Source organism: Saccostrea echinata, unplaced genomic scaffold (assembly GCF_033153115.1).
Source record: "Saccostrea echinata isolate AGI-Se365-2 ecotype Australia unplaced genomic scaffold, CSIRO_AGI_Sech_v1 ptg000065l, whole genome shotgun sequence".
Lineage (NCBI taxonomy): Eukaryota > Metazoa > Mollusca > Bivalvia > Ostreida > Ostreidae > Saccostrea > Saccostrea echinata.
In genome coordinates this window covers 827,259-895,000 of record NW_026889814.1, presented here as the reverse complement: position 1 = coordinate 895,000, position 67,742 = coordinate 827,259, and the positions used below count along the sequence as shown (strand labels likewise).

The window sequence follows — 67,742 nt, the reverse complement described above, 5'->3', positions numbered from 1 at the left end:
ATATATATATATATATATATCTACGGAAGCGTATTAATGCCACGTTATATTTTCTAAGTTGGTAATTCCAACTTTAAAGTTGGTTATTCCAACTTATATATATATATATATATATATATATATATATATATATATATATATATATATATGCCTAATATTCACTCTTCAATAAATTAAAAAAATACATTGCAAACATCAAATTTACTTTTTTTTGTATATAGCCAGTGCTCATGTTGTCGAGAGGGATTGTGAGCTGTTTGAAACAGAAATTCCACTCAATTGCAAGAAAGAACAAGAGGTTGATCTTGGTGAACCAAAAAAGGAAAATATTAGAAACATTTTATTAAGAAATGTGACTGTTACATCTGCTAAATACACCGGTACAACATGCCTGCAAGCTCAAAGCGGACAACCAAGGTCTGCTGAAAGGAATCTGAGCATTTTCAGTTTTGCTCTAACCATAATGATGCTATCACTTCAGAATATGTTTGAAGGAATTTATTTAGTTGTTTTTCTGTAGCTTTTTCTGCATTTGAAAGGTAGACTTAATGGAAATAGAAATAAGTGAATTATACTTTTTGCTAATTCTTGCGAGTTGTTCCTATGAAATCCATATATACATGTATCTATCTTTAAATCATTAACTGTTAGGTCTCCATTGCTAACCCCTTATCTTTTGCATGTTAACAAGTATTTATGTACGATTTGTACGATTTAGTTGTTGGTTTAATGTGTTTGTTCTCCATTGTTTTTATTACTTGTATCTAGATTCCTAGATTTTGTTTTTTTTTTTTAAGCTTTTATTTAATGTTTCTTCTACCTGCCGTTCATTCTGACATGTTCAAAGCATAACCGCAATTATATGTGTCAAACAATTTTTGATAACAATGTCCTCTGATCATTTGCTAATAACGTTGACCCATTTGAATTATATTTTTTTTTTGTTTGAATGTGTTCTTTCTGGTGTATCTAGAAAGGACAGGGACTACTATAAAATAAATAAAAAAGAATTTTATTGATTTATATAAAGAAAAAAAAAACATTATTTAAAACCTCACTCAGGAACTTTAATTATGTTTTATTGGCTATGTACATTGTTGTTTAAAATCTCAGTCATTAATTTTGACAAATGGTTATGTTTTAAAGCAATATAAGCTGTCAGCGGCGGCATTTTTTTTAATCACGAATGTAGCACGAAAACATTTTATCGATCTGAAATTTAAAATTATAGACTAAATTTGAACTCATTGAAGGTCTAAAATAAGTCGAAAAAGAGAAAAATAGCCGTTCATGAATTTTTGTCTTGCAAGACAATATTTCCCCGACGTAGTCAGAAATATGCAAGTGACCTCTGGGTCAAACGCTCGGAGACTGATGTTCGTACTGATGTACGCATGTGCAGCTTGTCGGAGATGCAGAGCAAAGACGTCGGGAAAACGTGGTGCGAAGATTAAATTAACGGATTCGGCGAGAAAAAGGAATAAAAGGGAAGCGAATGCTAGGTTAAACAAAAACAAAATATATATTGGAGATCAATACGATCGTTGGACGGAGCTGCGGACAAAATTATCCGTGAAAACAAATATCGAAGTTGCAAAGATTCTGCTTGACAAGTAAGTGTGTACAAGTTTAATTATAGCCAATTTAATGCAAGATACTAGTATAAATGATTGGAGAAAACTCTTAGTACCTTACTTGACTTGTAAGCATCATATCTTATTCAGTCGATGTTAGTTTTTTGTTGTAATATACAACAAATAAGTATCTTCGTAAGCCAGTTGATAGCGTAAATATTGTGAGGCACGGAAAGGGTAAATAACCAAACTCTGTTAAACGTTTAGATAACTATACAAGATATTTATATAATTATGTTAAACGTTTAGATTTCATTGTTCTAGCTATGAAGCTAAGGATGAGCAAAAATATACAAGTGTTCCTGCTGGAAAAAACTTCAAACCCTGTGTTACATCAACGCCTGGTCCACCAGCTTTGAAGAAAATATGTATTGTTCAGTCTGATTTGTCTGACATTTCACCAGATGAAGTGGGAAAAGAGTAAATATCCAAGCTTGTTTTACATTTGCAAAATTTTGAGAAGTATTCGTGTCAATTTTTGAATACATATATAATTACCAAAAACATTCTAAATGGAGTTTTGAAATTATTATCATTATTATTATGTAGAAAATTTACTTTTAAAAAGAAAATTTAAATAATATTTTCAGTGTTGAAAGTGCTATGTCTGGCATTGAGGAAATTGCAGAACCTACAGATCCAAGGACTAAGAGCTTTAAGCCATTTTCAGACAGTTTTGTGGATCCTTTTAGGTTTGACAACATTGCTCTTTTGTCACACATATTAAAAATGTTTCTTTCTAAGGCCAATAAAAATTAATTTGTTTGATGTACTCCGACTGACCTGTCAAAATTGCCCTTACCCTATCTTTTCCCCAGTACTTTAAATTTTAAATGTTTTTTTTTTTTTTTTTGGGGGGGGGGGGGTCAAGGGAAATAGACATTGTTTCATTTTAAAGGTTTATAATTCTCTAAGATACTTTTTAGCTCACCTGAGCTTTTCTGATCGAAATTTGTCCATTGTCTGTTGTTGTTGGCGTTGGTATCGTAAACTTTTCACATGTTTATCTTCTTCTCAAGAACCAGTGGGCCAATTTCAACCAAACTTGCCACAAAGTATCCTTGGGTAAAGGGGATTCAAATTAAGGTCCACCCCCTTTTCCAAGGGGAGATAATTATGAATTCGTGAAAAATTAATGGCATCATTTAAAATTCTTCTTCTCAAGAACCACTGTGCTTGAAAACATGAAACTTAAATGGAAGCATCCTCAGATAGTGTAGATTCAAGTTTGTTCAAATCATGACCCCCGGGGGTAGGGTGGGGCAACAATGGGTAGTCAAAGTTTTACATAAGAATATATTGGGAAAATCTCTAAAAATCTTCTTCTCAAGAACAGCAAAACCATGATTGATCATAATTATATGGAAGCATCCTTAGGTAGTGTAGATTCAAGTTTGTTCAAATTATGACCCCCAGGAAAATACAGGGGCATATTTGTCATATTAATTCATAAGCATCCATATGAAGTACATCCCCCCCCCCCCCCCGAACCACTTTTATATTTAAACTTTTCAGGACTGAATTGATTTCTGCTGTTTCCTAGCCAGAGTGCTCAGGTGAGCGATGTGGCCCCAGTGCCTCTTGTTTGAAATAACATTTTTATAGCAATAAATATTAAATCTGTCTTATCCGGTGTATCATGAAAGCATCAATAAATCTTAAGTTTATGCTTTTTATGACAGTAATTGATGTTAGCTATAGATACTGCAAAAAAAAAACAAACAAACAAACAAACAAACAAAACACCTACCTACATTCCCACCTTGAAAAATGTAAGTCGGAGTACATAAAAAAATATATTATTATTATTAGTGATGGCCTAAATACGTCATGTATTATTTTAGCATGAATGATTTTGATATATGCATTTTTATTAGATTGACAATGAGTGCCTCTGAACTGACATGCGAAGAAAATGACTCTTCTGATGATGAAGAATATGAGCCAAGTTTCCACCTGTCTTTAAAGTAATTTTTATTAGAATTATTATTTACTTAGTAATATAAAATTTAATTAAAAGAGGTTAAATATGTTTAATCATTGTAAATATTTCAGATAGCATGAAACATACTAATGGGAAAAATTATTGGTAATTGGTTCATTAAACTGTAATAACATAAATTTTATAATTTTGTTATGTTTTTTTATTCTCTCTATAGACTTGACCATGGTGTGACGCTAGATGAGTCGGATTCAGAAGAGATTGAGGACGATGAAGAAAAATTTGTAGAACATGCTGAGTATAGTTGTCTACCAGTTATACGCAACAATGATGAAATTGAACAACTGGTCCATGATTGTCCAGCCATGGTTTACATTAATCAGCTGATTACCTTGGCAGAAACAGGAGTCCCTAAGATTTGTAGGGTGAAAGGATGTGAAGCTCAAGTTCACATTTCATCAGAAGTAGTGTCTTCAGCTGTGTACCTGAGATGGGTAATGAACTTCAGTATAATTTTAAAAGAATCATATATAATACATATTGTGACAAGGCATCATTCACCTTTCTTTTTGAAATACAAAGGCACTTTTTAAATTTCTGTTCCAGGTCTGCACAAACAATCATGAGGCACACAAATGGTGTTCGCAACCTCTTCTTAATAGACGGGTTCACAGTGGGGATGTTTTAATCTCAGCAGCTTTACTGGCGTCAGGAAATAATTTTCAAAAGATTTCCCTGTTTTTTAAGTTCCTGAAGCTCCCCATTCTGTCTGTCTCATCATTTATAAAGATACAAAGAACCTATGTCACTCCAACAATTGAAGAAATTTGGAAAAAGCATCAGAATGATATTCTAGAAGAATTCAGAGGAAAAGATGTTGTTGTTCTTGGTGAGTACAATATCAACCAAATGCTTGTATTGTTTGTTTTGTCAAGAAGAGGATATATTTAAATTTTCTTTTATTTTGATTATTTGTTTTTTTTTTGTTTGTTTGCTTAGGCGATGGTCGTATGGACAGTCCAGGTCATTCCGCACAGTACTGTACGTACACATTTATGGAAAATGAAACCCACAAGATACTGTGCTTAGTGACCATGGACAAGAGAATGACAGGAAGAAAAAGTGCAATCCTTGAAAAGGCGTGTTTTCAGAAGGGCCTGCAGTTTCTCCTTGAAAAAGAAATAAATGTGGTGGAAGTGGTGACAGATGCACATGTGCAGATTGAAGCTTTAATGAGTATGTGTCTTTGTATACTTCTTTGTTTTTTTTTGTCGTTGTTTTTTTCTTCTTTTTTAAAGCTTAAATCTGTAATTAGGATTTTTTTCTGATTTTTCTTTAGGGATAAATATATAAATTAGATTTACTGTAGCTATCATCATGTTTTTATAACAGAAAAAGATTACCCAGAAATAAAACATTCATTCGACATCTGGCATGGGTCAAAAAACCTTGGGAAAAAACTAATAAAGGTGAGACAATTTAAGATTTTTATTTTAAGAACATTTTCAAAATTTGGAAAAATGCTAAATGAGTAAACTGAATTTTGAACATTATTTTCAGACTGGACAAGAAAAATAAAAAAAAACCAATATTACAGTGGACAAGAGAGATAGTAAACCATTTTTGGTTTTGTTCCTCTGTAGCAAATACAGAAGAAGAGTTTATTGTAAGTTTGAACTGTAAATAGAAAAACCACTTGATTCAGTTTGTGTTAATAGAGAGTGAAAAAAAATAATTTTAGACTGTTCTTCTTTTCAGGGCATTTGGTTTGGAGTCATACATCATGTTGTGAATGAGCATGAATGGATTTTGCCATACAGAGCAGGAGCAAAAAGTTCATGCCAGCATGGTCCATTAACAGAGGAAAGGAACAAAGATTGGCTTGAGGCAGGATCCCCAGCACATGTTGCCGTGCGTGAAATTGTTAGGGACAAAAGACTAATAAAGAAGATTCCTTACTACCTTAATTGCCGGTATACACAAAATTGATTGTATACTACATTTTTCTACAGATATTTTCTATTTATGCATATCCAATTATAATGTTTCCATTAGAAAATGAAAACACAAATGTGATATATATATATAACAGATTTCTTAAATGTTAGATTAAAACTTTTCAGGAAGGTTTCACCATGTATATAGTTTATTTAGTGATTTTTTTTTTTTACAGAAGTACAGCCGCTTTGGAGAACTTTCAAAACCTTATTTTGAAGTACTCATCAAAGCGCCATTCTTACACACCTCCAGTGTACAGAGCGAGAAACCTTGTTGCTGCACTGGACCACAATGCAAATTGTGACAGAGAAGCTGCCAAAAGAAAAGATGGATCACTAAGGTTTCTTTTTGTCTCATTCATTTATTTTTTAAGTTAAAATCTACAATATACCATTGTAAATTATTTTGCTGACTAGGTTGGAATGCATTTTGAAATATATTGAATCTTGTACTTTAGGCATCAGCGGTACTACAGCAAAAAAAGTGGAAGATGGTCTGCCTACCCAGTAAGAGAAGAAAAACAATATCCATATGCAACTGACATCATGAAACTGTGTCTTCAGAATAGGATTTTTGACCCTGTTGGTATGAACAAGCCAGTTGTCCTTGATGTGGAGGATCCACGACGTGTGTCCGAGACCCTAGCTCCTGTTGCTCCACCGCCAACTGAATCTCTGGTGGCAGAGAAGAAATCTCGATTTCTCCATGAGAGCATTTAATTAGTCAGAATCAAGAAAAGAGACACGTCTCTGATCTTGTTTAATATTGCAATTTTGAACATTTACCTGTAACAACAAGAAGTCGGTGAGCGAATGCTCACTAGTAATACCCCCACTCTGATGTGAATATACACTCTCATGTTGACATCGAATTCATGCAAAAATGAATCCTACCATATGGCATGCCTAAACAAAGATTGTGCTAAAATTTCAAGCATCTGCACAGAGTAGTTGCTGAGAAAACTGCGACGGAAATTTGGTACATACAGACGCATGGATAAACAGGAAGTTGACATCGGATTCAAACAAAAATGAATCTACCATATGGCTTGCCTAAACAAAGATTGTGCTAAAATTTCAAGCATCTGTGATGAGTAGTTGCTGAGAAAACTGTGACGAAAAATTTGTTAGTGACAGACGCACGGATAAACAGAAAGTTGACATCAGATTCAAATAAAAATGAATCCCACCATATGGCATGCCTAAACAAAGATTGTGCTAAAATTTCAAGCATCTGTGATGAGGAGTTACTGAGAAAACTGCAAAAAAAATTGTTTTGGAGAGACACGGAACACACAGGCATACACACAAGGGTAAAACAGTATACCCCCCACTCCTTTGGAGTTATGCAAGCTACTTATAACAAGGATAATGTTGCAATCAAAAAACTTTTTAGATTTATGATATGCAATTTTCTGAATTGCTTGGATACTTTGAACATTTATGTTATTGCAGAGTTTTGTAAATTTGTAAATAATACCTTTAACTCTGACACCCAAGTAACTCATCAATAGGTGTTTGATACAGTCTTTTAAATATGACATTGCATGTTTTGCTTTTTTTGTTCTTTTCTTTTCACATTGATGAATGAAAAATGATACATAGTATTTCAAAGATTTATTCAATGTTTAATTAACCTTATTATTATATAAAAACAGCAATATGTGAAAATCAAATGTTGTCTTTATCAATCTAAGACTCCTTCTATGTATCCCACATATTGACCAGAAGGTTCAGGATATTGGTCTCGAATTTTCCATATGCAGCAGCTGGGAATGACCTTTCGGTTTCCAGCTCCAAGACGGCCATGCATCCACATAACATATTGTCTGTAAGCTGTATGTCGATGAGCTCTGTTGTAGTTGTCATCTCTAGGTTCTGCCAAAGCATCATTCCTAAATCTCATGGCAACTTCGAGAACCAATTCATCTAGCACTATGGTATAGAAATCCTATACATAATAGACATTACACTGACTGTTTATCTTCACCTTTTTTCATATCTAGTTGGTGTATAATAATATTTTGATCAGAATTTGAAAAAATGAAAACTTACAGCTAATTTTGTGTGACAGTTCTGGGGTATTTTTCCACAGCACAGTTTTTCCCTCTCGGTAGGCATCTCCCTACAGTTATTGCAAGAGCACCAGTCTGGAACCGCAGGGCTATTCCCTGGTGTTGGATCCCCATTATCATTTGCAGTCTTCAGGACATCCATCAATAATGAAGGCTGTTTCTTGCAGACTAACTTGAGAGTTTCCTGTAGTGCAGCCAAGTCCATATTGGAAATACATTCCTGAAATTGAAGTGCTTGTTTTAAAAGAATTTTATTGATATTTATAAGCTGGCTGAAATAAGAACTTTATATATTTCAATTGATATAGACATTGATATAGACATTTTATAATATATAAATATTAATATATATGTGTATATACTTCAAGCTGAGATTGTCTGTCCCGTCGAGCCTGAACTGCCATTTCCAGTCTATTCAAGCCAGCTGGCTGCACGCGCTGTCGTCCTCTGCACCTTCCACGTCCTCGACCTCTCAAGACCTAAAATCATAAACAACACTTCATTTGTTTTTTATGTTTTATTTGGGGGGGGGGGTAGGGGAGGAGTAGAACTGCACTACTACCTCAGTAGCTTTAAACTGTCACATTTTTTTGGGAGAGGGGGTAAAGAGTTTAAATAATTTGCTCCTACCCCAGTAGCTCTAGGCTGTCTGCCTCTACCACGCCCTCTTCGTCTGACATTGGATATCTCTTCATCTGATGAACTTGGTGAATTTGGTGAAACACTCCTTGATCTTGATCCATTTGATAACTATAAAATTAGTACGAATATAATCAAATATGATTTCAAAAATTATTTTTATTTTTTACATTCAAGTAAAACCCACAGTACCTGACCATATGTGAGCCATATTTTTTTTCCACTATATATTTCATTGAAAATCCATTTTTTAAAAATATTATTGCAGTGTCTTTTGTTGCTTATTTTTATAACTAAAACACATAAATGTAGAATTTGTTTGCAGATTCTTCACATAATTTCAAAATAATTTTATCTGTAGTGTAAGAATTGCATTGATATAACATGTCAAATGTGAAAGTAAAATTCCAAGACTCTAATTTACAAGAAATCATAATTTGAGGTAAGAAATTTTTGTCTTGAAAAATTCATGAATTATTCTCACTCTCAGTGATTAGTGTATCATTTTGTTTTGCATTTTGAGACAAGAAAATTTGAACTATTCTGTATTATTCAGAAAAAAAATAATGGAAATTGGACCTCATAACATTTTTTTTATTAAAAAAAAAGGTTTTTCCATGAAATATATAGACTGAAAATGCAGTTATGACTCACTTATTGCCATGATTATACTACATACACGTGTTGACAGAGAAATAATATTCTCAGCAAACTTACATAAACTTGATCTATGCACAATTTTTTATAGGCCTAATGGTTAAAATTTTTATTACTTTTTTTTCTATGCAGACACTAAAAAAGAAGTTCAAATTACTTGAGAGTGCAATAACTAGGCAAATAGGAGCGTAAAACGCGACTTGCACTTGCAGCATCTTACACATTCTACTGATCTGGAGATAGAAATCCCGTTGGGGGCCTCTTCATTTATGCAAACGTCACTCTATTTTCTGTTTAGCCTGTTATGCTTTCGGTGAGGCTTATTTAAGTTTTTATGCAATACTGTGAAAGAAACAACACTTTAAAAATGTTAAAGAGTAAATTTATCACGTACCTCTGATTCTTCCATCTTCGATTTGATAATGGATTCAGCATCTTGCACGCGCTGCTTAATACTCGGTTATCTCCGTATCCCGTCCCGAATATTAATTACCGGTGGCTGGAGAGACGGTCAGTTCAAACAAACGATCGATTTAATTAATGTATTTGTGTATACGCAACAGCTGTAGTTTACTGATACTTGCAGATTATCTATTTCTAACACATTATTGTTAATTAGCCTCATAAAATTGGGTTAAAAAATTGCCGCCGCTGACAGCTTATATTGCTTTAAAGGTGTATGTTACTTAGAATTATTGCTGTAATGGTGTAGATAAAGAATTGCTCTTTATACCTTCGGTCTACCCTACCTATACTGGATTTATTTAGTAAACGTCATAAAATCCTTACAACGCAGCACAGTTAAGGTGCCAAATGGAAATATCGGCGAATTTTTTTAGATAGAAAATACATTCTTTACAAGGATGGGCGTTTCTTTTTAGGACTTTACTATTATCAGACAAATGCAATGTGGTTGAAAACTACATCTTGAGGACGTTTAGATTTTTTACTTAGACTTGTCACGTGATGTGGCAGTCACGTGATTTTAGCAAATATACCTGAAGTATTGAGGTCATCTTTGAATTCTAATATTGCAAGGGCATAACCAAGTTAAAAATCTAAGTTTAACATATAATTATTTTCAACACTCTTTGTAGTTTGTGAAAAGTGCTGCGAGCCTATATAGATTCTACTATCTAATTGCTAAAATTGCATTTGTTAGGCCGTATGTTGAATATTTTGCTGGTCAAGTACATTAAATATAGATATAATTAATTCATTTGCAAGATTTCAACAGGTTCGCAGCACTTTTCAAATATCTTCATACTTCTTGAGTTTATGTGTAAAAGCTTGTCATAATTCATTGAGGGTATGCCCTTGCAATATATCGATTTATTACGACCGTTCTATTACCCTTCAATGAATCTGCATACAAGTATACGACAGTAGCGCTTGTCTAGGGAATGTACGGGGAGTATATGAATAAAAAAATAAAATAGACATCGCATCCAAGTTAATGGCCTCTTATATATCGACAATTTATATTTTATTTAATTACAAAGTACATTTTTTATTGTATAAAATATAACTTGATCCGCCTCTCACTGCATACAAACTGCGTCAAATTTTACGATATGACGTCAGATTGACAAGTGCATTGCGATCAGTGAAATGTTTATATATTGCTGTGTGGGATTTAACCAACGACAATAATGCATGCACTAGTTAGTATTGATGTAGTTTAAAGCTATTCAATAGTTTAAAATAGCAAATCATTTCATTTTGTGGTAATATGAACAACTTATATTTTTTGTGATGTCATAGTAAGCATTTCCCGTAAAAATTCGGCCCCGCCTCCTTACTGCAGCCCTTACTGTGCTGCGAAACAAAGATATTTGACGGATCCAGCAAATGCTCTACAAGCCACTATCCTTACTGCTCACAAAAATATAATGTGCGATAGATGAGAAATTTGAGACTTACTGTGCTATAGCATATTCGAGATGTGTTGCACATGTAAATCTAGTGCGGTTTCTTAAAAAAGAAAATCGGAAAACTTTTAGAAAGTTTAAAATTACATTTAAATTTAAAAAAAAAAGGCAACAGCATTAAAACGTATGGTATTTTTACACTTTATACAGCCATTTATCACGATCAATTATAAACTAGGCTTTTAAATATCATAGACCACTGTTTATTCAATAAAAATGGAACTCGAAAATTTTCATATTTTGTTATCAACAAAATTATTTTGTTACTCTGATTCTACGCTAAAGTTGATATCAAAAGAATGTGCTGAAGTTCCTCATTGACAACATCTAATAGTATATAGTCACTGGAGACTAGGTCTTCAAACAAACTGTTTGAATTCGGATGGTCACTCATAGTACTCCTTTTGTAGCCGACCTGTTCTTATAATCCTATGAAGGTGAATTTTTTTCAAAAACTTCTGCAAGAGAGGAAAAAGAAAACTTGCTGTGGCCTTCAAGTCGACATTCAGATATATATACGACGTTTTGTCAATTAACAGTAGTAACTTCCATTCGTATAAATGAAAGACACCACTGAGTATGCCACATCTGTTTCATATTTCGATGTTTTAGCGAGTAAAGACGATAAGGACCAATTAACAACTAAATTGTATGACAAACAGATGGCCAACCTTTCCAACGTCAACTTTTTCTTATTTATGTAACAATATCCCGTTACCACCTGCATATGGTGTTTACATCTGCTAACTTATTCGATACATAAGAGCAAGCGCTAAGTACGATTAATTCTTAAACGGAGACAGGCCGCTGCAGATATGTTGATCTTAAGGAAGCTCTAAACACTGCACACTAAAGAGTTCTATTTATAGGGTAGTTTTATTGAGTTAGAGTGATCTGCCCTTAGAAGAAAAATAGAATAAATGGGAATCTACAGTTAATGACACACTTTCGTATGAATTAAAGTATTCTTAATGTTGTGTTAGACCAAGATTAAGTAATTGAATACATAATTTCCATTGATTTTTCCGGTGCAAGTAAACAACAATGATTTCTGTTCACAAATAGTTCATTGTCTTTGAACATTTTTTCTGCAGAAATAAGGCAGATACCCTATGTTGAAAATGAACTAGATACACTGAATATGTTGCTCCTTTATATGATATATTTTTCTCTCAGTCCAAAAAGCATTTTTCGTTAGTGTTTAGAGCTTCCTTGAAGGGATTTCAACAACCTTGTTTAAAGTCGGCATTTCGTACATGTAATTTTATGGTCGCTATAATGACCTTGCTAGCAAATATAACCATAAGCTGTTCACATTAAATTGATGCATATATATCTTATTTCGACTGACATATTTCACAAAAATATTGGTAGGTCTTTGTGTTTATATCTAAATTGGACTGAGGAATATTCCGCAGGCCTTATCGATATATAGAACTCGCAAATTAAAGGATGTGACCCATCGACAGGGGATGCTTTCTCTTCATATGTATCTGATCCCAACCCTGGAATTTCCGGGTGTCCGTGTTTTATGCCCTGTTCACAGATTTTTATTGTTCGATTTTCTTAGATCAATTAAGTACTGAGCGTTATCTTCACCATATTCATTAACTTTGACAGATGGTTACGTTTTAATAGTGTATGTAATGAAACATTTATCTTTATAACTCCAAGTATTTTCTTTGACGGTTTGCTATATTTAAATAGTGCTGTTTCTAACCCAAGTCATAACTTTTGGCAGAATATGTTCCAGTTGTCGGCTTTGTCTTTCCTTCCTCCAGTTCGTATGAAAAAAATAATTTATGAAAAATGAAGAACAGTGTAAGACGATGATTTGTGGTGTCTACCTTTCAATATGATGTGAACAGCTTATGAATTTATGAAAACTTAACAAAAAATAAATACAAATTTTCGTAAAATGCTTCATGTTTACATCTCCAAATAACTTAAATGCATAGTAATATATGTTTAAAAAAATAAAGTAGGGAACGATTTTATCAGTTTTCGAAAATTTTTAACAAGGCATTTCTAAGAAAAGAGAAAATTATGTAATAGATGAGTTATCAAGTGTCTCTCTGCATACATTTTACAGGAAATACTTAGTAACCACAAGTCTGTAAACACAAGATGCAAAGCACGATAACTCTATTTTCTTGCTTTCACTTCTACGTTTGTACTATATACATGTATTTTCTTGATAGTAAAACAAAAATGATATAGTATATATCATGAAAGTTGTTGCAATACTTTTTAATTAAACATCATATTTAAAAAATATCTAGACATACATGTTGGATGAACTTTACAGACACAGAACACAGGATACTGAAAAAAAAATATATTGTTGAAATTTTTAAATCTGTTTGTATATGCTTCAATTATGTTGAAAAACTTGAAATATTTATCACAAACTGTTTCTATCAAACCAACCTTAATTTTATATTTTCCCCACATTTACATGTATACTGAAACTCAATACAAAAACACAGAGAAAATTGGTTTGTGAAACACAGATGCCCCTGTCTTGCAGCTAATGAGAAAGATTAAAATTTCTCAAATCAAGTCAAACTAAACGTTAAAGAAATAAAAAGAAATGGTACCCGAAGAAAGGTCTTATTTTAAGGAATACACCTGAAAACATGAAAGCCTTTCCAGCAAACATTCAGAAATTATGGTCAAAGTTGGCGTTTTCCAAAACTTATTATCAATATGAGGTAAGAATATTAAAAAAGGCCTTGTGACAAGGAATACACCTGTAAAAAGATGACAACCATAGCACCAACCGTTAAAAGGATATCGCCAAGGTAAGCTTTTTATAAAAGACGCTCAAACTCCAATGTTAAGGTAAAATGGTCAAAATTTGTTTGTACCCAAAGAAAATTCTGGTCACAAAGAAAACGCATGTTAAATATGAAAGCCAGTGCACCAACTGTTCAAAAGTTATGGCTAAGGTAAAAGTTTTTTTTCAAAAGTAGGTTAAACTCCAAGGTCAGTGTTCAAAGTTCAAAATTGTTGCTACCTTAGGGAATGTACTGTCAAAAGGTATGAAAGCCTTCTCACCAACTGTTCAAAAGTTATGACCAAGGTTAAAGTTTGGTAAAATTTTGCAAAAGCGGTCCAAACTCTAAGGTCAAGGTCAAATATATTGGTACCCAAAAGAAAGGTCTTGTCACAAAAATACACGAATGAAATATGAAACTCGAGTTCTAACTAATCAAAGGTCACGGTATCAGTAAGGTAAAAGTTTTTGATAAAATGATAAAGAGACATACAGACAGCATGTATGCCTTGAATCTTCGATTACGCATTACCAATTAAAGAAAACATGGTGGTTTTTTAAAGGAATAACACTAAAAACGAAAGACATTTAATAGATAATCTTTCAGTTATTCGTTAGAATAATATTTTTGTGTCGACTGTGCCGACTTCACTTATTGCTTTTTTTTTTCTGAAGATGTAGTTTCAGAACCGCAAGAACGTGAAACTCAACCAAAACAACATTTTTTTGTTGAGTTCCTGTTTTTTTAAAAGGCTTTATCATAGAACACATATAAAAGCTTAGGAAATTAAAGACAACCGTTGAATATTTTGCTCACACTTGTGCAGTACTTTTTTCTACTCAATACTTACATTCCACATTTATTTTGCTTATAACGAGTGTTGAAAGCTAGGCAATCAAAACACCATAACACTGACGGGAGGTAAATATGCGTTTTATTTATCACAAACGTTGAACGCCGTGCAAGAGTAACCTCATAAGCGAAATCAAAATTTACGCTCACATTAAACAGAAGCTTGCAAAGGCTTTTCCATTAACTTAACAGAAGGATAATATACTGAGGAATTTTGAAATCTAAATCACATTTGGAGGCTAGACAAGAACTTAAAAATATAAATATAAGCATCAAATCATTATTTTTTGAAAGATATAGTCTCATAACTGCAACGGTGTATGTAAACGTGCAATCAAATATCGCTAACGCGCGTTACTCAATTTGTTTGAACACACCGTTACAGGTATGAGACTAACCTTTTTTTTTAATCTCTTCTTTTCAGTAAAGATTGATATTTCTAAATAGCAACGTTTCAGGACTGTCAACTGACGACGTTACAAGTGTCTTATGTTTAACATATGTTGTATATTGTATATTCAGCATTCGATGAAATCCTCAGAAAAATCATCGATGTACACTTTCTACTATCAAAACTCGTTATCTCGAAGTCGATGGGACCAAGAAATACATTAGAGTAAAGGTGGTTGAGACTTCCAACTCACATATCCATGGTATTCAAGATATCAGTGTTCGAGATATTAAAGTTCATCTCTATATGTACAAATGTCTGCATGGCCTGCGAACGCAATGTATGCAGTGCAGATGATAGGATATATTTGAGCGGATTAAGTGTAAACCTATAGGGTTTAGAACGGACATTTTATTTGAACATTTTAAACTTTGACTATGTTCATGTTATAATCATTTTAGTTATTAATAGTGAACTTAGAAGTGACAGTAAAATAAAATAAAAGTTTATTAAACAAGGATGTACATTATTAGGGTACCACATACAGTGACTTTATAAATGGAAAAGGGACTTTATGTTCATGAACTATAATTATCTTGTTAAAACAAATTGGATTTGTTGTTGGTACAATGAACTATAATTTTGTAGACCATTTTGTAATGGAATTGATCAGAATAGACCAAACAAGCCTATTGATACTAAGTACATGTAATAAAATTTGAACGGAAATGTAAGTTACTATTAAGATTCTTGATTAAGAGTAATAAAATTGGGAACTTTGAAGCAGATAAGTAAAAAAACCTAGGGATAGAACTCCTGTGGTGCAGAGATGGAGACTGAGTCCATAAATATTATTAATGAAGGTATACCTGTATTTGAGGGTGGTGCCATGTTGGGGTTCATAAGTCAACGGACAAACCTACGGACAAAGCGTAGGTGGCATGGCAATGGTAAGACAGCCGATGAAAAGTATTTTGATATCCGGGACCATGAATACCCTCTGAGCGCAATATACACTGTTTTTGCCGGTTACGTCTCTCTCTTCTTCTTTGACTCTTTTGAAATACTTTCTGGATTCTAACTTTTTTGTACATCACCTTAATTATTACTTTTGGAGTTTTAGTTCTACGCTCTACTTAAATATTTGGGACGGTTCTTAAAAACTTTTGTATAACCAGTGTATTGGTCTATTCTGATGAGATTGCAGAATCTATAAAATCTATACGATCACGGTGGTTTAATAACCTTTTGAAAAAGACACAAAGTGTTATCATTGGCTTACATAAGACTGGTCTACATTTATACAGATAGATATCAGGTGAAATGTGTTTATTTTGTCAAATATGCATGATTCAATGTTGGAAAGCCTGTTGACTTACAAAAATATGAGCCTTCAAGTAGAAACTTTGTTTTTAATGAGCTAATAGATATAATGACTTCAGAATATGAACCTGCATGCACAATTTTTTTTTTCATATAACACTTCGTGAGCAATGAGTATCTATATAACTTTATCAATGTAGGTGCAGTGTGCAACATGACCACGATTCATAAATGGTCGACCTACTTCACGATGACGTAATAAATTGTAGATGTTTTCAACGAATTGAACATTTACCGTCATTAAGTTTTGAAAAATAAAACAAAAAATAATATATGTATATATGTGTGTTAAATAAATGGGTATTAAAGTAACATTTATGAACATAGATTTGAATAAAGCTATCATTGGTCAGCTCATTTCATTTTATTAGTCATTTGAACAACCCTTACGTAAAATGTGTATACATGTAACATCTCGATAGAAATAATACCTTATTTACAAAGTGTGGTCTACATTTGTACAGACATGATGTTTTTGAACACACGAGCTTTCTATAATTTTCTTTCACAAGGCTTATGAATTTAAAAAAAAAAAAACATTACTACATATAATTTATGCCGCTATGATATACACCTTCGGGTAATCACGTCAATAATTTTTTTTTGTTACGTCATCTTTTTTTTCAGACTGTGAAAAAGAAAAAAAAATCACCGACCACCAAACTTTCATATCTGGGGATGTAAAAACCTATATTTACTTTCCACATTTATTTTGCTTATAAAGCGTGTGGAAAGCGACGACATTCAAACCACCATAACACGGAAGTGGAGACAATCGGTAGAAGTAAGTATTTTATTTTGACGACACAAACATTGAATGCCGTGCAAGTAAACGTCATATACGAAAATCTTAATCCACGCTCACAGAAGCTCTTCCAATGCAATGGCAGCTCTTCCATTAATTGTTACTTTCCCGAAGGACAATTCAGGGATTTGGGAATATAAATAACATATGTAGTCAAAGCAAGGACTTTAAAATGTAAAAATAAGCATTGAATCATTATTTTTGGAAAGATGTAGTCTCATAAATGCTGCAACGGTGAGGACAAACAAATTTTTTATAATGCGCTAATGCGCGTTACTCAATTTGTTTGCACACATCGTTGCAGTTCTGGGATTACATCTTTTAAAAAATAATGAATCAATGCTTAAATGATGGCATTGAGGATTTTGTTTTTTATTGTTTGCAAACTAGCCATTGTTGTAATTTTCCAGTTCCTATAGCTTATGTCATTCTCATCAATGTCATAATCTACTAAACTGCATTTATGTATTGTGATATTCTTTACTACTCAATGATGCTACATTTTCACGTAGGAGGCATAACGCTTATGTTAAATCTGAATTCTAATGCAACTGTTTTGAAAATGCATTTTGATTGGATGATAAATTGGTATTTTAGGCAGCTAAACGAGCATCTACAAGAATGACAAGCTAATTCAGAGAATTTGTGTCCGCCGCATAGGGAAAAAGAAGAGCATGCGCAGTTCTAGGGGGGGGGGGGGTCGGACTTCCTCCCGACCCCTGGATTTGTAGAATTATTAAATGTATACATGTATATTGAAGCAAATAAAAAAATTCCAATATGGGTATAAAGATGTGATTGCTTATTCTTTAATATGTGTATAGAAGATTCTTTTTATATAGAATATCTATCACACTGTAATATTGATTTTATGAGTTTGTACACGCCAGACGTCATAACTTTTTTCATTTCATATGTTGAATACTATCATTTAGTAAATTAAAAAAAGAAAAGAAAAAGGATCATCCTAGATTTGAACCCGGGACCTCTCACTTGTTAAGCAAGAATCATACCCCTAGACTACAGAGGCACTTGATTCTACAGCAAATTAAATGCAAACATTAGGTCACATATAATGTTTATATTCACGTTCGATACTGTTAAAATTTAGCCTTTACTAAACAGTTTTATTAGAAGTAACAGGACAACCTGTATTATACAGGGTGTTTCAACAAACATGTCCCAACTTTTGATGTCGATATTTTCGCACAAAAATAAAATATTTACAAAACTATAACTGTATTTCATAGCACATTTTCTGGCAATATAATTATGATATAAACAATATAAAAAAACTTCATTATATTTTTCCTACTGAAGTTTTGATTACATCTTCAAAATCAGGTTGTCAGGCTTTTCCCCCCAAAAATGGATCTATGGATGTTTTGAACTAATCAGCACAGACAGAAAATCTCCAAAATCACTAAGTCTAATGCATAAGATTTTGAAAAGAGAAGTACTCATATGAAAACCATCTTTCTAGGAAACAGACTTTTCAAATGATGTTAAAATATATGCCATACAGGACTTCAGAGACAAAATGAGGATGCTGACTTAAAAATTTGCAGCTTTTTCGAACACATAAAAGTGACGTTAAAATGAAAACTGCTGCTGAAGTTCAAACTTTAAAAATGCCTGTCTAAAAAATAATTGATTTGGTATCATTTCAACTTTCATATTGATAAAATTGTTTGATAATGTGGTTTTCGTTTTTGCAAAAATTTTCTGACATTAATACTGTCTAACTTTATATTGAAACCGCCGGGACATGTTTGTGGTGAAACACCCTGTATGTAATAACTCTCCACATGAACCTATGCTAAAAATAGTCCCAAGCGACTTTTAATACAATAAATAATAAAAAAAAAAGGGGCGGAACACTTTAAGAGGGGCGAGAGAGGCAATAGTGACTTATTGTATAAAATTTCATTGCGAAAGCTCAAAAGTTTGTGTTTCATACAGACAGAATGTATGAATTAACAACCATGAACTTTGTTCTTTTGGCCTCAACATCTATAGGGGTCTTTCTTAGGGCACAGGGAGTTGTTATTTAAAATTTCATTGCAAAAGCTCGAAGGACTCTCGAGATATCGCACCGAAACGAAACTGTTAAAATAGACAGAGTTTATGAATTTATTACCTTGACCTTTGACCTCAAAACTAATAGGGTTCTTCTTTTAGCTACAGGGAGTTGCTATGCAAAATTTCATTGCGAAAGCTCAAAAGTTTCTCGAGATATCGCGCGGAAACAAAAGACAGACAGAAATATAGACGGACGGACGGACAGACAGACCCAAATTAATATCCCCCATCTCCAGTGAAAGCGGGAGACAAAAACTTTTGCTTGTGACGTCATAATAGAAAGAAAGAAAATACACAATGCTTTGTGATTATTTAATGTAACAAAACTCAACAAAATATGATTTTAACATCAAACAAAATGCATAATTTCGGTCTACTCATTAATAAAACAATATTTCAAAAGTATTGTGCCTCTTAATTATCATTTTTAAAAATTTGGAATTAGCACATGATGAATAAAATTTACCACTTAGAATCCTTTGGTATGTTCGAGGACGTTGTTCCTATTGTCCAGATAAAAGTTAATATCATATAGATAGGTCAGAGCCCTTATCTTCTTCATAATCACGAATACTGGAACATCAAAAATATGGCCACCTACATTGTTCTTAGTCTTATATTAGTAGATGTGTTTGTTTCTGGAATTAACGGTGAGTTTTTTTTAAGCCGCAGTGTTTTGGTTTACTTTGTCACGCATTTCTTTAAACGAATTAAAAATATTATAATTTAGATGCCTATTTTACCATGTATACTTCTGAAATCTTTTTCTAAAGTTCAATATGACCCTATCTGTAATTATACTAAAAATTAAGCAGGCTTCCAAACCATTTAGGGTTGGGGGAGAAAAAAGTCAATTGTTCTTATTTCAAATGTAAAAAAAAAATAATAAAAATAAAAATGATGAAGTAATGCTTGAAAGAAACCGGATTTGAAAATCAAAGAAATATGGAATCATGGTCTTTCAACAAAAGATTAATTTTGACATAACGTATAGCTACAAAGATGTATATGTAGCTCATTGGTCCGAAAAAGCATTCGGATGGAGGATCAGAAAGCTACAGTTCCATCCATTAAGAAATGTATGTTAATTGAGCGCAAAGCTTTGCACGGTTGGACACGTTATAATCTAATTTTGATGTTATATCTTTGTACTTTCAAGCTTTTATCTCAAAATGTTACTATGTATTCTAAATATATTCGCTTACTACTTCTATGATAAAAAAAATCCTCCGAATTCCAGACCACGAAAATATATACATGACACAATACAACGTGACAACAGACTTTTCATTGTTTCGAAAGTTTGCTTTAAACGGATAAAATATCCATTATTGTGCTTGTTTTTTTATTTATTTTTATTTTTAGGGTCTTCCGTCTTCAGCGGAAGACCCTTCTATTATTCTTAGGTTTCTTTTTTACCTTTATTAGGGTCTTCCGTCTTCAGCGGAAGACCCTTCTATTATTCTTCGGTTTCTTTTTCACTTTTATTAGGGTCTTCCGTCTCCAACGGAAGACCCTTCTATTATTCTATTGTTTCTTTTTCACTATTATTATTATTATTTTTTTCTGTCCAAATTTTGTGCAGACGATTTCTCAGAGATGGTTGGATGGATTCACTTGAAATTTTCAGAGATGATGTATCATGATGTAAACCTAATACATTTTCTTTAATTTTTGGAAATTTACTTCCGGTCGGAAGTTATCGCCCTTTAATCGAATTTTTAGTGACCATTTTGTCTACACAAAAACTCAAAAATGACAAAAGCTAGAGTGCTGAAATTTTCAGTGATAATAGAGGACATGTTCTAGTTGTGCACCTCAGTTTTCAAATTTTCCGGAAGTGCCTAGTATGGAAGCTCGGTAGGGGTCAAAATTTAGGACATGAATCAGGAGTGAATTTTCGAGACATTTTTTATCATATCTTCAAAACAATAAATATTTTCTTAAAACATATTGAACAGAAATTGTGTAGAATAATAAGATCTTTTTTATGATATCAAGAAAAAAGGGCTGACTCATCACATTAGGGGCCAAGAGGGGCCAAAAGTCCTAAATCCATAACTCTTAAACGATCAATATTTTGATATACATTACTGAAGCAAAAATGTTTATCTGAACAATCTACAACTATATATTATGATAAAAATCTCATATGTTACATAATTAGGGGCCATAAGGGGCCAGAATGCTAAATCTTTGACGCTTTATATCTCGAAAGTGGGAAATATTTTGATAAGCAATATTGAACAAAAGATGTTCAAAATAATATGCTAAACAATATTTAACCTTTCAATATTTACTAAGCGTCCCCATTAAGGAGTTGAAGGGCCGGCCCCTAAATATTTCTTTTGCAAATATCTCAGAAATGAAAAAGAATTTCTGAGTAGTTATTGAACAAAAAGTGTTCAAAATCATGAGAGCTTGAAAGTGGTATAAAGAAAAAGGGGCTGGACCCTCACAATAGGGGCTGAGAGGGGCCGAAAGTCTTTGAACAATAACTCTTTAACGATCAATATTTTGAAATGCATTACTGAAGCAAAAATGTTTATCTCAACAATTTACAACTATATATTATGATATTTACATCATATGTTACATATTTAGGGGCCATAAGGGGCCAGAGTGCTAAATCTTTGACGCTTTATATCTCAAAAGTGGGAAATATTTTGATAAGCAATATTGAACAAAAGATGTCCAAAATAATGTTCTCAACAAGATGTAACCTTTCATTTTTTGCTAAATGTCCCCATTAAGGAGTTGAAGGGCCGGCCCCTAAATACTTCTTTTACAAATATCTCAGAAATGAAAAAGAATTTCTGAGTAGTTGTTGAACAAAAAGTGTTCAAAATCATGAGAGCTTTAAAGTGATATGAAGAAAAAGGGGCTGGACCCTCACAATAGGGGCTGAGAGGGGCCGAAAGTCTTTGAACAATAACTCTTTAACGATCAATATTTTGAAATGCATTACTGAAGCAAAAATGTTTATCTCAACAATTTACAACTATATATTATGATATTTACATCATATGTTACATATTTAGGGGCCATAAGGGGCCAGAGTGCTAAATCTTTGACGCTTTATATCTCAAAAGGTGGAAATGTTTTGAAAAGCAATATTGAACAAAAGATGTCCAAAATAATGTTCTCAACAAGATGTAACCTTTCATTTTTTGCTAAATGTCCCCATTAAGGAGTTGAAGGGCCGGCCCTTAAATACTTCTTTTACAAATATCTCAGAAATGAAAAAGAATTTCTGACTAGTTGTTGAACAAAAAGTGTTCAAAATCATGAGAGCTTTAAAGTGATATGAGGAAAAAGGGGCTGGACCCTCACAATAGGGGCTGAGAGGGGCCGAAAATCTTTGAACAATAACTCTTTAAAGATCAATATTCTGTAATGCATTACTGAAGCAAAAATGTTTATCTCAACAATTTACGACTATATATTATGATATTCACATAATATATTACATAACTAGGGGCCATAAGGGGCCAGAATGCTTAATCTTTGACGCTTTATATCTCAAAAGTGGGAAATGTTTTGATAAGCAATATTGAACAAAAGATGTCCAAAATAATGTTCTAAACAGGACGCAACCTTTCATTTTTTGCTAATCGTCCCCATTAAGGAGTTGAAGGGCCGCGAACATCTCAGAAACGAAAAAGTATTTCTGACTAGTTGATGAACAAAAAGTGTAAAAAAAAATCATGAGAGCTTTATGATGATATCAAGGAAAAGGGTCTGACCCCTTAAATAAGGGGCCGAGAGGGGCCGAAATTATACAATCAATAACTCTTTAATGATCAATATTTTGTAATATATTACTGAGGCGAAATAGTTCTTCTTCACACACTTTATCTAAATAACATGATGTTGAAATCATATATTACGCAATAAGGGGTCTTTAAGGGGCCAGATTGCAAAATCATTGGCGCAATATGTCTCGAAAAGGAAGAATATTTTGATAGACAGTATTGAACAATAGACGTTCAAAATCATATTCTGAACAATATGCACTCTTTCAATTTTTGCTAGACGTCCCCATTTAGGACTTGAAGGGCCGGCCCTTAATATTTCTTTTGCATATATCCCGAAAACAAAAAAATAATTTCTGAATAGTTGTTGAACAAAAAGTGTTCATAATCATGAGAGCTTTAAGATGATATCAAATAAAAGGGGCTGACCTCTCACATTAGGGGCCAAGAAGAGCCGAAAGTCTTTAATCTATAACCCTTTAATGATCAATATTTTGTTAAACATTATTATAGCAATATTGTTCGTCTTAACAATTTATTTATATCATTATATTCGAACGAAAATCTCAGTCAAATTCTTATCTCATCTTATCAAAAATCGTACGGAAGACCCACTCGTTGCTCGCAACGAGATCTCATCTAGTTAGGGTCTTCCGTCTTCAGCGGAAGACCCTTCTATTATTCTTAGGTTTCTTTTTTACCTTTATTAGGGTCTTCCGTCTTCAGCGGAAGACCCTTCTATTATTCTTATGTTTCTTTTTCACTTTTATTATTAGGGTCTTCCGTCTTCTGCGGAAGACCCTTCTATTATTCTATTGTTGATTTTTCACTTTTCTTTTTATTATTATTATTCTTTTTTTTTTCCTTACCGATTTTGTGCAGAAGATTTCTCGGAGATCGCTCGATCGATTTGCTTCAAATTTTCAGGGTTAATGCGTTGCTATCTGAAGTTTATAACGGCATTTCAGTTTTTGAAAAATCACTTCTGGTCAGAAGTTATCGCCCTTTGATCGATTTTTAGATAGACCTTGTGTCTGCACAAAAACTCAAGAACGACAAATGCTAGAGTGTTGAAAGTTTCAGTGGTGATAGAGGACATGTTCTAGATGTGCACCTTGGTTTTCAAATTTTCCGGAAGTGCGAAGTATGGAGGCTCGGTAGGGGTCGAAATTTAGGACGAAATTTTTGAGTGAATTTTAAAGACATTTCTTATAATAACATTTTAAATAAAAGTATTTTGTTAAAATATATTGAACAAAAAGTCTTCAAAATCAAAAGACCTTTCATTTGATATCAAGAAAAAGGGGCTGACCCCTCAAATTAGGGGCTCAGAAGGGCCAAAAATCTTTTATCTATAACTCTTTAATGATTAATATTTTGTTATAAATTACTGAAGCAAAAATGTTCATCTTAACATTCTGCAACTATATATTATAAAATTTTGATCATATGTTACGTAATAAGGGGCCATAAGGGGCCAGAATGCTAAGTCTTTGACACTTTGTATCTCGAAAAGGAGAAATATTTTGATAAGCAATATTGAACAAAAGATGTTCAGAATAGTGTTCTAAACAATATACACCCTTTTAATTTTTGCAAGACATCCCCATTAAGGACTTGGAGGGCTGGCCCCTGAATATTGTTATTCTATATATCTCTTAAATGAAAGGAAATTTCTGAATAGTTGTTGAACAAAAAATCTTCAAAATCACAAGACCTTTCATTTGATATCAAGAAAAAGGGGCTGACCCCTCAAATTAGGGGCTCAGAAGGGCCAAAAGTCTTTTATCTATAACTCATTAATGTTCAATATTTTGTTATAAATTACTGAAGCAAAAATGTTCATCTTAACATTCTGCAACTATATATTATAAAATTTTGATCATATGTTACGTAACAAGGTGCCATAAGGGGCCAAAATGCTAAATCTTTGACACTTTATATCTCGAAAAGGAGAAATATTTTGATAAGCAATATTGAACAAAAGATGTTCAGAATAATGTTCTAAACAATATACACCCTTTTAATTTTTGCAAGACATCCCCATTAAGGACTTGGAGGGCTGGCCCCTAAATATTGTTATTCTATATATCTCTTAAACGAAAGGAAATTTCTGAATAGTTGTTGAACAAAAAGTCTTCGAAATCACAAGACCTTTCATTTGATATCAAGAAAAAGGGGCTGACCCCTCAAATTAGGGGCTCAGAAGGGCCAAAAGTCTTTTATCTATAACTCTTTAATGATCAATATTTTGTTATAAATTACTGAAGCAAAAATGTTCATCTTAACATTCTGCAACTATATATTATAAAATTTTGATCATATGTTACGTAACAAGGGGCCATAAGGGGCCAGAATGCTAAATCTTTGACACTTTGTATCTCGAAAAGGAGAAATATTTTGATAAGCAATATTGAACAAAAGATGTTCAGAATAGTGTTCTAAACAATATACACCCTTTTAATTTTTGCAAGACATCCCCATTAAGGACTTGGAGGGCTGGCCCCTAAATATTGTTATTCTATATATCTCTTAATCGAAAGGAAATTTCTGAATAGTTGTTGAACAAAAAGTCTTCAAAATTACAAGACCTTTCATTTGATATCAAGAAAAAGGGGCCGACCCTCAAATTAGGGGCTCAGAAGGGCCGAAAGTCTTTTATCTATAACTTTTTTATGATCAATATTTTGCTATAAATTACTGAAGCAAAAATGTTCATATTAATATTTTGCAGTTATATATTGTAAAGTTTTGATCATATGTTGCGTAATAAGGGACCGTAATTGGCCAGAATGCTAAATCTTTGACACTTTATATCTCGAAAAGGGGAAATATTTTGATAAGCAATATTGAACAAAAGATGATCAGAATAATGTTTAAAACAATATGCATCCTTTCACTTTTATAGACAAATATCTCAGTCAAGATCTTGATTAATCTCATCCAAAATCAGACGGAAGACCCACTCGTTGCTCGCAACGAGAACCATCTAGTTATTCTTCTTTTTTTTCTCCTTACCGATTTTGTGCAGAAGATTTCTCGGAGATGAATTGATCGATTTACTTCAAATTTTCAGAGTTTATGTCTTATCATCTGAAGTTTGTACCGGCATTTCAAAATTTGAAAAATCACTTCCGGTCGGAAGTTATCGCCCTTTTATTAAAATTCAGAGGACCTCCTTGTCTGTGATGGAACTCAAAAACGGCTTAAGCTAGAGAGTTAAAATTTTCAGTGATGATAGAGGACATGTTGCCATTATGCACCTGAGTTTAGATATTTTCCGGAAGTGCCTAGTATGGAAGCTCGGTAGGAGTCGAAATTTAGGACACGAATCATGAATGAATTTTTGAGACATTTTGTATCATATCTTTTAAAGTATAATTATTTTGTTAAAACATACTGAATAATATTTGTGCAGAATGACAAGATCTTTATCATGATATCAAGAAAAAGGGGCTGACTTGTCATATAAGGGGCCGAGAGGGGCCAAAAGTATTAAATCAATAACTCTTTAACGATCAATATTTTGTAATGCATTACTGAAGCAAAAATGTTTATTTCAACAATTTACAACTATATATTACAATATTCACATCATATGTTACATAATTAGGGGCCATAAGGGGCCAGAATGCTAAATCTTTGACGCTTTATATCTCAAAAGTGGGAAATATTTTGATAAGCAATATTGAACAAAAGATGTTCAAAATAATGTTCTAAACAATATGCAACCTTTCATTTTTTGCTAGACGTCCCCATTAGGGAGTTGAAGGGCCGGCCCCTAAATATTTCTTTTGCAAATATCTCAGAAACGAAAAAGAATTTCTGACTAGTTGTTGAACAAAAAGTGTTCAAAATCATGAGAGCTTTAAAGTGATATGAAGAAAAAGGGGCTGGCCCCTCATAATAAGGGCTGAAAGGGGCCGAAAATCTTTGAAAAATAACTCTTTAACAATCAATATTTTGCAATGCGTTACTGAAGCAAAAATGTTTATCTCAACAATTTACAACTATATATTATGATATTCTCATCATATATTACATAATTAGGGGCCATAAGGTGCCCGAATGCTAAATTTTTGACGCTTTATATCTCAAAAGTGGGAAATATTTTGATAAGCAATATTGAACAAAAGATATTCAAAATAATGTTCTAAACAATATGCAATGTTTCATTTTTTGCTAGACGTCCCCATTAAGGAGTTGAAGGGCCGGCCCCTAAATACTTCTTTTGCAAATATTTCAGAAACGAAAAAGAATTTCTGACTAGTTGTTGAACAAAAAGTGTTCAAAATTATGAGCGCTTAAAGGTGATATCAAGGAAATGGGTCTGACCCCTTAAATTAGGGGCCGAGAGGGGCCGAAAGTATACAATCAATAACTCTTTAATGATAAATATTTTGTAATATATTACTGAAGCGAAATAGTTCATCTTCACACTTTTTGTCTAAATAACATGATGTTGATATCATATGTTACTCAATAAGAGGTCTTTAGGGGCCAGATTGCATAATCTTTAGGGCAATATATCTCCAAAAGGAAGAATATTTTGATAAACAGTATTGAACAAAAGACGTTCAAAATAATATTCTGAACAATATGCACTCTTTCAATTTTTGCTAGACGTCCCCATTTAGGACTTGAAGGGCCGGCCCTTAATATTTCTTTTGCATATATCCCGAAAACAAGAAAAGAATTTCTGAATTGTTGTTGAACAAAAAGTGTTCAAAATCATGAGAACTTTAAAATGATATCAAGAAAAAGGGGCTGACCTCTCACATTAGGGACCAAGAAGGGCCGAAAGTCTTTAATTCATAACTCTTTAATGATCAATATTTTGTTAAACATTACTAAGCAATTTATTTATATCATTATATTTGAATGAAAATCTCAGTCAAATTCTTATCTCATCTTATCAAAAATCGGACGGAAGACCCACTCGTTGCTCGCAACGAGATCACATCTAGTTATTATTATTAGGGTCTTCCGTCTTCAGCGGAAGACCCTTCTATTATTCTTAGGTTTCTTTTTTACCTTTATTATTATTATTATTATTATTATTATTCTTTTTTCTCCTTACAAAATTTGTGCAGAGGATTTCTCGGAGATGGCTCGTTCGATTTCATTCAAATTTTCAAGGTAGATGCGTTGACATCTGAAGTTAATTCCGGCAAGTCCGTTAAGGGATATTTACTTTCGGTCGAGAGTTATCGCCCTTTTTTTAAAATTCAGAGCACCTCCTTGTCTGCGATGGAACTCAAAAACGGCTTAAGCTAGAGCGCTGAAATTTTCAGTGATGATAGAGGACATGTTGCCATATTGCAGCTGGGTTAAGATATTTTCCGGAAGTGCCTAGTATGGAAGCTCGGTAGGGGTCGAAATTTAGGACACGAATCATGAGTGAATTTTTGAGACATTTTGTATCATATCTTTTAAAGTATAATTATTTTGTTAAAACATGTTGAACAATATTTGTGCAGAATAAAAAGATCTGTAACATGATATCAAGAAAAAAGTGCTGACTCATCACATTAGGGGCCAATAGGGGCCAAAAGTCTTTAATCGATAACTCTTAAACAAGCAAAATTTTTGTATACATTACTGAAGCAAAATTATTTATCTTAACAAACTGCAACTATATATTATGATTTTTACGTCATATGTTACATAAATAAGGGCCACAAGGGGCCAGAATGCTTAATCTTTGAAGCTTTATATCTCGAAAAGGGGAAATATTTTGAAAAGTAATATTGAACAAAAGTTGCTTAGAATGATGATCTGAACAATGTGCATCCTTTGAATTTTTCCTAAACAGCCCCTATAAGGACTTAAAGGGACGGCCCCTAAATAGTTCAAGTCTACATATCTCGAAAACGAAACGAAACTTCTGAATAGTTGTTGAACAAAAAGTCTTCAGAATTACAAGACCTTTCAAGTGATATCAAGAAAAAGGGGCTAACCCCTCAAATTAGGGACTCAGAGGGGCCAAAAGTCTTTCATCTATAACTCCTTAATGTTAAATATTTTGATATTAATTATTGAAGCAAAAATGTTCATCTTCACAATCTGCAACTTTATATCTTAAAATTTTCTTCAAATATTACGTAATTAGGGGCCATAAGGGGCCAGAATGCTTACTCTTTGAAGCTTTATATCTCGAAAAGGGGAAACATTTTGAAAAGCAATATTGAACAAAAGTTGTTTAGTATGATGATCTGAACAATGTGCATCCTTTGAATTTTTCCTAATCAGCCCCTATAAGGACTTAAAGGGACGGCCCCTAAATATTTCAAGTCTACATATCTCGAAAACGAAACGAAACTTCTGAATAGTTGTTGAACAAAAAGTCTTCAGAATTACAAGACCTTTAAAGTGATATCAACAAAAAGGGGCTGACCCCTCAAATTAGGGGCTCAGAGGGGCCAAAAGTCTTTCATCTATAACTCCTTAACATTAAATATTTTGATATTAAATATTGAAGAAAAAATGTTCATCTTCACAATCTGCAACTATATATCTTAAAATTTTCTTCAAATATTACGTAATTAGGGGCCATAAGGGGCCAGAATGCTTAATCTTTGAAGCTTTATATCTCGAAAAGGGGAAACATTTTGAAAAGCAATATTGAAAAAGTTGTTTAGAATGATGATTTCAACAATGTGCATCCTTTGTATTTTCCCTAAACAGCCCCTATAAGGACTTAAAGGGATGGCCCCTAAATATTTCAAGTCTGCATATCTCGAAAACTGAATAGTTGTTGAACGAAAATTCTTCAGAATTACAAGACCTTTCATGTGATATCAAGACCCCTCGAATTAGGGGCTCAGAGGGGCTAAAAGTCTTTCATCTATAACCCTTTTACAGTAATGTTCATCCTCACGATCTGCTACTATAAATATTTTAAAATCTTCATCAAATATTGCGTTTTCTGGTGCCATAATGATCAAAATTTTGTTAAACATAACTGAAGCAAATTGTACGTTTTCACTATATATATATTTATGAACGAAAATCTCAGTCAAATTCTTATCTCATCTTATCAAAAATCGGACGGAAGACCCACTCGTTGCTCGCAACGAGATCGCATCTAGTTATTATTATTATTATTATTCTTTTTTCTCCTTACAAAATTTGTGCAGAGGATTTCTCGGAGATGGCTCGTTCGATTTCATTCAAATTTTCAAGGTAGATGCGTTGACATCTGAAGTTAATTCCGGCAAGTCCGTTAAGGGATATTTACTTCCGGTCGAGAGTTATCGCCCTTTTATTAAAATTCAGAGCACCTCCTTGTCTGCGATGGAACTCAAAAACGGCTTAAGCTAGAGCGCTGAAATTTTCAGTGATGATAGAGGACATGTTGCCATAATGCACCTGGGTTTAGATATTTTCCGGAAGTGCCTAGTATGGAAGCTCGGTAGGGGTCGAAATTTAGGACACGAATCATGAGTGAATTTTTGAGACATTTTGTATCATATCTTTTAAAGTATAATTATTTTGTTCAAACATGTTGAACAATATTTGTGCAGAATGACAAGATCTGTAACATGATATCAAGAAAAAAGGGCTGACTCATCACATTAGGGGCCAATAGGGGCCGAAAGTCTTTAATCGATAACTCTTAAACAAGCAATATTTTTGTATACATTACTGAAGCAAAATTATTTATCTTAACAAACTACAACTATATATTATGATTTTTACGTCATATGTTACATAAATAAGGGCCACAAGGGGCCAGAATGCTTAATCTTTGAAGCTTTATATCTCGAAAAGGGGAAACATTTTGAAAAGTAATATTGAACAAAAGTTGCTTAGAATGATGATCTGAACAATGTGCATCCTTTGAATTTTTCCTAAACAGCCCCTATAAGGACTTAAAGGGACGGCCCCTAAATATTTCAAGTCTACATATCTCAAAAACGAAACGAAACTTCTGAATAGTCGTTGAACAAAAAGTCTTCAGAATTACAAAACCTTTCAAGTGATATCAAGAAAAAGGGGCTAACCCCTCAAATTAGGGGCTCAGAGGGGCCAAAAGTCTTTCATCTATAACTCCTTAACGTTAAATATTTTGATATTAATTATTGAAGCAAAAATGTTCATCTTCACAATCTGCAACTTTATATCTTAAAATTTTCTTCAAATATTACGTAATTAGGGGCCATAAGGGGCCAGAATGCTTAATCTTTGAAGCTTTATATCTCGAAAAGGGGAAACATTTTGAAAAGCAATATTGAACAAAAGTTGTTTAGAATGATGATCTGAACAATGTGCATCCTTTGAATTTTTCCTAAACAGCCCCTATAGGGACTTAAAGGGACGGCCCCTAAATATTTCAAGTCTACATATCTCAAAAACGAAACGAAACTTCTGAATAGTTGTTGAACAAAAAGTCTTCAGAATTACAAGACCTTTCAAGTGATATCAAGAAAAAGGGGCTAACCCCTCAAATTAGGGGCTTAGAGATGCCAAAAGTCTTTCATCTATAACTCCTTAACGTTAAATATTTTGATATTAATTATTGAAGCAAAAATGTTCATCTTCACAATCTGCAACTTTATATCTTAAAATTTTCTTCAAATATTACGTAATTAGGGGCCATAAGGGGGCCAGAATGCTTAATCTTTGAAGCTTTATATCTCGAAAAGGGGAAACATTTTGAAAAGCAATATTGAACAAAAGTTGTTTAGAATGATGATCTGAACAATGTGCATCCTTTGAATTTTTCCTAAACAGCCCCTATAAGGACTTAAAGGGACGGCCCCTAAATATTTCAAGTCTGCATATCTCGAAAACTGAATAGTTTAGTTGTTGAACGAAAATTCTTCAGAATTACAAGACCTTTCATGTGATATCAAGACCCCTCGAATTAGGGGCTCAGAGGGGCTAAAAGTCTTTCATCTATAACCCTTTTACAGTAATGTTCATCTTCACGATGTGCTACTATAAATATTTTAAAATCTTCATCAAATATTGCGTTTTCTGGTGCCATAATGATCAAAATTTTGTTAAACATAACTGAAGCAAATTGTACGTTTTCACTATTTATATATTTATGAACGAAAATCTCAGTCAAATTCGTATCTCATCTTATCAAAAATCGGACGGAAGACCCACTCGTTGCTCGCAACGAGATCTCATCTAGTTATTATTCTTTTTTTTCTTTACAAAATTTGTGCAGAAGATTTCTCGGAGATGGCTCGTTCGATTTTATTCAAATTTTCATGGTAGATGCGTTGACATCTGAAGTTAATTCCGGCAATATCGTTTTTTGAAAATCACTTCCGGACGGAAGTTATCGCCCTTTTATTAAAATTCAGAGCACCTCCTTGTCTGCGATGGAACTCAAAAACGGCTTAAGCTAGAGCTCTGAAATTTTCAGTGATGATAGAGGACATGTTGCCATTATGCACCTGGGTTTAGATATTTTCCGGAAGTGCCTAGTATGGAAGCTCGGTAGGGGTCGAAATTTAGGACACGAATCATGAGTGAATTTTTGAGACATTTTGTATCATATCTTTTAAAGTATAATAATTTTGTTAAAACATATTGAATAAAATTTGTGCAGAATGACAAGATCTGTAAAATGATATCAAGAAAAAAGGGCTGACTCATCACATTAGGGGCCGATAGGGGCCAAAAGTCTTTAATCAATAACTCTTAAACTAGCAATATTTTGGTATACATTACTGAAGCAAAAATATTTATCTAAACAATTTACAACTATATATTATGATTTTTACGTCGTATGGCACATAATTAGGGGCCACAAGGGGCCAGAATGCTTAATCTTTGACGCTTTATATCTCGAAAAGGGGAAACATTTTGAAAAGCAATATTGAACAAAAGTTGTTTAGAATGATGGTCTCAACAATGTGCATCCTTTTAATTTTTCCTAAACAGCCCCTTTAAGGACTTAAAGGGACAGCCCCTAAATATTTCAAGTCCACATATCTCGAAAACGAAACGAAACTTCTGAACACTTGTTGAACAAAAGGTCTTCAGAATTACAAGACCTTTCATGTGATATCAAGAAAAAGGGGCTGACCCCTCGAATTAGGGGCTCAGAGGGGCCAAAAGTCTTTCATCTATAACTCCTTAACGTTAAATATTTTGATATTAATTATTGAAGCAAAAATGTTCATCTTCACAATTTGCAACTATATATCTTAAAATTTTCATCAAATATTACGTAATTAGGGGCCATAAGGGGCCAGAATGCTTAATCTTTGACGCTTTATATCTCGAAAAGGGGAAACATTTTGAAAAGCAATATTGAACAAAAGTTGTTTAGAATGATGTTTTCAACAATGTGCATCCTTTGAATTTTTCCTAAACAGACCCTATAAGGACTTAAAGGGACAGCCCCTAAATATTTCAAGTCCACATATCTCGAAAACGAAACGAAACTTCTGAATAGTTGTTGAACAAAAAGTCTTCAGAATTACAAGACCTTTCATGTGATATCAAGAAAAAGGGGCTGACCCCTCGAATTAGGGGCTCAGAGGGGCCAAAAGTCTTTCATCTATAACTCCTTAACATTAAATATTTTGATATTAATTATTGAAGCAAAAATGTTCATCTTCACAATTTGCAACTATATATCTTAAAATTTTCATCAAATATTACGTAATTAGAGGCCATAAGGGGCCAGAATGCTTAATTTTTGACGCTTTATATCTCGAAAGGGGGAAACATTTTGAAAATCAATATTGAACAAAAGTTGTTTAGAATGATGTTTTCAACAATGTGCATCTTTTGAATTTTCCTAAACAGCCCCTATAAGGACTTAAAGGGACGGCCCCTAAATATTTCAAGTCTACATATCTCGAAAACGAAACGAAACTTCTGAATACTTGTTGAACAAAAAGTCTTCAGAATTACAAGACCTTTCTGTTATATCAAGAAAAAGGGGCTGACCCCTCGAATTAGGGGCTCAGAGGGGCCAAAAGTCTTTTATCTATAACCCCTTTACAGTAATGTTCATCTTTACGATCTGCTACTATAAATATTTTGAAATCTTCATCAAACATTGCGTTTTTAGGTGCCATAATGATCAAAATTTTGTTAAACATAACTGAAGCAAATTGTACGTTTTCACTATTTATATATTTATGAACGAAAATCTCAGTCAAATTCGTATCTCATCTTATCAAAAATCGGACGGAAGACCCACTCGTTGCTCGCAACGAGATCGCATCTAGTTTTTTTTTATTTTTTAATTTATTTTTTTTTTTGGCGTAAGTGCAGTTGGCTTAGGTTTTGTTTGTAGTCTAGCGTGTTGAAGAGTGTTTTTACGTGTACATTTAGATAGGGATGTTTATGAAGACTAAAACTTAAAAATTTATAATTTTAAAGGAAAAAAAGCAAGGTCCCTGGTCTTCGAACGAAAATTACATTGTTCTGATAAAATATAAAAGAGTTGCTTACTTACAATATAAACAAGTGCACAACACAACACAAAAAAAGCATTCATTGACCATACAGTAACTAAATGGCAGGCGCATTTCAGTAATCTTTCAGTTAACCATTCTGTCACATTTCAATGAGCATTCCACTATCTAATTTTAATTATACTTCCACTGGCCTTTGCTTGACCCTTCAATGACCATTCTATTACCTTTCCATGGTCATTCAAAAATACTGCGATCTTTTATATGAGTGTATTGAATTCTAGCATAGAATATGAAAGTAAATCACATGCAAATGAATGATAACATTATGCCCATTGCCCTTAATTTGCAGTGCCGTATTGGGTATATTCGATTATGAGGTGGATGTCACCTGGATAGAATCTCAAAGTGGATACATATCGTAATTAAAAAAAAAAAACTTAAATGCGCTTGCAATTCAGTTGACTTCTTGGCCATGTAATGATCAATGAAAGACACCTTTCAGTGACCATTCATTGAACATTTGAATCTTTTACACATAGGCGACAATGTTACCTTTTCCTCTTATTTTAGTTGAATAATTAGGCATTCTCAAATGCGATTTCGTCAAATTCATTCTTTTTTCACTGATCAAAATCTCTACGTGGAATATCAGACTCGTCTCGCTGTAAAGCACATCTGAAAATGAAAGTTAAAGTAGGAAAATTCCAAACTGTTTAGTTATTCACATCTCAAACAATTAAATCAATTTCCTTTCAAAGATACTACTATTTCATATCTGAAAAATATTTTTCGACGTGAACTCTCTCGTCTTTCATATACATCAGGGATCTTTAGTTTACATAGCCCCGGCCCACTATTTTATTACACTGCTTCAAGTTCAGGAGCTTCTTCCTTCCCCTTTCGATTCTACGAAATAAGAAGTATATTTAACAAAGATTTACTATAGTTAACTAAAGTAAATACTTTGATTTATTTATATGAAACAACGCAAGAATTTTTTTCCTAAGATTTAGAGCTTTTGTATCTCTTAAATAACATACACATAATTTAACTTTTGAAAATAATATGTAAATATTCAAGTAATGTGTCCTTTTTATATAAGAAGATTGCAATTATGAAAGTAAAATATAATAATTTGAAATTTATAATAAAATACTTTGATTAACTACAGTAAAAAATATGTTTCACTATGGTGAAAACTTTGATACCAAAGTAGACTATTGTTAACTATAGAAAAATATAGTTGACTATAGTATTTTTTGTAAGGTATACATACCTTACAAAATACTATAGTCTGTACCCATTTTTTTTCCGAAATGTGTCATTCCATCCCGTAGTACTGTATGTTACCTGTAGATGTATGTCTTCGGGACTGAGGGTCGTACTCAATTAATTAAATGACTTGTATAATTCCATCCTGTTCTGTTAATTATTTGTAGCTGTATGTCATGATGTGTCGTACACAGTAGATTAGATTTATAGCCCTATACTCGAACTGTAAATTATTGTAGCAGTATGTCATCTGGACGATGTGTCGTACTCAGTAAATTAAATGTATCTGTAAATTGCTTAAATTGTAGCTGTATGGCATAGTGTGTCGTACTCAGTAAATTAAATGTATAACTTCATACATGTACTGTACATTATTTGTAGCTGTATGTCATCTAGACGGTGTGTCGTACTCAGTAGATTAAATGTATAACTTTATACATGTACTGTACATTATTTGTAGCTGTATGTCATCTAGACGGTGTGTCGTACTCAGTAGATTAAATGTATGACTTTATACATGTACTGTACATTATTTGTAGCTGTATGTCACCTAGACGGTGTGTCGTACTCAGTAGATCCAACTTCATACATGTACTGTACATTATTTGTAGCTCTATGTAATCTAGACTGTGTGTCGTACTCAGTAGATTAAATGTATAACTTCAGACTTTTACTGTACATTATTTGTAGCTGTATGTCATCTAGACGGTGTTTCGTACTCAGTGGGAGACACGTGGATAGCAGACGATGGATGTAATCTCTGCACGTGCTACAAATCCGGGATGCACTGTACCACAGGCGATTGCACATTTCCCCGTAAGTTGAAACTAAAAATTCTTTGTTTTATCTATGTCTCTATTAGGATGTTGTCTTTATGATCAGATGTGGTTCATCTTTTTAACGATCGATTCTTTTTTTATTGCAAGCAACAACACTCTCTTTGTACCACAGACTATCTTTACATCTTATCTAAGCAGATTTCCCAGTTCTCTTAAAATCCAAGAATATTCCATGTACTATAATTCTTTCCCAACTTATTCAACATTTGGGTTCTCAGAGTGTGAATTTGAATTTCAAGGGTTTATCTAAATATACAGGATACTTAGAGGCTTCAAATAGAAGTGATAGGTTGTGCAGTTTATAATAAGAGCGATTCAAGACCCTTGGGCCTCTTGTTCATAAAGTGATGAGATTTCACTCCTCCATAAATGCTTGTCTCAGCTCATGTTTAATTTCTATATATATATATATATATGACGTTCTATACGTTACATACGTTTTAAACAGCTCACTTTTTTCTATTCTAAAGTGGTAGTAACCTTTATTTGGAAATAGTTAGATTCATTAACAGAATCTAATTCTAGTCCTATATAAAAGTTTTGAAAAGAGCATTCATTTATGTAGTCGACATTTTTGTACATTTGTATACATTATGTGTTACCTTTACGTTAAAGAAAACGTTTAAGTATAATGCCTCTCGTTCCTTTCCCTAAAAATTCAGTACTTTTAGCATGCATCTAAAGAGCTACTAGAATAAACAGTACATGACAGAGCAGGCAGCCATAGGGCAGTCCAAAATTTGATGAAAATAGGCCCAAGACGATTCGGGAATACTTTTTCGACTCTTTCGGTCTAAGAGTTGGCCTAGATTTGATATGTGTTATCAATTCTTATTGCCAAAAACAGTTGCACACTGGAATATTTTAAACTAGGAACTCAGTGGTCATACACATGTACTTATCTTTTAAATAACTGTATTTTTCACCTAAAATTCAAATTACATGTACAGTGAACTACTGAATGCTAGAGGTACATTTATGGCAAGGACGACGTGAAACCCATTCTAAATTAACTATTCACCATTTTGAATTGAGACCCCCTGTTCCCCGTTCCTAACGTCACCTGAACAAGTGCACCACTTTGACTTCATATCAATAAATAATCAACAAATTAAACCAACTGTTCAGATATCTAATAATGTGATTTTTGATGGATACAGTGCTAGCTCACATATCTTTTAAAAAATAAGCATGTACATACATGTATAAATAGTTCAAGTTTGTTATTTTTTATATTAACATAGACAGATGTACCTATCATGGAAGAAGCTACGTAGAAGGAGACCGGTTCCTGGCATCTGATGGTTGTAATCATTGTCTCTGTACTCTACACGGGTCTGCCTGTACAGAAATGGCGTGTATTGGTACTGAAACCACGACAGCTGCCCCACAACCTGTAGGCAAACGTGAGGAGTATTGAATTCTAATCGTAATGTATCCATGCCCTTCTTTAGAATTGTGCAGCTGTAGAATTGATCTTATACATTGATAACCTCGCATATTATCGCTCAGTCATGGGAATATTGACAGCGACAGACAATAGACATATTTTCAAGATTTCTAAATTTTTGTGAAAATAATAAATTGATTTAATGTAGGGGAGATAACTACAACTCCTGCCGCCCCTCAGACTGGCGGATGCCATTATAACGGCAAGACCTACTGGGCCGGTGATAGCTTCCGGGCGACAGATGGGTGTAACACCTGTTACTGTTCAGCGCATGGCGGGGCCTTGTGCACAGAAATGTTCTGTGGACCAAGTATGACTGCTTCTTATCATTTATTAACTTCCAAATGTAATTATGAAAATACGAGTAATATGAAATGAAAGAGTATGTCTTGACTTTTCACCCTTGATGTATTGTAGTGTTACTCTGCCACTACAACGGAACTGATCATAAGTCCGGAAGTACCTACCCCTCAACGGATGGGTGCAATACATGTACCTGTACAGAATCCGGACTCACAGTGTGCACAGAAAGGGCTTGTCTTAGAGGTTTACTCATTTGAATTTAAAATGATATTTTTTTAAAAGGGATTGAGACTTAGTTAGATGTACTTTCTAGTTTATGTAAGCCATAGGCACTCCCCAGCTTAATTGTTAAAAAATATATATCTACTATACTATATACATAAACATAACTATAAACATAACATAGCATGAAACTAGCCTCCATGTTGGATTCCGCTTAGGGACACTTTCTGACTAATGGCGCGAATTTCTCGCCCAAGTCGGACTTTTCTCAGACATCGGAAGCTGTCATTTATTGAAATAAAATCAAATCAGGTTGAACCTTGCAGTACGTTCGTCGCATTCACGCGTTTTCTAACATTTTCATGCAAATCAGGTCTCCTCGGCCGGAACTTGAAGGTTTATGGGGGTATAGATAATTCGATCGTCGTTTACCTTCAAAGTGCATCTCATGGAAAGCTGACGTTGTTTTTCATAACGAACGAATGTACCGTGAAATAGATATAATTTTACATCAATAGGACCTTGCAAAATTTTATAATAAGCATTTTCAGGCCCATCAAAAGCTGTTTCAGTGTGTGTTTGTGTGTGTGTACTTGGGGGGGGGGGGGGGGTCAACCGAACACCATATTCTTTGACAAGAAAATATATTAGGCCTATTGAAGGAGGACAATCGTAAGATAGGTTTGTTTTCTATTGCATAGTATTAGCATATTCATGTATTGGCAAAATTATAGGTGTGAAAGGAGGGGGCACGATTTATCTTTGCATTTTTATTACTTCTATTGATAAAAAGAAGTCTAGCAGATACATGTACTTGAGCTTATGAAAATATATTGTCAACCCGTTAGTCTATAAGTCAACATTGCCAATGGATTATATACGCTTTAGTACTAATTTTAACTACAAGTATTATGAGTTTCTATCGCCACTTAATCTTTTTGACAGCCCCCTCCCCCTTGAAATCCCGGATTCGTCTCTGTAAAGTGTATTACTTACATACATGTCAAGTATTATAAGTATTACTTTTATTGCAAAATAAATAAATATACAAGTACATGTATATTTTATCCTGATAGCGGGACTTATTTCTAATACATGGATTCATACAGGTAACTATAATAAAATGGGACAGTCTAAAGTTTAATAAGTTCAAAATTTTCACTAAAATATTATATAAGTGGTTTGGATGTTTTAAATATTTTGTGAGGGCAATTATTTCTAAACATTTATATTTTGGCACATCACCGTTAATATTTAAAAAAGCTGAAACTAACTTCATCAGCTCACTCTTTGTCGATTTTATTACAGAGTTCCACTGAGAATGATAGCACGTATGGCATTAGTTTTGACCGAGAACCAGCTTCAGTCAGTTAGCAAATGCAAAGACAGCTAGATTAGGAGTCATTTAATAGACTAGTTTACTATGTATATGTCATAACAATGAAGTTCCTGAGCCCCGCCCCGCGCTGATTTCACTGCAAAAACCACATATAAACACAAACATATACACAAATGCTAAACTATTAATTGCTTCATGTGCAAGATTATAAAGTGTGACTGAATTTGCACATGACAAGTCACAACTACAGTAAAGGATTCAATTCGTGATGCGTAATTCTGAGGGGACAACTATTTGATTCTGATAGGTGCTGGCAGATTTTGGAGAAGAAAAAAATCTGTCCTTGAAAATGTTGAAAAAAAAATCTATTTTCCACTAAGAAGAAAATAAATTATTTGACTTTGATTGATGGTAACCCCCCTTCCTCCGCTCCCCGCACACACTCTAATTTTCTTTATTTTTTCCTACCCACATTTTTTTGGTGTAGTAGAAATAAAAAAAAAAACTGTTCTAAATCATCTTTGAAATAAATAATCTGTCCTTCAATGACATGTAAATAAACATTTTGAAAAAAAATACCAGCCCCCCCCCCCTTTAGAATCAAGTTGTCGTCTTCCGAATTGTATTATTCTGTTTTTCTGCACCATCATTGAATCCCCCCCCCCCAAAAAAAAAGCCAAGTCTTTTCCCTATGTATAGTTCCTTTTCTTCCAATATATCTTAGAAATTTTCGTGCAGAACTTACTTCTGCAAATATCTGCTTTATTTTATTATATTTATTTACTAAACATTTTACTCCACCCCTTCCCCCCGGTTAAATCCACCTCTGTATTGACGACTCATCTCCTTAAACGTGCCCCCTTCCTTTCACCCCTATAATTTTGCCAATACATGAATATGCTAATACTATGCAATAGAAAACAAACCTATCTTACGATTGTCCTCCTTCAATAGGCCTAATATATTTTCTTGTCAAAGAATATGGTGTTCGGTTGACCCCCCCCCCCTCCTCCCCAGTACACACATAAACACACACTGAAACAGCTTTTGATGGGCCTGAAAATGTATATAAAATATTGCAAGGTCCTATTGATGTAAGATTATATCTATTTCACGGTACATTCGTTCGTTATGAAAAACAACGTCAGCTTTCCATGAGATGCACTTTGAAGGTAAACGACGATCGAATTATCTATACCCCCATAAACCTTTAAGTTCCGGCCGAGGAGACTCGATTTGCATGAAAATGTTAGAAAACGCGTGAATGCGACAAACGTACTGCAGGGTTCAACCTGATTTGATTTTATTTCAATAAATGACAGCTTCCAATGTCTGAGAAAAGTCCGACTTGGGCGAGAAATTCTCGCTATTAGTCAGAAAGTGCCCCTAAGCGGAATCCAACATAGAGGCTAGTTTCATGCCTTGTTTTGTTTATAGCATAGTAGCTGGGGAGTGCCTATGAGCAAAACCTGTGATTTAACATGGATTTAGATAAAAACGTTTGTCTAAAGTAGTCTAGGTTAGCAAATCAGTTCCTCTCCATTCAAAATAACCTTCTCTTTAAAAACAAAGTAGACTTTTTTCATTTGTATTGTTTATAAGCATATTTCACTATGGATAGATGTCTTTCTAGGTTATACATTAGTGTAATTAACAAGTCTTTTATTTTACTCTGGTCGAGCTGAATCTTTGCAGTGACTTAACATTTCTTTATGAATTCTTTAGGCTGTATTTACAATGGACGTCAGTACGAGCAGGGCGTGACATTTAACAGCGTAGATGGATGTAATGTTTGCAAATGTTCAGATGATGGATCCTATTCCTGCACAACAAAACTTTGCATATCAAGTATACACTCAAATTTACCTTAATCCATGTGTGCAGAAAAACGTAGCTAAATTGTACTACAATAAATACCTGAATCAATTGTACAACTTAAGCAGATTTATGGCAAATTTCATTACATTAAACCTACAAAATTTTGAAATATCTTCTTTAAGGAGTTTTGGATAACCTTTTATCTGTTATTTTATGAAACCTGTTCAGGATAATTGATGTTCTGTGTTGTTTCAGAGGTGTGTGATTATAATGGAAAAATGTATAACGTTGGGGAAGGGTTCCCTGCTGATGACGGATGTAATCGGTGTTTCTGTGCTGCTGGGGGCGTGGTTGCCTGTACTAAAATGTACTGTCCGCCCTCAACTCCTCCACCTAGTCAATAAATAAAACAAATATGATAACCTGAAGTGAATGTTGTCTTTTGAGTTGATATTTTTCTTTCAAAGTCAAATGGACAAATCAAGATCGTTGAATGAGAAAATGTGTTACCGGTATGTTTACCTGTAATTGATAGATCCCAAAAGGAATGTACCGACGTTTATCTTTCTATTTTTACATCAACTGAATATTCTCTCCTTTATTTCTTATGAAAACTACTTTCCTTCATTCGTCCACTTACTCTGAATAAACTAGTTAGAACCGCCTTTATGAAAATTTTCTTAAGGAGTGGCTCTTCTCTCAATGAAACAAACCGTGACGTACCGGTCAATAATACAATATTTCACATATTTAAACCTTTTTTATACGATTATTTATACATGTAATGTGTTTCTTTGTTATTGCAGGATTAAGGGTTGCAATCACTGAAGGAAAAAAGCTAACACAGCTTATTTGATTTTTCTCTGGTATGGTTCAATAATTAAGTTCTGCATTAACAAACAAAGAAATCATTTTATTTTTCGATTAATTGTTTAACGTTTATTTATTGCTTTTTTGACAATTCATCATACATTCTATGCATATGTGTATGATACCCTTGTAGAACCTGCAATCAATACATTCTTACATTCTGGAAATGAACACAGGTAGTCTAGTGGTAGGGCACCTGTTTTGTGATCGGCAGGTCTGGGTTTGATTCCCGGCGCAACGTCTATCTTGAACATCTATGTTTGTGGTGCCTGTTCCTTCGCCAAGCGCCCGATGTTGTATAGTTAACCTTCCTCATAGCAATACTTCTCCCATGAAATGTATATAGTAAATCTTCCCCCTCTGAATAATTACATTATTACATATTAATTATAGCAAATGTTTCTCTCATGTATTCTACTATATTAGTTAATTTTCCCCGGGGAAGGTTTTCTACATAGCAAACATTCCTTTAAACAAAGGAAAACATCTCCAGATATTTTGCTAAATAGTAAAGGTACCCTTTATTACGGATATTTATTCCTAATTCGGAATTGGGTGCACTCTTTTTTTTAATATTGATTGTTGGTAATGAAAATTTACTTGATTGATGTACAATATTCCGAATTAACAAATATAAATTGCTACACTAGACGTGGTATACTTTTGATCTGCTCAATAAAATTTCCTGGAATTATAGTAAAAGGATATCTGAATGAACCGTGTGTCATCGTAGAGTCTAAACTAACTAGAGCTAAGGCGATCAGAGGAAATCCTGGCCTGCATAATGCCACGGGTGCTTGTCTCCAGTGAAGAAAAAAACATGACATTAAAATCAGTAGACCTGATTATTCCACCTTATTTCAATAAATCACATACAATATATATTTTATCCTGCAACCACCCCTTGCATTGACCTAATAAAGGTAACCTAATAAACCAAAGCTTTATTCGGTCAATGCCCTAATAAAGCCTCGTGGATGTATTCCGACGTTCTAAAAGCATTGTGACGTCATGAATATTGCAATGTTTAAGCCAAATATTCAACTGCAGAGATGTACCTAAGTCGATTGAAAATAGCTCGTTTTGAAGGTCATGTAAAAATATGTTGCAGGATAAACAAAATACATCGATATTGTCTTGAAATATAAGCAATATTTGGGCTCGGGTCGAAAACGTGATAGAGGGCTCGGCAAGCCTCGCCCTCTATCACGTTTTCTTACCCTCGCCCAAATATCGCTTATATTTCAAGACAGTAACCATGTATTTTATATGTATTTGCTTCTTAACCACAGTTATCTGGATACAAACCGCGAGGACTTCAAATATTCTCGTAATTTTTTGTTTTGATGCTGTTGTGACGTCATATTTCAAAGTATGGAAACTCTCTGAGAAAAATTATTAATAACACAATTATGAAAAAAGAGAATGTTTTATATTGATTTTAACATGGGAATGTTTTTCTTATGTTTCTTAAGTTCTTAAAATGGTTTTAACATGCATTCTCTGTAAGCACCAAAAAATCGAAACGACATCTCTCCGATTTTGATGAAATTTGCACCACAGGTGCATCTTGGCACAAAACTAGTAAATATGGTGTTAGAAGTTTCACACGTGCATCCGGTTGCCATGGAGACGGATCCATTGAATTTGGCCATTTTTGGCCCTTTTTGACCAAATAAAAAAAATGTAAATGCATTTTTATCTTTATGTAGTAAACTCAAACATAAATCATTGTATCATAAGAAAACATCAACTTTTAAGGTATACAGGGCATATAATCGGTTATTCCAGAATTATTCCCACTATAAGAAAAAGGTCCTGTAAATTGACATAGTTTCTGAAAATGTGTAAAATGGGAAATTTGATATTTTTTGAGAACTTTAAGGTTAAATAAAAAAAAAATTGTCTACGGAAATTTTTCAAATCTTATGTGTGTTTTCATACTTCATAATTAGGAGTGTCACCTCATGAAAAAATTGGAGTGGGATCTCAATACTATTTTTAGTAACATGTATCTATAAATAGACATATTTCAGAAAAATCTAAAAAATCAAATTTAGGCAGAGTTTAAGATGTCATTGTTAGGTATTTAAGAAATATACTGTAAAAGTCAATATGTTAGTGACAGAAACTGGACACCAAGAACTACTATGCATATTATTTGAAGGGAGTTCCGTTTTCTATTTATAGCTTCAAATGCCTTAAAATAGACATGTCTCATAATATGTGTAAAAATGACTATTTTCTATCATTTAGAAACTCCACTAAAACATAAATGATAAACATACTGCTCTCACCAATATTTCATCAATTAGAACAAGGGATAATACAATAACTCACACTTTATTGAGGATAGGCTCTCATTTCTATGAATAGTACAAATGTCTAAAATTAGACACATGGGAAATTAACGACGAAATGTAGATTTTTGCACTATTTCTCACATTAGAGATGAACAATTTGCATACTAACTGTCATTAACTGTAACTGACAAATGTGACTGAAAAGTACAGGAGAGCATTAACTGAAATGCAGAATAATAAGCGGAGGTTTCCATTTCTATTTATAGTAACAATTGTTTAAAAATAGACATTCTGCAAATTATCAAGAAAATGTAGAATTTTGCACTATTTTCTCACATTAGGGATGGACAATTTACAGACAAACTGCTATTAACTGTTAATAACATAAAGGGAACAACACGTACAAGAAAGCATTAACTTAAATGCAGAATAATAAGCGGAGGTTTCCATTTCTATTTATAGTAACAAATGTTTAAAAATAGACATACTGCAAATTATTAAAAAATGTAGAATTTTGCACTGTTTCTCACATTAGGGATGGACAATTTGCAGACTAACTGTTATTTACTGTTGTTGACATAAGGCGACTGACAAGAGCAAGACAGCATTAACTGAAATGCAGTACATTCAGTGGAGGTTTCCATTTCTATTTATACTAACAGATGTTTTAAAAATCATATCATAGAGGAAATGTAGAATTTTGCACTATTTCTCACATGAGGGATGGGAAATCTGCAGACTTATTGTTATAAAGGTTATGTATTCGACAAGAAAAACACAGCATTAACTGAAAAGTAGAATAATCGGTGGAGGTTTCCATTTTTAGCTCTTCTGAGCCAAAGGCTCAAAGAACTAATGCTATGGCCATTTGTGCAGTGTGCGTAAACTTTATAGAATATGGGCCATAACTCAAGAACCCCTTGGCCAATTATTGTCAACTTTGTTACAGGGTATCCTTGGCCCAACAGCTCCTATTTTTACTAAAACTAGGGTTGTGACCCTTAAATAAGGGGAGATACATTTAATTAGGAAAATATAAACAAAAGCACTGATTGCTAAAAAATCTTCTCAAGAACCACGGGGCAGATTATCACCAAACTTACACAAAAGGATGAAGATATGTTGTAGATTAGAATTTGTACGGGGAATCACCCTAGGGCAAAGGGCATGGTCTCAAGGTCACTTCAAAGTTGACCAAAAATTACATTATATTAAAATGTTGATATATTGCTTACTATAAGGACTAGGATCATCAAGTCTTGTCAGTTGATGCATATGAGGACCGCATATCATGTTGACTCAAAAGTAGGTCACGGTGACCTACTTTTTAAATTTTGCGGCCATTCTTTTTCAAAATGATTTAGAGGCATATTTTGAACAATTTAAGGCCTATGATCATCAAACTTTGTCAGTTGATGTATCTTGGGTCCTCGTAGTACGTTGACTAAAAGGTAGGTCACCTTGACCTACTTTTTGAATTTTATGGCTAATCTTTTTTTAAAACAATTAAGGTCATTAATTCGAATACTGAGAGGTTTAGAATCATTAAATCTTGTAAGATGATGCATCTTGGGGCCATAAAACATATTTATTAAAAAGTAGGTCACAGTGACCTACTTTTTGAACTTTGCAGGCATTGGATTTCAAAGCGTTTTAGAGGCATAATTTGGACATTTTAAGGCCTATGATCATAAAACTTTGTAATTTGATGCATCTTTGGCCCTCAGAAAACGTCAACTGAAAAGTAGGTCACCATGACCTACTTTTTTTCTATTTATATCACTCTAATTAAATCTTTCGGGTACTAATTGGGTTAGCATCATCAAACTTTGTCAGTTGATGCATCTTGGGTCCTCGGAGTAAGTCGACTGAAAAGTAAGTCACCGTGACCTACTTTTCAATTTATATGACTATAATTAAATAATTCGGGTACTAATTGGCTTAGAATCATCATGGGTTCTCAGAGTGTTTCATCTAAAATGTAGGTCTTGATGACGTACCTTTGGAATTTCAAGACTTTATCTAAATATACAGGATACTTAGAGGCTTCAAATAGAAGTGATAGGTTGTACAGTTTATCAGAAGAGCGATTCAAGGCCCTTGAACCTCTTGTTAATTTTGCCACCAAACACTAAAAATGATACAATGGAAATATATGCATGAAGGACAAATGTCTATATTTTCTATCATGTTGAGGCTCACAAAAAATTTGTTAAAAATGCATTGTGCTCTAATAATTATTTCATTGACAATACTAACACACAATATAAAAGGTGAGCACTCTAATGAATTAAAAAAAAAAAACATTTCATTTGATCAAGAGCTTGATACTGTTGATACTGTAGATAATTTTTCGATAGTACATATCAAGAAAGGACTACAAAACATCAAATTATAAGAATACGAATTAGCGATAAAACCCCTGCTCCACACTTTTACCACGTATTTCAACCATATAAAAAAAGCGAATAATTTTATGTTTCATGTGGTGCTTCTCACGAAGCTACGTGATAATAAACTCCTCACTGTAGTTCACTATTGCACTGTTAGGTTGATGACACGATAATGCCACGATGCAATAACGATGACGCGATGTAGCAATGATTATGCAATGACGGTGGTGTGATAAAACAATGAAGCGATAGTAAGTATATCATCTTTAGCGCACCATTGCATCTTCGCTATCACAGTCGCGCCATCGCGCTATCGCTTCATTGTGCCATCACATCATCGTTACATGTACCATATTGTCGCGCCATCGCATTATTGTCATAGATTCATGGTCATTGCATTATTGGTCATCGCACTATGGACCCAAACCTTTATGGTGCAATGACGTAATAGTAGACTTCATAGCCCTATCCGGATTCCATAAACATACCCTGGATGTAAGAAATTTTACATCGGAAAAATAAGCAACACACTAAGAGCTCGGATATTTATCGAATACAGATGGGGTCATGTAGATCACTATCGCACTATTTAGCATCAACTGTTGTTGCAATGGTGCGATGACGCAATGTTGCGATACTAATGATCCAATTGTCATTCAAATTGAAGAATTCCATACTTAATTTTTTTTAAAGATATTGATAAATGTTTGTAAATTATTTTTGTTTATTGAATTATTTCAATTAACTGTGACTTATAATTGTAAGCCAAATGATGTTTATGACAGTCTGCAGATTTTCCATCCATAATATCTAAAATACTGAGCATGTTCATCTTTCAAAAAATCACAATATGTCTATTTTAGACATGTTTCTATAAAAAGGATGGAGAACCCATTCTCAATCATGTGTGAAATATAGTGGAGATTGGTAGAACTGTAAAAAAAATTTCTACGAATTTTCTAATTGGTGTAAAATTGTCATTTTTAGCATTATTGGGACTTACTTTTCATACTGGGTAGCTATTAAATTCATTCCTCACTATTTAATTTTCCATCACCAAGTGTAATTGATTGATTGATTACTGTTTAATGCCAAGGCGACATTATTTCAGCCATATTTCAGCGGGCACTAAGTGTGAAAAAATAACAATTTCTCCTTCAAATTGTACATAATTAAAATGTAACATCAAGCGGATCGATACGTTTTTGACTTGAGTCAGTGTGACCTAGGCAAAACAGGTTATATGGTATAAACTAATTTTTTATCCAATCAAATGATGAGTAAAAACCAAAATTAAATTATATACAAGTAGACTACACTGAGATACATCACTCTGCTTATCAGTTTTTGGTTTTGATGAATGGCGTTGCTATGGTGATTAAAATTAAAATTCCTGTCAAATTCTATCAGGAAGCTTCTTCTACAGCTTTGATCAGATTCCAAGAAGACTGCACTAAGACAAATGATCCTGTACATCAGATTTTAGTTTTACAGTGTTGTCATGGTAACCAAAAAAAAAAAAAGGGAAATTTCGGTAAATTCTTTCAAAGTCTATTCCTATTACAGTTTTTGACCAACTGCAATTTTGACACAAAAAGAGGCTAAATAAGGATATTTTTTTATTTACTTCTCTTCCTTTGTTAAATAAATACCAGTAGAGCTACAGTCTCGTCAGAGATTTCTGGTTCCTTATATGCTGAGGGGTATGTTTTTGTTGATATTTATTGAAATGGAAACCTCTACTAGTACTGGTAATTCTGCATTTCAATTAATATTGACTAGTTTTTGGAAGTCACAATATGGTTATGACAGAAAATCTGCAAATTTTCCACTTCTTATGTTTGAAATAGTGCAAGAACCTACATTTTCTAAAGTATTTAAGATACTGTAAAATCATTAAATTTTGTGGGTGTTTTATGGCATAGAGAGACCCACAAATATATGTCCTCCACGAAATGTAAAATTCAAATATATAACAACCAAGCTTTTCCTCATTCACAAAGAAAATCCCCCTTTACCAACTAATTTTTTCTTCAAACCACGAAAAAATTACTCCACGAAAAATAGGTGATCTTACACATGTTTGCCCCTTTATCCCGTGGATATCACTCATTGGATATTTTTTTTGATATCCCACAGTTATGACGTCACAATGGGTTTTAGCGTGAGAGTGGAGAAGTAAAATGAAGTAGATTCCTATATAAAAACAGTGTAAAACATTGATTGTGATGTATAAAACATAGGATAAAAAGAATCTCCCATGATTTGTGGTTGGATATGAATTTTATCCAACTCATGAGTTTTTTATCCCCTCGCCAAGGCTCGGGAGTAAAAAAAACCACACAACTGGTTGAATAAAAATCATATTCAAGCACAAACCATGGGAGTTCCTATATATACATTACATGTATTTTTAGTTTATTGTTACTGTAATAAAAAATGGGGAGCCTATGCTCATTAATGTGTGAAGTGTTGTATGACCACATGTACTTGAAGATGGCATATTTTGGAGAGCAATGTTATTTTAAATATTTTTGTGAAGGTTGTAATTGTGGGAAAATTTCATTTTTTCTCATATGCTGAGACATGTGTATTTTTAAGTAATTGGTGTTATAAATAGAAATGGAAATAATCTCCGCAGATTATTTTGCATTTTATTAATGCTCTCTTGTTCTTGTCAGTCACATTACATTAATAATAGTTAGTCTGCAAATTGAGCATTCCTTATGTTAGAAATAGGGCAAAAATCTGTATTTCCTTGATTATTTGCAATATGTCTATTTTTAGACATACACGTATGTTGCTATAAATAGAAATCGAAACTTCCGCTGATTATTCTGCATTTCAGTAAATGCTTTCCTGTTCTTGTCATTCATCTATTTTTAGACATGTGTTGCTATAAATAGAAATTGAAACCTCCATTGATTATTCTGCATTTCAGTTAAGCTCTCTTGTACTTGTCGGTCACCTGATGTCAATAACAGTAAAAAGCAATTAGTCTGCAAATTGTCCATCCCTAATGTGAGAAACAGTGCAAAATTCTACATTTCTTCAATAATTATAAAACGTTTGTTACTATAAAAAGAAATGGAAACCTCCGCTTATTATTCTGCATTTCAGTTAACGCTTTCTTGTACGTGTTGTTCCCTTTATGTTATTAACAGTTAATAGCAGTTTGTCTGCAAATTGTCCATCCCTAATGTGAGAAAATAGTGCAAAATTCTACATTTTCTTGATAATTTGTAGAGTGTCTATGTTTAAACAATTGTTACTATAAATAGAAATGGAAACCTCCGCTTATTATTCTGCATTTCAGTTAATGCTCTCCTGTACTTGTCAGTCACACATTATGTCAGTTACAGTTAATGACAGTTAGTATGCAAATTGTTCATCTCTAATGTGAGAAATAGTGCAAAAATCTACATTTCGTCGTTAATTTTCCATGTGTCTAATTTTAGACATTTGTACTATTCATAGAAATGAGAGCCTATCCTCAATAAAGTGTGAGTTATTGTGTTATCCCTTGTTCTAATTGATGAAATATTGGTGAGAGCAGTATGTTTATCACTTATGTTTTAGTGGAGCTTCTAAATGATAAAAAATAGTCATTTTTACACATATTATGAGACATGTCTATTTTAAGGCATTTGAAGCTATAAATAGAAAACGGAACTCCCTTCAAATAATATGCATAGTAGTTCTTGCTGTCCAGTTTCTGTCATTAACATATTGACTTTTACAGTATATTTCCTAAATACCTAACAATGGCATCTTAAACTCTGCCCAAATTTGATTTTTTAGATTTTTCTGAAATATGTCTATTTATAGATACATGTTACTAAAAATAGCATTGAGATCCCACTCCAATTTTTTCATGAGGTGACACTCCTAATTCTGATGTATGAAAACATACATAAGATTTGAAAAATTTCCGTAGACAATTTTTTTTCTATTTAACCTTAAAGTTCTCAAAAAATACCAAATTTCCCATTTTTCACATTTTCAGAAACAATGTCATTTTACAGGACCTTTTTCTTAGAGTGGGAATAATTCTGGAATAACCGATTATACCTTAAAAGTATACCTTAAAAGTTGATGTTTTCTTATGATACAATGATTTATGTTTGAGTTTACTACATAAAGATAAAAATGCATTTACATTTCCTCAAGTTTCATGTTTTTATTTGGTCAAAGAGGGCCAAAAATGGCCAAATTCAATGGATCCGTCTCCATGGCAACCGGGTGCACATGTGAAACTTCTAACACCATATTTACTAGTTTTGTGCCAAGATGCACCTGTGGTGCAAATTTCATCAAAATCGGAGAGATGTCGTTTCCAAGCCCTATAGTAAATTTTTTGGTGCTTACAGAGAATGCATGTTAAGAGTTAAAATCGTTTCTGAAATAGATACAAAAAATTGGCTTTGTCTGAACGTAAAACACCCTAGAGGGAAGAGTTATCGATCTTTGTAACGATAAGGTTTTCTATATGACGCCGGCATTAAAAGTGAAATTGACGGGTCTTTCGTACACGATCTAAAAAACGTAGGTCCAATGTCACATTGATAACCCATTGTTGTCCCTATCTTATGATAAAATCATCAAATACAGGAAAATTCTAATATTTTGTTAACATCAATGAATACAATCTTTGAGAAAGATAAGCTTCAAGCCACTTCTCGCAACTCTGCAAAGCAAGAACAATAAAATAACAAGGTAATCAATCTTGTCAAAAAATATGAAAATAAAGACCAGTAATCAAGCGCAGAACTCCACAGAAACAATACTAATTTTTCGGCATGGCAAACATGGACCTCTAAATGCATCAGAAGTGGCGTCAGGTGAATTGGATGAGTAAGCATCCTGTCGACCGATCACACCTGCCGTGTGTTCCTTGTCATGATCGGGCAAACGGAAAAATCAATATACAATTCATTTCGAAAAAAAATCGCCCAACAATAATAAATAGAAAGCTATATACCCGAAAGAAAAAAAATGTGGAAAATGAAAATTACTGCAATAATTTTCTTTGAAGTGTTTTGTGTTATCTCGATCGGGGGACATAAAGATTGGCAAATAACAAACCTTAATATAAAATCTGAAAATGCAAGAAGATAAGGACGTCACCATGGTTATCAGTTATCAGGGAGTCATTATTCCAGATGTGTTGGGTGTTTTATTAATTTTAGTAAACATTAAGGTTTGTATGCAGCGCAAGAATTAAACATCTAAATATAGTTATTATATAGTCTCCCGCGTTGCACAGTTATTAGATCCTTTTGTTCTAGGGTGACGACGTAAGGAGTTGATCCTTGCTGGTTGAGATACATGTATGACCGCGTAGTTTGGGTCAAAAATATTATATGTCGTTGATCGGGAAAGAGGGAATGTTGGCGTAAAACGAGTGGCGCTGTGGACCGGAAGAAGTAGTGCCGTATTCCTAGGGCTCTTCCCGAAATCACATATTATAAATCCAAAGTAACGGGTAATTTAGTTTCCGAGTTTATTAATAAAAGCATTTACATGTAATTTAATGATGGACAGCAATTTTAACATTCAAGAAATACTTGCGGGGAACACAGACGGAAGTGGCCAGTACTGCGTCAGGCCTCCGAACTGCCACATACAATTCAGATACTTCTATATATAGTGATAATAGAGTTCTTTGAAAACAATTAGTAAATTGAGTGAAAAAAATGACATATGTTGAGTAAATTACAATCTGTGAAAAGTTTTGATAAGATGGACATGAAAGAAAGATAAATTAAATAATTACATGAATGTTTTTGTAAGGTATTAGAAATTAGTGACGGCGTTAACACTCTGTCCCTTTGTAGTTCTCAACAATTGTCCAGAGAGTGTCACTAATAGATGCAATTAAGTACATAATTCGGTATTTCGTAATCCAACAATAAATAAAGATTCAGAACTAATTTCAATGAAAATAATTGACAAAAGTTGTATTTAAGTTCAAAATAAAAGTTCAAAAGAAAATGTGTTAAAAAGGTCAATTCTGCACGGTGATAGTTTCCCTCCGCTCCAGGGAAAACACGTCCTCGTGTTTGGAATGGACTCGGTCACCGGTAGTATCGTATCGTCGGTCGTTGTTCTGGGTGCATCTGTGGTGTCTGTTGCACGAATTTGGATAGAGTTTGTTACGTAAATCATCGATAACTGCGCGATGTTGTTTTATGGCATGTTCTAAATCATAAGTTTCTTGATGTAGGTCTTCAATTTCTTCCTTTTGATGCTTTATTTTTCGAATATGCCGATGATTATCCTCGCGTAAGTCATCTATAACCTGGCAATGCTTGGACCTGGCATCTTCCAAAGCAGAATTGCGAGAACTTAGATGAGTTATTTCCTCTTTCTGATCTTGAATTATTTCCACTTGGTGAAGATTTTTATGAGTTAGGTCGTGAATCCGTCCCGAAGCCATTTTGATAACTTGTTGGGATCCGTCGAGTTGTCTCTTCAGGTCTCCGACTTGCCGTTGCAAACTAATTACTTGTGTGCTTGTTTTCAGTTTGGATTGAAGTTCCGACATTTTCTGTTGCGAAGTCTCTTGAAGCACGGAATTTTGATTTTTGGTCGACTTCAATTCATTTTCTGTTTTACGAAGTTTTGAAATTATTTCTAACAGTTTGTCCCGGGAGTCTTTCACAGTTTGTTTTGTTTTGGCAAGCTCGTGTTTAAGAACGAATGAAAAGTCCATAAAATTACGTAAAGCCGAATTTCTAATGTTGTTAAACGGAAGTTCCTTAAGAAGTTCTTTTTGTCCATAGTATTCTTGAATTCTGCTCTGATCACGTACCTGGTTCGACTTTGATTTTAGTGCGCTGCGAAAATTGCAGTTCTTGGCGAAGTGTCCAGGTCTGTGACATCTAAAACACTTGGTGAAACGATGTAGAACTTGTCCATTAATCGTTGTGGGAAAGGTCCATGACGTCCAAGATGGTCGAAATTGGTAGTTGTCCATCATCATGCAGAAAAGTCCACGTAACGTGGAGAAACTCGCTTGGTTTAGGTACGGGATCAAACTACTGCAAAATATATGCAGTAGCCCCGGGCGTTGTTTTACCCTTAGGATTCATCCACCATTTATGACCGCGTAGTTTGGGTCAAAAATATTATATGTCGTTGATCGGGAAAGAGAGAATGTTGGCGTAAAACGAGTGGCGCTGTGGACCGGAAGAAGTAGTGCCGTATTCCTAGGGCTCTTCCCGAAATCACATATTATAAATCCAAAGTAACGGGTAATTTAGTTTCCGAGTTTATTAATAAAAGCATTTAATTTAATGATGGACAGCAATTTTAACATTCAAGAAATACTTGCGGAGAACACAGACAGAAGTGGCCAGTACTGCGTCAGGCCTCCGAACTGCCACATACAATTCAGATACTTCTATATATAGTGATAATAGAGTTCTTTGAAAACAATTAGTAAATTGAGTGAAAAAAATGACATATGTTGAGTAAATTACAATCTGTGAAAAGTTTTGATAAGATGGACATGAAAGAAAGATAAATTAAATAATTACATGAATGTTTTTGTAAGGTATTAGAAATTAGTGACGGCGTTAACACTCTGTCCCTTTGTAGTTCTCAACAATTGTCCAGAGAGTGTCACTAATAGATGCAATTAAGTACATAATTCGGTATTTCGTAATCCAACAATAAATAAAGATTCAGAACTAATTTCAATGAAAATAATTGACAAAAGTTGTATTTAAGTTCAAAATAAAAGTTCAAAAAAAATGTGTTAAAAAGGTCAATTCTGCACGGTGATACATGTACCACTGCAGGACAAATTAAGAGATCGGCCTTTTGGATAAGATACACTGTAAACCGAGGCCCCTAGTCGCTGTAAGTTTCGGCACGAAAATCATTCCTGACTGTTCCATAACCAAATGTTTTGAGTACAGTACTACATTTGCAGTCCTCGACCTCCATTTTTTGGATTCCAATATGAGTGATAAATTCTCTAAGAAATTCAAACAAACAAGCAAAAAATTTAATAAAAATCGGGCTCGTTATGCACAAATGACATTTTTGTGGCAACAATAACACAAAAGATAAGATCCATCAGCTGAAACTGGTAAGTGAAATGTAGTGAATGTGAAAAAAATATATATATCAAGTTCTAATTTGATTCCAATTTCCATTCGCCTCACATTAAGGCATCTTCTATTTAGAAATGCATATGAAGTTGTCTTTCTTCCTACCTAATGTTGCTTGACCTATTTAGAGATTTATTGTAAACAGTGTGTTTGTTTAAAAAAAAAAGTTGTTATCGACCGTAAACAGCTATTCATAATACTTTTTCAGGTGAAAATAAATAATCGATATGTGGCTGGACATTCAGGCTGTTCTTCTTGGTTTGATTGTGGCTTTGTTCGTGCATTACATTCTGAAGAAAAATAAATACCGACTACCTCCAGGACCTTTTGCTTTTCCGATCGTCGGCAATTACTCAGGCAAGAACATTATGGAGCGCTCTACATGCACTTAATTTTCTTTTTTAGTATTTGTTATATGAAGTGCTTTTCCATTTTAAAAACTCGTGATATGTATTATTTATTTGAATTGATGATTTCACAATTTTTAAATAATTATGCATATGGAATAACTAATATAATTTTTTGTAGTGTTATGAATTTTGATTAAAAGATATCATTTACTTGATCAAAGTTATTGCTATATATTTAAGAGGTGAATTAGGATAGTTAAAAAATGTGTATTACCAACGGAGTATGCAGCATTTGTGAAAGCATCTATTTAAAGTAATGATATCAGTAGATGGCAATAGTTATAAGTGAGAATACTTCATTCTTAAAAAGAAAATACATGTATTGATGGTATCTGATCTTAGAATCATCTCTCTCTCTCTCTCCCCCTGTTCTTTAAGCAGAGTAAAAAAAGTGGTATACAAATTAATTGTATTAAACTAACTCATAAAACTAAAAAGCACACTTCTTGCAATAAGTCAACGGTGTCCAATAATTGATTTTTCGTAGGAGAATCTTTCATCACAAAACAATATCCTTTATCCTTTATTTTCGATGAATAATCAGCTTAATCTTTAGGTCCTTCTCTCAAAATATAGGAGCAGGACCTAAAGATTAAGCTGAAGATTCGTAGCTAATTGGTCTTAACAAAAAGTTGGAATGGACGACCAGAAAGCTACAGCGCCACCAGTTGAAAAAAGTGCATATTTATTGCGTACGAAAATGCTCTGTTTCTCAATTTATTTCTCTGCCATTTCAAAATATTACTAACCGTGCGTTTCTAGGCATATTTTTACGATTACCACAACAAATCTGTTTCTACAAGTCATGCAAGGAGTTGGTTGAACCGAATTATCTTGCCACCAAAAATGGCGAAAATTTCTATGGTCTCTATTTCATGCCCAGGAACTCAAGGCTATTAACAACGATTTTTGGGGTTTTGCTGTGGAGGTGGCCAGGATATGCCAGGAACACACGGTTAGTGAAATTTTGCGATGGCAGCATAAATATGGATTGTTCTTAAACTTCGTGGACAATAACGTTTTTATCAAGTGAATGGTTCTAGATATACTTATTGTATAAAAAATATTTGAAATGAATATCCAAGTCAGAAAAATCCAGGACAGAAAAAAATTGATTTTGGTTATTTTAACTTGATATTTTTTGTCAAAATCGCGGCACCCAAAGATCGTAGATAGTGCGCACGGCCCAGGGTTAAAATGTCATTAACTCTGAAATAAAGTTTCGGATTAAAAGGATTATTTTCTTCATAAATCAAGCCAAAACTTGATTAAGCTTTTATATGTCTTAATATTAATCTTTTTGGACAGATGGTGAAAATACTGAGAAAAAAAGTAAAAAAATACTCGTATGTTGGAGCAGCGTACAGTCATCATGAAATGTTTTAATATGGTTGAAACGCCGTCAGAGTAAAGTTATTCCAACAGCTGAAAATTTTAAATTGGTGTATACGAAATTTCAACGGTGTGTTTAATTATGGTCTACAGTCTAAATGTGAAGTAATGAAAGTAGAAAGGGATATTTAATTTTTTTTTCAAAAACAACTTGGCAAAAAAAGACTTTCTTTTAAAGTGACCATATTGAAAGTAATTTCATTCATAATTATACAAATTATTGCTCTTTGAAGGAGCATGATGCCACGGTAGGAATATATATATATATATATATATATATATATATATATATATATATATATATATATATATATATATATATATATATATATATATATATAAGCTTCATCTTATCAAAAACTAGGCCAGAACTATTTAAATAACCAGTAAATATACGCAAGTAATGTGGAAAGACATATACACACAGTAATAGTTATAGTATAGATCCATAAAGCTTAAGTTGGGGCAACAAGATCTGATTAAAATTATATGTGGGAAATTTTTAAACAGCGTCACAATTCCGCGGAGTCACAATTTTTGCTCAGTCCGCGGGTAGGAAATTGTTTGGAAATATTGGATTGCCATAATGATTGTATGTCTTAGATGCACTTTAAATTTGCTGAAATTTCCGCGGAAAATGGGCGTTTGTTATAAGTACGTGTATATAATTGATTATAATGAATTTTTAATGTATATAACAATAAATCAATATGTTTTAGTGTATACAAATCCACTCTATCACAGAGAAGTTGTAAAGCTGTCTAAGAGGTATGGACCAGTTCTACGATTGCAGTTCGGTGAGACAACTTTTCACAGACATTACATCAATCTTCAAATCTAAAAGCCATTTTTCACAGAAATACATGTATTTTAAGAGCTATTTTCTGTAGCCACAAACTTTTTTTTGGCAAACATGGTTACCGATTTTGATATAATTTAGTCAATTATTACAGCTAGACACCAGAAACATACACCAAATAAAAATTCGGTTGCTATGTGTCTTGGTAACCATGGTAACAGTCAGAAAAAAAATGAAAAAAATGAGATTTTCATTTAAAATCTTTATCTTCAAGTTTATACATTTTGATAGTAAAAAGAATTCCAAAACTATCGGAAAATTTTATGAAGTCGTTTATTATGGGATGTGCTGTACTGTCCTTTTAACCATAAGACTCTCGATATGTTCAAATTGCCTTTTGATTTGATTTGAATTTTCTTTATCAATGACTTTTTTCATAAACATTTTGGAGAAATGCGGAGACTATGCATGCGACATCTCCTACATGTATATTAAAGTTCAGGTCGTTACAGAGAATCGCTTTTAAAGATTGCTTAGATTGATTGATTTGATGTCCGTGATTTTTTAAAACATTTGTCTGTGTGTGTGTGTTTTTTTTTTACCTTTTATTTAAAATTTTGGAGGGGGGGGGGGTGGAGATGATGATGATGATGATAATAATAATGGACTTTCGCAAGAAGCGCTGACTTTTACAATCGAAGGCTTACGATTACATTTAGACAATATACGGAAGCTCTTTTGCGATATAAATATTTAGCTTAACAGTTTATTAAATGATAAGAATGGGTCATTTTAAAGCACATATTACGTTGTGTAGGAAGGGAACGAAAATCACCGTATCCTTAACCCCTTCCCTTCCCACCCAGACCAACTCCTGCCAAGTTTTCCTTCCAGAATGTTTTTTCTTCCTTGTTTGATTCCTTCAGAAAATGAAATTGAAAGGAGATACTCTCTCTTACGAATACGGTATTTAAAGTTATCTTATTCTGCCTCCAATTGTCTCTTGTGTTGATTGCATACAGGTAAATCATGTAAGTGCCCCTAACACCATACCTATGACCGCTAGTAAGGTTTTGTTATCTATTATCAATTCTGTACCTCCGTACACAACGCAGATTTAAATGTAAAAGTAAGCCATCGACTCTAAAAGTCAGTTCTTCTCGCAAAAGTCCATTAATAATAATAATTTTCCAATGTATATCTTCATAATTTAGGTGGAATGCCCCCTTTGATAAGAGGGATGACTTCCCAAAGAAATAATGAATATCTGTTCGGTGGATTTAGCAAGAGTTTGATAATGAGGACCATTATATAGTCAATTTATTCAAATCTGATTCATGTTACAAATATTGACTTCTATTTTGTTTTGATATGTTTAATAGTTACTTATAATATTTGTCCTAAAACATTTGCACTCAGTTCTTTTAAACTGTTTAGATTGAGATATTTCTATCTCTAATTAAAAAAAATTTTATGATGCTACAGTAATTTATCATTTCCAGATGCAGAATTATCATTAATTTTACATTTTTTCTCAGTAAAAAAGTTTTGAAGAAAGAAATCTCTTTTATGATATCGATGGAAAGATAACTCTTGTGGATGGATGCATTTTTTTCAAGCACGGATAACAATGCGACATTCTGATTTAGAAACAATGCTTCAATATGTTTTCTAATATGAATTTGATATGTATGACTGGCAATAAATATCATTTTCATATATACCTCATATTTTTTAATTTTAGGTTGAGGTAATAAATTATTAATCTTTCTATTTATTGCCTCAAATTTTCTTCATATCATGATTAGACATAATATTCATTTCTGTAAAATTAGGCAATGCTTCATATTTCAAACTTTTTTTCCATTTGAAAATAATGCTATTGTTGTTCATGATATCAATGTCGGTAATTGTAAAAAAAAATAGTGAAATTTAGAGCTGAGAGTTATTTCACCTTAAAATATGCAATGTCAAAAGTTGTCTATTTCAAATTAAAAGTGTTCAGCAGCATATTTTTTGCATCGGCAATTAAAAGTGTACAGGATAAATGTAATTCATAAAAAATAGTGTAAAATTAGTAGAGCAATACACACATACTCACGTAAAATTCCTGGATGGTAGAAAAATTACGATTTATTGTAATATATTATCATACAGGCCCGAAGATGTTTATTTTCCTGAACGACTATGACGTAGCCATGGAGGCACTGGTGAAAAGGAAGACAGACTTCGCGGGACGACCGGCCATGCGATCACGTAGGTGGCTTTTGAAATCTGTTTTCGAACTATAATTACAGTAAAACTTGTCTAATCCGGATGTTTTGTATTCCAAAATATTACCTAATACTATGTATTATTTAAGTCCACTTTAGTAAATTCAGTTTTTAAAATGTTTACTAATCTGGAATGCTGTCTAATCCAGCCAATTTTTCGGAACCATATGTGTCCGAATTAGACAAGTTTTACAATGCTTTTCATCAGATTTAAAAAAGCAACGAATGTTGATTTAATAATCATAATAGCATTAAACATAAATACATGTACATGTAATATCTACTTTTGCCTTTTTAGGGTTTTGGGATTAGAGAATGAGATTTCAAAAAAAATATTCAGAAATAGATTTTTGGATTATTTTGAAATAAATTGATATGTCCTGAAAATATGTGTAAAATAATTGTTAGGCCCATATATTACCATTCAAAACTGAAATAAATAACTTAATATTTTTTCTGTCTTGACTAAAAAAATAGATTACATGTAAAGATACATTTACTAAAATACATGAAGTTTCAAATCGAAGGATAAAATAGTTTTAAAAGTGTTTAAAGTTTTTCAATTGTACTTAACAATTAATCATCTTTTATTGTGGCTATACATTGTATTAATTTACATAAATACTTAACATAGACCATTTGATATGAAGAACATTTTCAAATTTATTCCAATGAACTGTTATGAAATGGGTTAATCAAATACACAATAAATCAAAACTTTAAAGTATTTTTTGAAAATGATACTCTAAATTATCCAAAAATATCAATATGATTTAAATAAATGAATCAAAATCCAGCCTTTTAGTTTTGCAATTCATGATATTTTTCTCCCTAAGAAATGTTTTAAATAGTAACGATCAATCTCATGTTTATTTATTTTTCAGTTGAGGTATTCTCACAGGGCAGTGGTATTTCTTTTTCTCCGTATTCAGAGCCCTGGAAGATAAACCGCAAAGTGGCCAGTGTAGCATTGAGGTATTTTTCTTCCCTGTCTCTCTGAAAGGTTTTTCGTATAAGGACTATTATTTAAGTAGGTTTTTTTGTACAGGGACTGTTTAAGTAGGTTTTTTGTGTAGGGACTGTTATTTAAGTAGGTTTTTGTATACGGACTGTTATTTAAGTACTATGTTTTTTGTATAGGGACTGTTATTTAAGTAAGTTTTCTGTATAGGGACTTTTATTTAAGTAGGTTTTTCGTACAGGAACTGTTATTTAAGTGTTTTTTTTGTATAAACTTCTGTGCAATTAAGATGATTTCCTAACCTACATTGTATGTCTCTTTTTTATGCTTAAAAATCATTTTTCAGAGATTTTTCAATGATGTATTCTTCCAGGAACTTTTTAAAGAGCAAGGTTATGGATGAAATAATTGAAAACAAAATGATAAAATTTATGGACAAGATGTCAGCGGTAAATAAACCCTTAGCAGCAAAAGAATACCTGAACAAGATTCAATTCCATATTCTGTATACTTTATGCTTTGGAAAAAGGTATGTGCTCAGCTTTTGTTTCACATCTTTAAATGCAATACCGTAAATCTGGAAATGTTTACGTCGAATTATTTTTGCGAATCTGGGTCAAAAAGGTGTCGATTGATTTTACGTTTTTAAAATATTTTGCGAATTGTCATTGGTGCTAAAAATAAAAAGCAGTTAAAATTTATATAACAGTTTATAAGTTACGTAAGTGCATACAATAAATTACGCATGTACATACAATCTCCTTTCTTTCGTCGGGGTTTCATTATACACGAGATTAAGTTCTTCGTTAACAATCTAGGGATTCGTTGTTAGATAAAACAACTGTCCTCTCTTTCTTTGGGAAATAATTTAAAAGAGACATACTGCCTGTCAAACCATCGGACGATAGTTTAAGCACGGATTATCATGGGTAACTAACTTACAGTATAAACAGATTTCTAAAAATGATCACTACTTACGATTACCTGTTTACCGGGTTAAAAAATAGACACCAGCTGTCAGCAATTTTTTTTTTTTTTTTTTTTTTTTTTTTTTTTTTTTTTTAAATACATTTTTTCTTGTTGATTTATTTTTAAGAAAAATATTTTTGCGAATGCAATGCACGTGCAAATTTGCTAAAAAATTATCTACAGTAAAATTTCCAAATTTATGGTAGTTATATTAAGATAGGAAGTTATGCCATCTTTTAATTTAATTAGCTAGCACACAGTTGGACCGAGTCAGTTGTTCGAAAACTTGGAAATATACTATTACACAGTTTATAATGTTTACAAAAATTTAAAATAAAATAATTAAAAAATATCTTTGAAATCTTTAAATACAACGTTATTTGTCCTTTTATCCAAAGTAACGGTTAGTTTGACAATTTTACATTTTAAAACACCAGATGTTTTGGAAAGAGCCTTAAATATGAATAAGGGATTCAAAAGTTTTAAACGGGTCTCGAAAGCATGGTTGTGGAGATCCTTTACTGTAATCTTTCGGTGTAACGTTGTTTTATCCGGACTTTCAACTTTTAAAAGTTTTACAATGATAATATTCATGAAGTGTTTGTTGACCAAAATGTTCTTGTAATGCAAAACTTTGTATCGCATAATAAAAAAAAAAAATGAAAGATTTTGAATTATTCTTTATTTATTACTTCATAAAAATATCCAAAATTAAGGATTTTATATCTCTAAAATAAGTTATTCTATTCCATATTGAATTAAAACTGACAACAGGGCCAAACTGAATTTAATATAATTTGAATTTTCCTTTCGATATCATTTCACGTTTTATACGTAGTAATTTTTTTTCACCCATTAAAACAATTATGAGCGGAAAATACACTTGTATGCAATTTGGTTTTTTATTGCTGTGGATAAAATGATAAAAGTAAGTCACTTATTACGTTTTATCAAATAAATCATGGTATTGTAGCACAGACGAAGAGATAGAAAATTTCATTCAGAGAGTTGAAGAGATTGACAAAACCTTCGGTGGAGGATTTCGGGAAGATATTTATCCTATTTTTGAAAAACTGTGGCCCTCAAAAAATTATTGTCAGTACGTAAAATTGGTGAACAATTTATTACACATCTTTTATGGCTACTTAGAGGAACATAAGAGGTCATTTGATAAAAGTAAGTATCTGATTATTATATTGAATATATATATATATATATATATATATATATATATATATATATATATATATATATATATATATATATATATATATATATATATTGTACTTGATCACTAATACGTTGTATACATGTATTATATGCAAATAGTTAATGTTTTACTTAATTAGTTAATCAAATTAATCATCGTTTAATTTTTGTTTTCTGCTGAAAACACTGAACCCATTTCAGACAGCAGACCGGCTGATCTGATAAGATCTGATAAGATTTTATTGCATATGATATATATTTTTGCAATCTCTTTTTTGTATAATACACTGACATCTAGAAATAGTTAAGACGTATGTTTCTCTGCGAAAAAAGCATTTTAAGAGGTTTCTTTCATCAGTGGATAAATCTTTCGTAAACTGGTTAAATATATGACAGTTTCTAGCTTTTGCAACATTGGAATGGATTTATTTCAGATAACATCCGGGATATAACAGACCAACTACTTTTGTGTCGAAACGAGGCTGAGGAATCGCACGATGAGGAAGTTGTGAGAGTCATGAACGACACTCGTATTCTTCAGACTGTTTTAGCTGTCTTCTACGGTTAGTCAATTAGTAGACCTCTGATTACTCAGTCAGTATTGATTTTTTTAAAATATTATTTTCACAATACAAAATCTAAAAAAAAAAAATTAAACACAGCTGGAGTCGATACGACAAGAATGGCGATGGACTGGTTCGTCTGCTTCATGTCAGGGATACCCGAAATTCAAGAAAAATGCCGACAAGAAATCGATTCTGTGATAGGTCAGTTCGGTTTTATAAGTATACTTTTGTTTTATAACAATGCCAAATATTTCATATGCAAGCTATATATATTTTGAATAAGCAGTGCATATTTTTATATAATTACCATGGTGTGATTGCAATTAATTGCATTTTTTTACTCAATTTCGTAATTATATTATCAGGAACCAGACGCCCATCAATAAATGACCGACCAAACTTACCATTCACTGAAGCCTGCGTGTACGAAACATTGAGACTTGGAAATGTAGCAGCATTTGGCTTACCCCATTCCACTCTATGTGACACGCAGGTTGGTGGATATGACATTCCAAAAGACACCACAGTCATGATTAATATATATGCTATCCATTTGAGCCCAAGATATTGGAAAACTCCCGAGAAGTTTGATCCATATCGCTTCTTGACAGCGGATGGGAAACTGGAGGGTAAACCAGATGGTTGGTTGCCGTTTGCAGCTGGGGTGAGATCATGTCTCGGGGAAGCCTTGGCAAAATCGGAGATAGTTACACTGTGTGCGTATCTTCTGCAAAGATTTGAATTTAGGTTACCTGATGGAGTGGATCCTGATTTTACAGGAGTGTGCAGCGGACTTAGTGGAACTGAGATTCCCACCTCGTATGACGTTGTTCTGAAAGATCGCTTTGCGTAAAAAAGTAACTTTTCTGTTTCTTTCTGCCTTTTTCTCTACAGTCATATAAGTGGTTATTTTCAATGAACAGTACAAACCCATTTACTAGCCATGGTATACGTTAAATTTTATTTAAAAAAATTCCCACCTCGTATAACGTTGTTCTGAAAGACCGCTTTGCGTAAAAAAGTAACTTATCTGTTCCTTTCTGCCTTATTCTCTATGTTCATATAAGTGGTTCATTTCAATGAACGGCATAGCCCCATTAACTAGCCATGGTATACGTCTTTTCCGCATAATACTATCGCTATAAATATTTTGACCCCCCCCCCCAACACACACACACACAAAGAAAAAAAACAAAACAAAAACTATTTGTTTTAACTGATTTTTCCAATTGGGTTTTAAAATGTTGAGGAGTCCCAGTATACTAAGGCCATTTTTTTAAATTCAAGAGTCTTGAAAGCGAGATAACCTCGATCACTGAATGAATTTAGAAAGCTTCCCCAGATTCCAGCGACCCTGTGGTGCTCTATTTCTTCAGCATTTTACATTTAGAATTAAAATTAGATCTTTCACGCTTCCGTCTGCCGGTATCATGTATATCCGTTAAACATCATACATTTTTTCTTTCAATGTACATGTACATGTTTAATTGATGGGCCTTGTAAATATATATCTCGGAGAAAAAACGAACTCGTTGAAGTTGCAAAGACGTGTCTTTAACCTCTGTGCATAAATACATACAATTTATATTGAAACGAATCATTAGCTACTGTAAAAGAACTGAAAAGAACTTCGTAATCACATATTCTCCTAATGGTATTACTGGACTAGGTACATGTAAGTGCCAGAAGTTAAAATGTCACAAAATTATATTTTTGGCCAAAACCATGAAAAAAAAAAAAAAAACATTCGAACATTAATGAAAGCACGGTAATAACCTTTTAAATTTACAATCCACAATAAGACCTTTTTGCAGAGATATAAGAAAGCAAATCACCGATTTATTTAACCGCGAAACTGACGATCTCTCACAAAGATCTATCGTGGAAATTTTCTTTCAATGCATATTTTTCGAAAACAAAGGACTGCAAAACGTAGAACATAGGCATGTATTTCTAAAAGAAGGAAAAGTATTTAAAAATAAGCCTAGGTTGTAATGATCATATAAAAGATTTTTTTTAACTTTGAAACACGTAAATTTTTCATTATAATTTAACGTGCCATATACTCTTTAAGTGAAAAGTTTCGTTCGAGCTCAGAATTATAAAAGAATGTCAAATTTAAAGAATTATCGTTTTCCTTGACAGGACATACAGCATGCAAGTGCTGTAATAGTTGAAGATTACAATTTCATTAAAAAAATGATGCCAAAAGTCTGTATTTTTAGCTCACATGAGCAGAAGGCTTAAGTGAGCTTTCCTGATCGAAGAGGGTATTGCGTCCGTCTGTTGTGTGTCGTCTGTCGTCGGTGCGCCTATCATATTTTCGACTTCTTCTCAAGAACAATATTGGACTAATTTCAACCGAACTTGCCACTTGTCCTAGTGGCAAAGACAAATGTATACTAGTATTTACAATTGTAAGTTAAGAAAATGTAACATACATATATGAATACAGTATAGTTGTTACACTATATATATTTAATTCCTGATTAGTATTGTTTCGATTGTAAAGTATTAGGAAACAGAAACAGAGGTTAAAACTTGTCAACATAACATACCATTGTCAAAATATAATGTTCAAATTTATATCATTTAGTGTTGCACTATCTATGCTTAATGCCTTTATACTGATCAGGGTTGCATTGTTTATAGTTTTTACACTGACTTAAGGACGACGGACCTAATTCGAAATTTCGCGCCACTGCGCAGAAAACCGCGCATATGCCTTGAATTAGATTGACGTAACTATGTATCGCAAAAGATAAAAAAAAAATATATACATTTTTAATTCTTTTGAAGAGTTTTAAACGTTTCCTCTCAATTCCAGAATATTGTAAACATTTCGATTTATATTCATTTGTTGATTCTATAAATAAATTATTTTTTACGACATTTACCGAAAGCGCATATCAACAATAGCCTGGTCCCCTGGCTCATCCTTGCCAATAGCCTGTCTCTATCGTTCGAATCGCGTAAAGCCAGTCTACCTTGCCAAGGCAGTGACGCGGAGTACACGAAGCAAAACAGGGACAGGGAACCAGGCTAGGTGTACAAAAACACATACGTATGATGTTAATAATAATGATAAAAAAAAAAAAAAAAAAAAAAACGACGAGAGAACGGTTAATGTATACTACGGCCAAAATGTACGATCCTCTCCCATTCTTGGTTCTATGCCTATGAGCGGACTCTGAACGGTAACTGTGGCTTGAGACGATGATCATGAAGTTCAAGTTGATGTTTCTGACAAAGACGATTAACTGTGGTACCCGTATTATTTTTGAAGACGTTTTAAGACTCAGGGGTATGTCATCGATTTGAAAGAACGATCTTTTCTGAAGAATGTCTAAGATATATTGGCATCTCATTCCGGAGTTTAACTTAATGAACATAAAAAAGTTTTTAAGTGCATGTTTGTAAACATGTAAATGAATATTAATTTCCTTTACCAGCACTTTGATGAACCAAGAACCAGGAATGCCAGGACCTAAGCTAAAACTTTCTGATTGACCATGTTGACATCAACACTGAACATTTGGAACAGGTAACCGTATTTAAATGTAGGTCTATATATTTTTTCAATGTTACATTTGATATTATTTATTCATAAATATTAATACAGTTTTTCAATGCAGACAAATCTTATCAATAACTTTGTAAAAAGGATTTTGGATGCAACATAAATTGCATTAAGGACAATTCCTAATTAGGGTAGCCTAGTTTATAAGCATACTTGATTCTGATAGAATTTGACCGAGCTGAACTATTAAGCCAGATAAACCTGGCTTCATGCTAATAGAATCAAATAACCCAGCTTATGTTGTGAGCAGTATAAATAGAAATATTGTATTTCTGTGGTAAAACATAACTAAGATAGAAAGGACTGCAAATGTACAATATAGTTCACTGTCTTCA

At 33.1% G+C, this 67,742-nt stretch overlaps 5 protein-coding genes across 5 annotated transcripts in view; 4 read left to right on the top strand and 1 right to left on the bottom strand.

Moving 5' to 3' along the window:
• The window catches only part of LOC133176046 (uncharacterized), a 4,283-nt gene extending 3,251 nt beyond the window's left edge, over positions 1–1,032 (top strand). The window contains exon 4 of the mRNA XM_061311216.1: positions 222–1,032. Within this exon, the coding sequence (XP_061167200.1) occupies positions 222–520 (299 nt within the window). The 3' untranslated portion in view covers positions 521–1,032. The remainder of the gene's footprint in view (positions 1–221) is intronic.
• A 407-nt stretch (positions 1,033–1,439) lies between these two features.
• Positions 1,440–7,019, top strand: LOC133176022 (uncharacterized). The gene is made up of 12 exons (XM_061311198.1): positions 1,440–1,613; positions 1,899–2,054; positions 2,225–2,326; positions 3,512–3,601; positions 3,794–4,070; positions 4,183–4,465; positions 4,576–4,812; positions 4,969–5,053; positions 5,140–5,242; positions 5,335–5,549; positions 5,750–5,914; positions 6,032–7,019. Exons 3-12 carry the CDS (start codon positions 2,238–2,240, stop codon positions 6,291–6,293), a joined length of 1,806 nt encoding a protein of 601 aa, XP_061167182.1. The 5' UTR covers positions 1,440–1,613; positions 1,899–2,054; positions 2,225–2,237; the 3' UTR covers positions 6,294–7,019.
• Positions 7,020–7,216: 197 nt separating this feature from the next.
• On the bottom strand, positions 7,217–8,345 carry LOC133176021 (P2X purinoceptor 7-like). The gene is made up of 4 exons (XM_061311197.1): positions 8,279–8,345; positions 8,011–8,127; positions 7,629–7,868; positions 7,217–7,524 (listed from the first exon to the last, which is right to left on the bottom strand). The coding sequence occupies exons 2-4, from the start codon at positions 8,050–8,052 to the stop codon at positions 7,261–7,263; spliced, it is 546 nt and encodes a 181-aa protein (XP_061167181.1). The 5' UTR covers positions 8,053–8,127; positions 8,279–8,345; the 3' UTR covers positions 7,217–7,260.
• A 27,489-nt stretch (positions 8,346–35,834) lies between these two features.
• On the top strand, positions 35,835–41,967 carry LOC133176045 (kielin/chordin-like protein). Its single transcript, XM_061311215.1, has 7 exons — positions 35,835–35,862; positions 36,282–36,407; positions 37,675–37,836; positions 38,029–38,190; positions 38,298–38,426; positions 41,470–41,592; positions 41,818–41,967. Exons 1-7 carry the CDS (start codon positions 35,835–35,837, stop codon positions 41,964–41,966), a joined length of 879 nt encoding a protein of 292 aa, XP_061167199.1. The 3' UTR covers position 41,967.
• Positions 41,968–57,773: 15,806 nt separating this feature from the next.
• Positions 57,774–64,867, top strand: LOC133176039 (steroid 17-alpha-hydroxylase/17,20 lyase-like). The gene is made up of 8 exons (XM_061311210.1): positions 57,774–57,847; positions 60,007–60,105; positions 61,007–61,097; positions 61,457–61,612; positions 63,026–63,228; positions 63,696–63,824; positions 63,924–64,028; positions 64,193–64,867. The coding sequence occupies exons 2-8, from the start codon at positions 60,015–60,017 to the stop codon at positions 64,678–64,680; spliced, it is 1,263 nt and encodes a 420-aa protein (XP_061167194.1). The 5' UTR covers positions 57,774–57,847; positions 60,007–60,014; the 3' UTR covers positions 64,681–64,867.
• Positions 64,868–67,742: the final 2,875 nt, after the last annotated feature.

What these genes read in the sequence shown, in the direction of transcription:
- LOC133176022 (XM_061311198.1), top strand. Translation starts at nt 2,238, where the DNA reads ATGTCTGGCATTGAGGAAATTGCAGAACCTACAGATCCAAGGACTAAG. An exon ending in AGTTTTGTGGATCCTTTTAG is followed by an intron (nt 2,327 to 3,511) that starts GTTTGACAACAT and finishes CATTTTTATTAG; the next exon opens with ATTGACAATGAGTGCCTCTG. An exon ending in CAGCTGTGTACCTGAGATGG is followed by an intron (nt 4,071 to 4,182) that starts GTAATGAACTTC and finishes TTTCTGTTCCAG; the next exon opens with GTCTGCACAAACAATCATGA.
- LOC133176021 (XM_061311197.1), bottom strand. Translation starts at nt 8,052, where the DNA reads ATGGCAGTTCAGGCTCGACGGGACAGACAATCTCAGCTTGAA. An exon ending in ACAGACAATCTCAGCTTGAA is followed by an intron (nt 7,869 to 8,010) that starts GTATATACACAT and finishes CTTCAATTTCAG; the next exon opens with GAATGTATTTCCAATATGGA. An exon ending in ACTGTCACACAAAATTAGCT is followed by an intron (nt 7,525 to 7,628) that starts GTAAGTTTTCAT and finishes TATTATGTATAG; the next exon opens with GATTTCTATACCATAGTGCT.
- LOC133176045 (XM_061311215.1), top strand. Translation starts at nt 35,835, where the DNA reads ATGTCATCTGGACGATGTGTCGTACTCA. An exon ending in CCCACAACCTGTAGGCAAAC is followed by an intron (nt 37,837 to 38,028) that starts GTGAGGAGTATT and finishes GATTTAATGTAG; the next exon opens with GGGAGATAACTACAACTCCT. An exon ending in AGAAATGTTCTGTGGACCAA is followed by an intron (nt 38,191 to 38,297) that starts GTATGACTGCTT and finishes GATGTATTGTAG; the next exon opens with TGTTACTCTGCCACTACAAC.
- LOC133176039 (XM_061311210.1), top strand. Translation starts at nt 60,015, where the DNA reads ATGTTTATTTTCCTGAACGACTATGACGTAGCCATGGAGGCACTGGTG. An exon ending in ACGACCGGCCATGCGATCAC is followed by an intron (nt 60,106 to 61,006) that starts GTAGGTGGCTTT and finishes TTTATTTTTCAG; the next exon opens with TTGAGGTATTCTCACAGGGC. An exon ending in AGAAATCGATTCTGTGATAG is followed by an intron (nt 64,029 to 64,192) that starts GTCAGTTCGGTT and finishes TTATATTATCAG; the next exon opens with GAACCAGACGCCCATCAATA.